Raw genomic sequence first — 72089 nt, 5'->3', positions numbered from 1 at the left:
GGCCAAAAGAAATTCTGGGTCAGCCTGTGTTTAGTCCGGCTAATCCCCAAGTGCCTGGACAGGGGTATGTCATGCGCGATGCGCAGCAGTTCCAATCTATACTTTCGGGGGACAATTAATTATTTGATGGGTATGGGGATCGCTCCGGCTATCACTTTCTCGGCTTGGCGGTATAGGAGTCCCTTATCCCAGGTGTACCTTTCTCCCTCGAACCCTGCCTGATTTTTGTCTATCCGGTCCTTGTACAGTTTTAAGGAAGGATCTAGGGCCACTTCTGACCCAAATTCTAAGGGGGACGCCCAGGGGGTGACATTAGGCATGGGGGGTACATTTCTTACCTGAGCCTCAGAGTGGTTAGGTGGTGCTGTGGTGCGAGCCTGTTGTCGGGTTACAACCGGATAAGCCTCTCGTATAGTAGATTGGGGAACAAAAGCTGAAGTCAGCTCCCCCAGGTCGTTGCCCAAAATAACATCCGCGGGTAAATCCTGCATTAGGCCCACCTCCACATTTCCATTCCCCGCTCCCCAATTCAGGTGTATTTTGGCAGTGGGGATCTTGTCGATCGCTCCCCCTGCTACACGTACTGCCACACACTCCCCTGTGAGGTGGCTTTTAGGTACCAGGTGGTTGCGGACCAGCGTTATAGTGGCTCCAGAGTCTCGCAACCCCTGCACCTTCCTTCCCTCCATCTGTACCTCTTGCCTGCGCCCTTGTCGGTTGTCAGAGGCGGCTTGGATCGGGTTCACCTCATGCAACGTACCCAGAGGTTCCTCGGGTACTTGGTAGGGCTCTGCTTGGGCACAGTGCACCGCTGCTCGTTGGTTGGGTGCCGGGGAATTCCAGCTGGGACGTGGTCGGTTGCGGGGGCAATCCCGCTGCATATGTCCCTGTTGGTTGCAGGTGAGGCATCGTATCGGGGGTAGAGCTGGATACCTGGGGGTGTAGATGTTATTATTTACCCCCAGGCGTGCTGGTACCGCTGCGGGTACGGCTGGTACTGGTGTGGTAGGCCCATATGTGGTTTTTGTTTAGGGCCGCTGTTCCCTTCTGACGTCCTGGAACTCGTCTGCCAGCTGGGCTGCCTCTTGTAGGGTGCGTGGCTTCCGATCTTGCACCCAAACTTGTAACTGTGGGGATAGCCCCCAAAATAACTGTTCTATTACCATACGTTGGAACAGTTCTTCTAGGGTGGTGACTTGGGTGGCTTCCAACCAACCCTTTGCTGCCCGTTGTAAGCAGTGTGCCCATTCCGTGTGAGTGTCCCTGGGGAGTTTTTTAAGGTCTCGGAATTTTAGCCGGTAGGCCTCTGAGGTAATTGCATACCTGGCTAGAATGGCCTGCTTTACCTTGGCATAGTTTGTGCTGTCCTCGTCTGGTACGGCACGATATGCCTCTGCAGCGCGACCAGATAGTTTCCCTGCCAGTAGGGGTACCTGATCCTCCGCACTAATATTGTGCAAATGGTATAGCCTTTCAAAATCCTGCAGGTAGTCGTCTACCTCACCATCTGCTTCTGAGTAGCTTTTGAAAGCTTGGTAGGGGATTTTTGCTTTCCCTGGCAGGATGTGAACAGGCGATGTGGCTCCCGTTTGGGGTGTCATCTGCGACCTTCTAAGCATGATGTATTCTTGCACATCGTTATAAATCCTGTCAGCCATCTGGTCAGCTAGGGCTGGTGGGAATAACGCCATCCTGTTCTTGTACTCTTTAGCAAATTCGGTTTGCTCTTCCTCCCTTGGAGCTGCTGCAGCAGCTGCGGTTCTGTCCCCTTCCATTAGCTCTGCAATTAATGTAGCCTTTGTCTTGCTGCTGGCTGTTGCTCCTCTTTCAGAGTACTTCTCTTTAAGAGCGTGTAATCCGTGTTCATTTAACGTCCGTTCGTGAGTTTCCCCGTGTTCCCGGGTTCCGGTTTCCACCGAATGAATAAACTCACGAATTGTTGCTTTCTTTTCTCTGTTCGTTAGGATTCTGCCGAACGCTGCTTTGCTGGGTAGTTGAAATCCCGTCGCTTGCCACCAATTGTAGCGGAGAGGCAGTATAATACACAAGATCTCCGCTGGTAGACAGGAACACAGGCAATAATCAGCATAGGCAGGTACAGCATACAATATTCCAGGTAGCGTAATAAGAATCCTTCCCTCCCAAGAACTAGACGAAACATAGGCTGGGAGTCAACTGAGTGCTTTATTCACAGGTCACAGTATTTATGCAATTCCCCATGCAAGGGGTTTCCCTACTGACATTGCAGTGGTTGTACAGTAGGGGACTACATGGGGAACTTAGCAACCTGGACATTTCTCCCATAACACACTGCTGCACGAGAGGGACACCCCCACCAGAATATACAGTTAAGTGGATTATCCCCTCATGCAGCAGAACCAATATTTCACACAAAAATCCATAACTCATACAATATTCGTCTGATTTAAACGAATGGACGTTCGGTAGATAGCTGGGGTCTGAGCGCACGTTTCGTGAAAGTGCCGCTCAGATCCCAGCTTTAATAACCGAACGCCGTACGAAATACACATTATTTCTAAGTTACCTCCAAACTACCGAATGACTCTATAGAACCACATTAACGAAGGACCTTGGGCTCCCGAACGGCTTGGAAGTCCAGCAGTATTCATGCCGTCGAGTAGCCGATTTTAGTTCCAGGCGCTCGACGACCAAAAACCGCTGGGCTTAACAAAGGATCCAAGATGGCCGACCGCCACGTGGTCGGTAGCCGAACGACGGCCACCCTGAATCCTCTTAATTGCCTGATTGCAACAATGTTGTAATCCTTAATGGGTGCCACACGACCTCCTGTGTGTGGTCTCCATTCGGTAGTTTGGTCGTTTCACGAATGGTGTTGAAATTCACCGTTCGTGAAACGATTACATGAATGCTGGCGGTTTTCGTATGCCGGCAGCATATGAACGCTAGGATTTCCTTGAACCATGTTACACAGAATACATACGCTTGGTTCTTAAAGGTGTATACACGTATGCATAACATTATATATACATAAAATACAATGCACAGTGGCTGGATTTGCTACATAACCCCTTATACGGAAAGACAGGCCTTCCTGAAGAAAACAAGTCAAAATCCACGCTGGAAACTTCTAAGAGAGATTGTTTAGTTTCATCAGGCAGTCTAGGCTGTCTGTCTGTTCCAATATGTCAGAATATTTCTCTGAAGAGTTCGCATTCTGGCCTTTGCCCAATTTACTGCTGAAATTGAAGCTGTGAAAAGGCCCAGCAAACTCATTGCTTCCCTGATGGAACAGACCCTTCTTTCTTTGGGTTTCTGTATGTTCTGATAGATTTTCCTTCTGGCAGAAAAATCTTCATACTAACTGAGTCTATGATCAGACCTGGAAATGTAATCATCTGTGTAGGAACCAATTCTGATTTTTTGTAGTTTACAAGCCAACAGTGGTCAGGGCCGGCCTTAAAGTGCCCTGTGTAGTGGTGGGTGGGGGAGCAGGGGGCACAGTGGGGGAGCAGGAGTAGTGTAGTGGTAGGTAGGAGAGCAGGGGCACAGTGGGTAACTGGGGGAGCAGGGGGCACAGTGGGCACCTGGGGAAGCAGGGGGCACAGTGGGCACCTGGGGGAAGTGTAGTGGAAGGTAGGAGAGCAGGGGCACAGTGGGTAACTGTGGGAGCAGAGGTACAGTGGGTAGGTGGGGGAGCAAGGGGCACAGTTAGGCTAGGTGGGGGAGCAGGGGGCACAGTGGGTAGGTGGGAGAGCAGAGGGAGCAAGGGGCACAGTTAGGATAGGTGGGGGAGCAGGGGGAACAGTTAGGCTAGGTGGGGGAGCAGGGGGCACAGTTAGGCTAGGTGGGGGAGCAGGGGGCACAGTTAGGCTAGGTGGGGGAGCAGGGGGCACAGTTAGGCTTAGTAGGGGAGCAGGGGCACAGTTCGGCTAAGTAGGGGAGAAGGGGGCACAGTGGGTAGCTGGGGGAGCAGGGGCACAGTGGGTAGCTGAGGGAGCACAGTTAGGCTAGGTGAGGGAGCAGGGGGCACAATCAGGGGAACAGTTAGGCCAAGTGAGGGAGCAGGTGGCACAGTAGGTAGCTGAGGGAGCAGGGGCACAGTGGGTAGCTGAGGGAGCAGGGGGCACAGTTAGGCTAGGTGAGGGAGCAGGGGGCACAATCAGGGGCGTATTAGCCGCGAGGCAAACAAGGCATTTGCCTTGGGCGGCATTTTCCAGGGGGCGGCAAAAAAAGCCGCCCCCAAACGCCCAGGGCAAATGTCTTGTTAGCCTTGCGGCTAACAGACATGCCGGTCGGGCTGGCTGTTAGGCGCGGGCGGCACTGGCAAGGGAGCACTTTCCCCTGAGCTCTCTGCTCAGCTCCCTCGCGCGCCGCCCGCAGAGTGAGGCTGGGAGACGGAATATGACGTCATATTCTGGCTCCGCCTCCCAGCCTCACTCTGCAGGCGGTGCGCGAGGGAGCTGAGCAGAGAGCTCAGGGGAAAGTGCTCCCTCGCCAGTGCCGCCCGCGCCTAACAGCCAGCCCAGCAGCCGACCGACAGCCCCAGGAAGAGGGAGAACCCCCCCCCCCAGCATTCCTAAAGGTAAGGAGGCTGGGGGGGGTGTTAAATAAATAAAATAAAAAAAGTGAGTGTTAATGTGAGTGAGTGTGTGTGTCTGTCTGTTAGTCTGTCTCTTAGTGTGTGTGTCTGTCTGTTAGTCTGTCTCTTAGTGTGTGTGTCTGTCTGTTAGTCTGTCTTAGTGTTAGTGTGCGTCTCTTAGTGTCTGTATGTTAGTGTTAGTGTGCGTCTCTTAGTGTCTGTATGTTAGTGTGCGTCTCTTAGTGTCTGTATGTTAGTGTTTGTCTCTTAGTGTGCGCCTGTTAGTGTGTGTCTCTTAGTGTGCGCCTGTTAGTGTCTGTCTCTTAGTGTGCGCCTGTTAGTGTCTGTCTCTTAGTGTCTGTCTGTTAGTGTGTCTCTTAGTGTGTGTCTCTTAGTGTGTGTGTCTGTCTGCAAGTGTGTGTGTCTGTCTGCAAGTGTGTGTGTCTGTCTGTAAGTGTGTGTGTCTGTCTGTAAGTGTGTGTGTCTGTCTGTAAGTGTGTGTGTATGTCTGTCTGTAAGTGTGTGCCTGTCTGTCTGTAAGTGTGTGCCTGTCTGTCTGTAAGTGTGTGCCTGTCTGTTAGTGTGTGTCTGTTAGTGAGTGTGAGTGTGTTTGCCTGTTAGTGAATGAGTGTCTGTTAGAGAGTATGTGTGTGTGTGTATTTAGAATGTGGGGCAGGGTGGAAGGGTTTGGTGGGGTTGGCGCGTGGAAGGGTTGGGTGGGGATGGGGGGGCGCCTGAGTTTTGTCCTGCCTAGGGTAGCACAAAACCAGGATACACCACTGGGCACAATGGGTAGCTGGGGGAGCAGGAGCACAGTTAGGCTAGGTGGAGGAGCAGGGGCACAGTGGGTAGCTGGGGGAACAGGGGCACAGTTAGGCTAGGTGGGGAGCAGGGGGCACAGTACCCACTGTGGGAGCTGAGGGAGCAGGGGCACAGTGGGTAGCTGAGGGAGCAGGGGGCACAGTGGGTAGCTGAGGGAGCAGGGGGCACAGTTAGGCTAGGTGGGGGGCAGGGGCATAGTCGGTAGCTGAGGGAGCGGGGGCACAGTTAGGCTAGGTGGGGGAGCCGGGGGCACAGTGGGTAGCTGAGGGAGTAGAGGCACAGTTATTCTAGGTGGAGGGAGCAGGGGGCACAATTAGGCTAAGTGTGGTAGCAGGGGCACAGTTAGGCTAGGTGGGGGAGCAGAGGGCACAGTGGGTAGCTGGGGCACAGTTAGGCTAGGTGGGGAGCAGAGGGTGTGACGAAACCAATCTCGCCACATTGTATTGGAGGAGCCTGGTTGCCCGCCTGCTACCTCTGGACTATGGACCGGCAGCTAAAGGGTTAATTTTACTGTGCAGAATGATTTATTTCTCCCTTTCTGCACAGCAGTTCGGTAGATTTCATCTACCGAACAAACAGCCGTTCACCAACCTCCCCAGAGCCGTGGGAAGCCGGCCGGCGTTGTTAATTGGCCACCCAGAAGCTGGAGTGTGCCCTCCATTTACCTCCCTGAAGCTGCGGTTAATTGCCTGTTAACTGTGTGGCCGCTGTTACACATAGCGGCCGCTAGGTGGCGCTGTTCTGGAGCTCCCCGGGCAGCCAACACTTTTCTGCCCGGCTTTCATGCACCAAAATCGGACACTTTTACGTGCAGGCACCGCTGAACCTCCAGCCCCTGGTTCTAATTCGAATGGATTTGGTGAATGCAGGGAAATTCGGTAGTTTATGTTTTATGTGAACTGTAGTAACCCAGATAGCCTGCCATGGAGCCTGTTCGTATAATTAAAGACTTTAGCTCCATGGCAATTAAAATGTATTTGTGTGGTCTGAGTGCCATTCACCTAATAATGTGCACCCAGACCTGAGCTATCTGGGGATATGTTACATGTCTGTGTTTTATGTATAAAATGTGTCTGTATGTATTTTAAAGTGATAGTCTGTTTCTGTGTCACCATGTGCATAATGGAGTCTGGCCTTTGTCTTAGGAGATAATTGAATTACTTCATTAATTATCTCCAGGGCAGGGAGGAGGAAACCAGGATGCATTGTGGGAAAGTATTGTGGCTGTGTGTACGAAAATGATACATGTCTGTCTGCTGTTTCAGTCTTCCATCTGGTCCCCTAGGGGAGTGTCCACCAGGTGGGAGACCTGCATAAATACAGGGGCAGGTAGCCCTGAATAAACAGACCACTGCTTGACCCTCAACACGGAGCCTTGTCTCGTTCTTGGGGGGATTCACTGTATGCTGTTGGAGATTGATTGCTAAGGAGTGTAAGCTGATGTCTGCTTTTCCTATTCATCTGCTAGCAGCTATTTGTGAGGTTCCAGCTGGAGTGCTACCTTATTCACCTATATCCAGTTCGTGAGTTTTGGTGCTTTCACAGTAGCTGTGCCTTTTTGGGAAAAGGGGATTATCGCCTAAACGGATTTTTCCCCTTTTATGCTGAAACGGTCCGTAACAGAGGGCACAGTGGGTATCGGGGGAGCAGGGGGCACAGTGGGTAGCTGGGGGAGCAGGAGCACAGTTAAGCTAGGTGGAGGAGCAGGGGCACAGTGGGTAGCTGGGGGAACAGGGGCACAGTTAGGCTAGGTGGGGAGCAGGGGGCACAGTACCCACTGTGGGAGCTGAGGGAGCAGGGGCACAGTGGGTAGCTGAGGGAGCAGGGGGCACAGTTAGGCTAGGTGGGGGAGCAGGGGCATAGTCGGTAGCTGAGGGAGCAGGGGGCACAGTTAGGCTAGGTGGGGGAGCAGGGGGCACAGTGGGTAGCTGAGGGAGTAGAGGCACAGTTATTCTAGGTGGAGGGAGCAGGGGGCACAATTAGGCTAAGTGTGGTAGCAGGGGCACAGTTAGGCTAGGTGGGGGAGCAGAGGGCACAGTGGGTAGCTGGGGCACAGTTAGGCTAGGTGGGGGAGCAGAGGGCACAGTGGGTATCGGGGGAGCAGGGGCACAGTTAGTCTAGGTGGGGAGAGCAGGGGTGCAGTTGGAAGCTGAGGGAGCAGGGGGCACAGTGCTCACTGTGGGAGCTGAGGGAGCAGGGGCACAGTGGGTAGCTGAGGGAGCAGGGGGCACAGTGGGTAGCTGAGGGAGCAGGGGGCACAGTTAGGCTAGGTGGGGGAGCAGGGGCATAGTCGGTAGCTGAGGGAGCAGGGGGCACAGTTAGGCTAGGTGGGGGAGCAGGGGGCACAGTGGGTAGCTGAGGGAGTAGAGGCACAGTTATTCTAGGTGGAGGGAGCTGGGGGCACAATTAGGCTAAGTGTGGTAGCAGGGGCACAGTTAGGCTAGGTGGGGGGGCAGAGGGCACAGTGGGTAGCTGGGGCACAGTTAGGCTAGGTGGGGGAGCAGAGGGCACAGTGGGTATCGGGGGAGCAGGGGGCACAGTGGGTAGCTGGGGGAGCAGGAGCACAGTTAGGCTAGGTGGAGGAGCAGGGGCACAGTGGTTAGCTGGGGGAACAGGGGCACAGTTAGGCTAGGTGGGGAGCAGGGGGCACAGTACCCACTGTGGGAGCTGAGGGAGCAGGAGCACAGTGGGTAGCTGAGGGAGCAGGGGGCACAGTGGGTAGCTGAGGGAGCAGGGGGCACAGTTAGGCTAGGTGGGGGAGCAGGGGCATAGTCGGTAGCTGAGGGAGCAGGGGGCACAGTTAGGCTAGGTGGGGGAGCAGGGGGCACAGTGGGTAGCTGAGGGAGTAGAGGCACAGTTATTCTAGGTGGAGGGAGCAGGGGGCACAATTAGGCTAAGTGTGGTAGCAGGGGCACAGTTAGGCTAGGTGGGGGAGCAGAGGGCACAGTGGATAGCTGGGGCACAGTTAGGCTAAGTGGGGGAGCAGAGGGCACAGTGGGTATCGGGGGAGCAGGGGCACAGTTAGTCTAGGTGGGGAGAGCAGGGGCGCAGTTGGAAGCTGAGGGAGCAGGGGGCACAGTGGGTAGCTGGGGGAGCAGGGGCACAGTTAGGCTAGGTGGGGGAGCAGGAACTCCTTCCTGCTTCCCCTAACTTACCAGGCAGAGGGTTCGCCTGCCTGTAGCTCTGCCCCGCTTAACTTCACTTAATTTGCCCTCACTGATAGACCCGAGTGGGGACTATCAGTGAGGGCAAAGGGGGCAGAATTAAGAGGCAGGGGGCGGAGTGCAGCCACGCTACACAGCACAGCTCGCACACCCCTAAAGCCGGCCCTGACCGTGGCTTATTTACGATTCCAAAGCTACACTCAAGTCCTGATACAGCTGAACTTCTAAGACAAAAAAACAAATAAGGTAAGTAAACCACTACCACTTAGTGCCTACAGAGATGGCACTACCGGTATAAGTAAACTTACCCAGTACCTAATGGAGGCTCCAAGGGCCTAACCCCAAATTGTATGTAGAAAAAAAGATGAAACATACAGAGAGAAGCAGCTGCAGAGAGCAGGTGTATCTAACTGTATGAATCTGGAACAAAATAAAGTAGTCTCACAAAAAATATAAATAAATAAAGTTGTAATTATAAGATAGTATGTGAATCTCCTTGTGATAATTCAGCTAAAAAATAGATAGACTAATTATATCCTGTATCCCTAGTATGTAATATGAGTATATTTAAACCAAATAAAACATCAAGAAATTAGCTTTAATAGATTCTGCTCTGTGTTCTCTCAAATATAACTCAAACTAACAAGAGAGAGGATAAAGAGGTATAATACAAAGAGTTACCACTAAGAAGATCCTCTAAACAACAAATATATATATATATAGGATACCTAAGAAGGGAGATCCCAAATCCAGGTATATAATATGGACTAATGTAACAGTATCCAAGATGTAGAGAGGATATAGATATCATGGAGCTTAGGATGCCCACGGCATATCTATTGAACAGAGCAAAAGAAGTAAAGATAGATATGTATGAGGGAAATAGCAGAAAGTTGCTTCACAGACTGTGTAGCAGTCAAAAAATTGCAACAAAGTATACAGTATCCCTACTTACATGTACTTCACAGGCTCAAATAGTGGTCAAAACAAGAGATGTATAAATAAGCCCATCTATTCAGACATACAATAAGTGCCTACAAATCATTACAGTGCCATATAGTTACAAATGTGGGCAAACCAGTAATGTCCGTAAAAACGGACAGTGACAACGCCTGACGCGCGTTTCAGTGCTCTTACTAGCACCTTCGTCAGAGGCAAATCCGAAACTGCTCGGTGTGAGCTTAAAATACCCCATTCAAAGGGTCTCTTGTCCAATAGGAGTCCTCCATATGACAGGGGGCGGGGCCAAACATTTCCCACGCTGAAACAGGCTAATTGGCTCCATCGGAGGAGGTGGGACGGTCATATATTTTCTATTTGCATAAGCTCCTCCCACTTTCCTCCGTAGGTGGAAAAACTGCCTTCCAGCATATTGGATGTTAGGAGGAAGCTAGAGAGACGAAATTACACAGATCTGAACGAGCAATAAATGTATTATAGGTCTATCAAGATGGGTATAATCCAGTGTATACATATATATGTAATCAACATAAATTCATGACAGCTCTTAAGCAGGGGTCAAGTCCTGGGGGAAAAAGTGTGGGAGCACCCCCCTAACCTAAATTTACCACCCCTTCCTGGCAAGGGCGCACCGCTTCCTGATTAAGAACCCACCCCTTCCTCTTAAGACTCCACCTTTTCCGGCTCCTTTTAAAGAAATATTATAGTGCCAGGAAAACAAAGCTGTTTTCCTGGCACTATAATTCCCTATAGTGCCCCCGTCCCCCACTCAACACTGAAGGGGTTAAAATCCTATGGGTAATTAGCAGATGCTGGATGTCTTCATGCACAGGGTGGGGACGTCCAGCATCAGTTAGGCGACTTTTGGTCACCTAACCACCCGAAAGTCCCTCTAGTGGCTGTCTGGTAGACAGCCAGTAGAGGTGGAGTTACCCCTCAAGGTAATTATTGCAGTTTCTGAGAAACCGCAATAATTACACTTGCAGGTTTAAGGGGACTGGGACACTGCACCCAGACCACTTCAATGAGCTGAAGTTGTCTGGGTGCCTATAGTGTCCCTTTAAGCACACTCTCTGACAGACACCCACACTGGCAGATACACACTGACAGTAACACACACACTCAATGACAAACACACAGACGTCACTGATTTGACACGCACACATTCACTGACACACACTAATTCATTGACAGACACACACAAACACACTGACAGACACACACTAATAGTCACACACACACTAAATGACAGACTCTCACTGATTTGACAGACACTTACAAACATACACTAAGAGAAGCACATACACGCAAACATACACTAAGAGAAGCACATACACGCAAACATACACTAACAGAAGCACACACGTGCATACACTAACAGAAGCACATACACTCATACGCACACACACGCATACACTAACAGAAGCACATACACGCAAACATACACATGCATACACTAACAGAAGCACATACACTCATACACACACGTACATACGCTAACAGACGTAAGTACACTCATACACACACACTGACAAACATACACTAACAGACATAAACTAACAGACATACACACACATACACTAACAGACACACACACACATACACTAACAGACACACACACACATACACTAACAGACATACACACACATACATACTAACAGACATACACACACATACATACTAACAGACATACACTAACAGACATAAACACATACACTAACAGACACACACAGACATACACACACACACACACAGACATAAACACTAACAGACACACACACTAACAGACATAAACACATACACTAACAGACACACACAGACATAAACACATACACTAACAGACACACACTAACAGACACACACAGACATACATATATACAAATAATTAATATTATTAATATTGCCCACCCACCCTCCCTACCTTTTAGGAAACCTGTCAAGGGGGCCACCTGATTGCTCCTCTCTCCCGGTCACACACGGCGAGGGAGCTGTGTCCTCTCTGCTCCCTCTCGCCGCGTGGGTTGTCTGCTGATACAGGGAGCCGGAATATGACGTCATATTCCGGCTCCCTGCATCAGAAAACGGCACGCGGCGAGTGGGAGCAGAGAGGACACAGCTCCCTCGCCATGTGTGACCGGGAGAGAGCCGCCCGCCGGGGGGGAGAGAGGAGCAATCAGGTGGCCCCCCCCATGACAGGGGGAATACAGGGCATTGGGGGCAGCATTTTTTGCCGCCCCCTGAGTGCCTGCAGGGGGAACGGCGTTCCTGCTGTGAAAAAAGTGCAGGAACGCCGTTCCCATGCGTTCCTGCAGGACTCGAGCCCTGCTCTTAAGGTTCTATAGATGCATATCAATCTAGTGAATCCACAAGACTAGGTACATTTGTCTATAGATAATGATTATATATCCATGTATGGTAACTAGGTATATATCATATACCTTAGTATGTTATACAGTGCTGAATCTAAATACAGGTGTTTTGATATGGAGTCAAAAAGTACATATCATATCACCATAGAGTTGAGTGATATGAAGTTAATAATGCATATCAAATCCCCATATAGCTAAATGAATAGTATAGATATGTATATCAATGTTCATACGGGTCTAAAAGGTATCATACAGACAAACACATCTGTAAAAGTTGATTATATACTCTTTCATTCTGACAACTCATATATAGAATAGTATATATAAACATACATATATACAAAGGACCACAAGTACTTGATTATTGAAATACATTGATCAATAGATAGTGGCTATATGTCAACACTTTGTCCTAACCGTGGAACTTAATAGACCATACCTGCATAGGGATTTATTGCAATGCTCAAAATCCAAGTACAGAGGCTCAAATAACCAATTAATGATTAGATGTCAAATAGAGTCCCTATAGTTTAAAGAGGGTATTGTGCTCTAAATGTTACCAATGAGCAGGATCAAACAAAAGCATAAAAGAAGAAATCTATTAAAAATAAGAGAAAACATAAATTAAAGAAAATATCAGTAATGTGAGAAGCCACTATTACGTACACAGTAGTGGATCATGTAGTATAATAAGTATTTTTAGTCGATATTGTTAGTCAGAGATAAAGGGTGTGAATGAAAACCCTTCATTAAGGCCCATAGGGGAAAGAGTTTTTAGTCTATATATCCAAATGCTCTCTCTTTGTAGGAGTTTTTTTTTTTTTATCAAGATCTCCTCCCCGTGGGCCAAGTGTAACTGTCTCAATTCCACAGAAACGTGTTTTCTGCGGATCCTCCATGGTGGAGTTTTAGGTGTTTTGAAATAGGAGTATCAATTAGTCTCCTAGGGTTAACAGATGTAATATGTTCTCGGATCCTCTGTTTAAATGCACGAATCGTCTTTCCCACGTACATTTTTTTTTTTGCATGAGCAGGTTAATAGATACACTAGACTGTGGTTTGACAATTAAAGAATGTCTTGATGTCAAACTCGTGTGTATTCGAAGAGTCCAAAATCTTCTTAGATGGACGTAAAATGAATTTGCATGATTTACATCTTCCACATTGGTATGTTCCAAATACTGATGATTTTAACCAAGTGGGCTTGGTAGATAGAGTGCTTAAATGGCTTGGAACGAGTATATCTTTGATGTTTCTACCACGTCTGGCTGTCACTGATGCATATGGAGTAATGACTTTCTGTAGATGGTGATCTTGTCTGCTAGTGAGTGTCAGTGTGTGTCTGCTAGTGAGTGTCAGTGAGTGTGTCTGCTAGTGTCTGTCAGTGAGTGTGTGTCTGCTAGTGAGTGTCAGTGAGTGTGTCTGCTAGTGAGTGTCAGTGAGTGTGTGTCTGCTAGTGTCTGTCAGTGAGTGTGTGTCTGCTAGTGAGTGTCAGTGAGTGTGTCTGCTAGTGTCTGTCAGTGAGTGTGTGTCTGCTAGTGAGTGTCAGTGAGTGTGTCTGCTAGTGTCAGTGAGTGTGTCTGCTAGTGTCAGTGAGTGTGTCTGCTAGTGTCAGTGAGTGTGTCTGCTAGTGTCAGTGAGTGTGTCTGCTAGTGTCAGTGAGTGTGTCTGCTAGTGTCAGTGAGTGTGTCTGCTAGTGTCAGTGAGTGTGTCTGCTAGTGTCAGTGAGTGTGTCTGCTAGTGTCAGTGAGTGTGTCTGCTAGTGTCAGTGAGTGTGTCTGCTAGTGTCAGTGAGTGTGTCTGCTAGTGTCAGTGAGTGTGTCTGAGTGTCTGCTGGTGAGTGTCAGTGTGTGTCTGCTAGTGAGTGTCAGTGATTGTGTCTGCTAGTGAGTGTCAGTAAGTGTGTTACTGTGTGTCTCTTACTGAGTGTGTTTGTGTGTGTATTAGTGAGTCTGTTTGATGTCTGTTAGTGTGTGTTTGTCAGTGAGAGTGTATGTTTTGTAAGTGAGTGTGTATGTATGTCTGTCGCTGAGCGTGTCTGTCAGTAAATGTGTGTGTCTGTTAGCTGGTGTGTATGCATCTGTTCGTGAGAGTGTGTGTGTGTCTTCAGCACTTACCTTTCTCTAGCGATGGACTCCCTTGGTGCTGGGGATCCCTCCGCCTCTCAGCTCCGAATGCTCTTGCCGCGCACGCATTCAAACCGCCCATAGGAAAGCATTACTCAATGCTTTCCTATGGACGTTCAGTGTTTTAGAATAGCGGAAGCTCCTCTAGCGGCTGTCAGTGAGACATCCACTAGAGGCTGGATTAACCCTCGGTGAAACATAGCAGTTTCTCTGAAACTGCTATGTTTTCAGCTGCAGGGTTAAAACTAGAGGGACCTGACACCCAGACCACTTCATTGAGCTGATGTGATCTGGGTGTCTGTAGTGGTCCTTTAATTGTGTGTGCATCTGCATGCACTGGCATACATACCGCGGTCGCAGGGGTCACAGCCCTGCAACCAGGTGCCCGCCGCCATGAGTTGTGGCCCCGGCCCGCGCAGTGTAAGCGCGAGGGGGGGCACGGATCAATTTGCGCACTGGGGCCCCATGGGTCATGTGTACGCCACTGCACCTACCCTGGTGTCTGCCGCAGGCTGTGTGGAGGGGGCGAGGATATGAATGACATCATATCCCTGTGTACCACACAGCGCGGCAGGCGCCCTGTGATGGGGCTGGGCTGCAGGACAGGACTCCAAGGAGCCAGACAGCATGCATCCAGGGGACAAGATTGAACTGATGTAAGTATGTAATTGTGTATGTGTATGTATGTAGGTCTCTGTATGCATGTATGTGTCTGTATGCCTGTATGTCTCTGTATGTACAAATGTATGTGTCTGTATGCCTGTATGTCTTTGTACGTATGTGTCTGTATGCCTGTATGTCTTTGTACGTATGTGTCTGTATGCCTGTATGTCTCTGTATACCTGTATATGTATGTGTCTGTATGACGGTATGTCTCTGTATGCGTGTATGTCTTTGTATGCCTGTATGTATGTATGTATGTATGCGTCTGTATGCCTGGATGTCTCTGTATGTATATTTCTGTATGTCTATGTATGTATGTGTCTGTATGACGGTATGCCTCTGTATGTATGTCTATATGCCTGCATGTATGTCTCTGTCTGTGTCTGTATGTCTCTGTATGATTATTTCTGTGTTTGTATGAACCTTATTTTAAACGAGGGTGGGGGGCACCAAAATGCATCTTCGCCTGTGTAACTAAAAATCCTAGCACCGGTCCTGGCTTGATGCCTTTCTCAAGGGGATCTTTGTCAGTGTACATAAGGTAATAATGGTGTATTTAACCCATTAGGGACTGAGGAAATTGTACAATTTCTGATCAAAATGACCCCTGGAATTTGAGGTATTTATTTGTTCAACCAAAAGTGTACCTCTTTCATATTAAGTGCACCCAAACAGATTATATATCATTTTGTTCAAGAGAAACCAGGCTTTTTTACAAATATTTCTATTTGAAACATAACTGAACACTTATTTGTATTCCTTACACAGTATATAATCCCTTTAAGAGGCTATGGTTTTTTTCTTATAAGCATGTTTATTATATAAAAAAAATTGTGCAGTACCAACTCATGCCATATATTGTTTTATCGCGAATTGCTGGTATCTGCTGTTGTGGCAATATCGGCATGCATGTACCTTCTATGCACAACAAAAATAAAAGAAAGAAAACTATATATATATATATATATATATATTTTTTTTTTCTTTATTCTTTTATTTTTGTTGTAGTTTTGTATATAGTTTATACTCAGTTTGCAAACACTTCTATATTGTATATGTGAATAGGTCATCTGTTAAAATGGTGGTATTGCACTTATGATATGCACTTTATTACATTGCTATTTTTTGTATTAAATATTTTTTGTATAATAACATGGGTGTGCTATTTGACTTTTACTGTGTACTTGCTATCCTAAATAGGTAACAGCAATTTCCATTTAGCACCTAAAAAAGTTATCTGCAGTTATCATGAAACCCCTGCAGCTGAACGCTACCTACACTAATTACTTTAATTGCATTTATAGTCACAGCTCTACAACATTTATAGCACAATCACCACTAGAATGAGCTGTAATTGTAAGTTTCTGCCAAACAATATTTAAACTATGTGAGTTTTGCCATCAGAACAAATACAAATCTCTAAAAACAAAGTAATTAGCAATGGTAATTTTTTTGTAAATTTTATTTACATATCTTCAAAATATTTAGATGTTAAAAATATTTTTTTTGTAGGGAACAAAATTGCAAAGAAAGAAAAAAAAAATGGTTGTGTGGAAGACACTTTAAAATCTCAAAGGTTTAAGTGTCACTTGAGAAGTGTATGCTGAATCCTCTCAACATTACCAGAAAATATCTATAGGGATTCGTGTAATCTACTTGTTAAGATGTAAAACCATCTTCAATTTTCCAATACTATAGCCTGCCTAATTGTTTTATACTGAAAGTAAAGTTTTCAGAGGATGAGAAAAAAAAAACAAAAAACATGGAAATAGTTCTCAGTGTATGGTGTAGGCCTCTCCTAAATGAGGATTATGAGCCTATGACTAACCCATATACATCTCATCTTGCTACAGGAAATCCATTTTATTGCGTGGGGGAAAGAGGCAGGGAGTGAGGTGCAAGAATCCTGAAAATGATGACACATAAGCCACATATCCACGCTATAGAAGTCAGGACACAGTTTCTTCTGTTGCACCACTCAACCACAGATGCAATGCATAATTTGCTTTTCTTAATCTCCATCTGTTGACTTGAAATGGTCATCATCCACTGTGGAATAAATATGTCCCTCGTTGCTAAGGAACTCCAATGCTTGTCTGAGGGCAAATAGCAAGAATAAGTAGAATGTTATTTCATGTAATAGGATCTTAATTATTGGCCATATTTTAAAATTAAATCTTTACAATTTTGTTCAACTACCATTCACAAATCTAGCAGGTACATATAAAATAGGCCTTGCGTAGATTAAATCCTAAAAAATATATACATTCAAAGATAAGAACTATATGGCCAGAAGTATAGACAGACACCTGACAGTCTTTATGAGATATTAGACAAGCAATTCCAAACCATGGGCATTAATATAAAGTTGGTACCCTGCTTGCACATATACACAGTTACCACTCTTCTTTAACCCCATAAGGACGTAGGCAGTTGTAGCGCAAATTCCAGGTTTTGTTTTCATCTAAACTTGTACATGTTGTTCAACCATAATTCACCCACACATATCATTTTGTTCAGGAGAAACAGGACTTTAATTTCACATCAAATATTTATATATTAAACATAATTTAATATGAAAAAATATGAAACAAAATGTGAGAAATTAAGAATTTTATTTTTGCATGGCATTTTAACTGTGAATGTCATAATACTGTTAGCCGTTACTGCAATAAAGTACACATTTGTATTCAGCGATGTCTCCAGAGTACAAAAGTACCCCCGTTGTACAGGTTTTATGGTGTTTTGGTAAGTTACAGGGTCAAATATAGCACATTACATTTTTCAGTTTATACACATTGAAATTTGCCAGACTGGACAGGTTGCCTTTGAGACCGTACAGTAGCCCAGGAATGAAAGTTACCCCCATGATAGCATACCATTTGCAAAAGTAGACAACCCAAGGTATTACAAATGGGGTGGATTTTTTGTAGCCACTTGGTCAAAAAACACGAGCCAAAGTTAGCGTTCAAATTTGTTTTCTGCATTTTTCACACACAAACAAATATGAACGCTAATTTTGGCTTGTGTTTGTGACCAAGTGGTCGCAAAAAAAAAAAATGACTGGACCCTTTGCAAATGGTATGCAGGGTAATTCTCATTCTGTGCTACCAATCATTCTCAAAGGCAACATAACTAATCTGGCAAATTTCAATGTGGGGAAAAAGGAAATGCAAGCCTTATATTTGACTAACTTTTCGAAACAGCAAAAAACCTGCACATCAAGCTTGTCAAACTTGCGTCCCACAATGAATATATTTGCGGCCCACCTGCCCCCGGGACGATATTTCCTGTCTGATTCTGGTCTTCCCTCCCACGTCTGCAAGAGGGCAGAGTGGCTGTGTCTGCAGAACAGGCCAGCCATTCTGCCTCTCCTCTTACTCGCAGTACCAGAGGAAGAGCAGAGCTGGAACTTGAGGACGGCTTATCTTAAGGTAGGGGAAGAGGCGTTTGGGGAACGGGGCCAGTGAATTAAACTGAGGGAGTAGGCACTATATTAATTTGGGAGAGGGAGGTATTAGAGGGAGGGGTTGCTGTATTAATTTGGGGGAAGGAGTGGGCCTGTGTATTAGAGTGGTGGAGGGGGGCAATGTGTTAAATTAGGAGGAGGGCAGTGTATTAGAATGGTAATTGGGAGAGACAGAAGTGTATTAGATTAAGGGGCAGTGAATTAGAATGGGGGAAGGGGGCAGTGTATTAGCTTGGGTCTGCATGGAGGCGCTGAACGCTCTCCTTGGAGATGCTGATTGGCCGCGCAACTGTTTGCCACACATTCACAATAGCTTCCCAATGCTTTCCTATGGGAAAGCATTGGATTTGGCCAAGATCATAAAGTTTAATGATCTCCGCCAAAGTGAAGAACACACTCGTGTTATTTGTTTTATTAGAGCTGTGAAACTGCATATATTCACCATTTTAGTCCCATTACCAAACTGCTCTGAATATGTCATGGCAGTTGGACTGAAACATTGGTTACATGCAAATACATGTGTCCTTAGAATAAATTTGCTCTTTTGTTTACTGTGAAGCCCTACGAGTGTAAGGACGTCAAATGTCAGGCAACATTTTTATACTGTACTTTTCAAAATTTTCTATGAAAACTGAAGTTTTTGCATTTTTGTGGCTCACAAACTTAAACCTGGTTTATTTGGCCCGTGTTAGCCTTTGACATGCTTGCTGTACATGGTGGGTACTGTTATACTCCGGAGACTTCGCTGAACACAAACAGTGTTTCAAAACCGTAAAACGTATCACAACAATTACATTGTCAGTGAAAGTGCCCCGTTTATGTGTGAAAAATGCAACACTTTTGTTTCGTTATTGTTGTGATAAGTTTTACGGTTTTGAAACACTAATATTTGTGTTTAGAGATCTATATACACATTTGACTTGTATATATGTATTATCAGAATACAGTTCAAACGAATTTAAACAGGAATACAATTTTTTTTGTTTCTCAATTGATTTATTTTTAATATATAATTAGAATATATATATATATATATATATATATATATATTCTAATTATATATTAAAAATAAATCAATTGAGAAACAAAAAAAATTGTATATATATGTGTATATATGTGTGTATATATATATATATATATATATATATATATATAAATAATGCACGTACATATAAAAGTACTTGGATAATACATACATATGATCCAAGTACTTTTTCTTTAATTTATGAACGGTTTTACAATTTTATTTTAACTTAAACCTTTTTTGCAGACACGAGGGTGGACAGCCTGGGAGTTCGGGCAGTCCCCCTGCAGGCACTGCATAAGCCAGCTATTCCAGCCATGTAATCGAGAGGACCCCGCGATCATATTTTATGGATCAGGCAGAGGGGGCTGCCTGAGCTCCCAAGCAGACCCAAGGATCACGACCACCGGCGTGGGATCAGCGGGGACGTTCTATGCCACCCTCTGGCGTTTAGAGCTACCCCAAAAAGGACTGCATAGAACGCCCGCTGTCCTAAAGAGGTTAAAGGTCTACTACAAGATTTTGTATTGTGTGTGAGAATGTGGGCTTATTCAGCCAAAACCGCATTTGTAGCATATATAGGATGCTACAGAATCGGTACCAAGCATCTGTCCATGAATGCTAAATATGTATATGGTCTTCGGGACATCGTCATTACAACTATGCCATGGACAAGTAGTACGTTAGGGGGGTGTAAGCTTTCAAACTAGACACTTTTTATCAATATGGTAAGTACAATGCATTAATAGCTTTAAATTTTGAGCCAACTTAGGGCTCTAATGAATGTGAGTGGGCATACCAGAAAACATTAATATTTATTTTCCCTATATTATAATGTCTACTGTCTGCACAATTGTAGTTCTATTTTTGAGGTATATGTGCTGATAAAAGGAGATTTTATACAGGGATATTATGTGTGGTTGTTGCACGTTGCTTGGCGATTTGCACATTTATATATTTGCACTTTTTTAAAAGTTATTGTTGCACATATGGAATATTGGTCATTGTGTTGATTAATGTATTGCTGTATAAGCTGGGTTATTTGATAAGCATTTTTAAAAGTTTTTTTGCAACTTGTTAAAGTAATTGTTTATCCCATTGAAATTTGAGAGTAGTATTGCATTTCATAAGGGTGTTTACAGTATTTAACTTTATGTTAAGCTTAGGAAATCTCAGTTTGTTTGCATTTTAGAGATTATTTTTACAGTTATAGTTATAGTTATTTTGTAAGTGCCTTAAAATATAACTTGTTTTATTCCTTCTCATAACTTATTTTGCCATTCCTTTTCTGCTCATTTTTACAACAGATACTATATAAATCACCCAAAATAAACTTTGACCCACAAACTCTGTTGCGCATCTATAACCGCCAAAAACAAACTAAATAGTTTCAAAATTTTGTCCTGAGTTTAGAAATACCCAATGTTAACATGTTCTTAGCTTTTTTTTTTGCACGTTATAGGGCTATAAGTACAAGTAGGACATTGCGGTTTCAAAATATATATTATTAAAATGTATTAATAGTGACATTGTAACACTTATCTGTCAGAATTCTCTGAATCACATATACATTTTTTATTTTTTATTTTTTTTTTAAAGTAGACAATCCAGGGTATTCAATATGGGGTATGTCCAGTCTTTTTTAGTAGCCACATTTATATTTGTGTGTTAAAAATGCAGAAAATTAGGAACACTAACTTTGGCCAGTGTTTGTGACTAAGTGGCTACTAAAAAAGACTGAACATACCCCATTTGCAATAACCTGGGTTGTATTTTTTTGCAAATGGTATGCCATCATGGAGGTAATTCTCATTCCTGGGCTACCACACGCTCTCAAAGGCAACATAACCAATCTGGAAAATTACAATGTAAAAAAAAAAACAAAAAAAACTGAAAATCAAGCCTTATATTGACCCTATAACTTTCAAAAACACTATAAAACCAGTAAATTGGAGGTACTGTTATACTCGGGAGACTCGCTGAACACACATATTAGTGTTTCAAAACAGTAAAACGTATCACAACAATATCTGTGAAAGTGCCATATGTGTGAAAAATGCACACACACACACACACAAAAAAATTACATAAATATGCACATAGAAAATTACACACACACACAGTATATATGATAGGATACTATATGGGGGTGTAATCAATCACTCCTTAGCATAGATTGATGTTGTGCTAGCCCAATGAAAACAGGTTGCACGACATGACGTTAGGAGGAGGCGTGACGATTCACGTCATTCGCCATCCTCTCTCTGGATAGGCTGAATACAGGCTTGTCTGTGATGATCAGCTGTGAGTATTCCCCTCATTAGGGGTGTATATTTACCGGCTCTTGAGGCTCATACATGTAATAGCTCCTGACGACTGCGTATATACACGCCGAAACGCGCGTCAAGCGCTTTTCACTTTAACTTATGTTTCCGCTTGATAGCACTTAGTATTTTGTTTTCAGAAGTTAGTGTTTAATAGGCATCTTTTTTGACCGGACGTAGGGAATGGCGTTTCAAGTGTAGTTAGTTCAGTGGGGCACTCCGTATTTTGGGGCTAGATTTATCCACCCTGGCTGACTCTACATTGGCAGGCAGATCTATATAGATAGTAAGGGGGCTCTCTACCAAATATACCCACTATCTATATCAGTACGCTTGTTGGGATTCTCTACCTCTACTACCTAGCGCAATTGAGCTACTTATTTCCGGTCTCTTTTCATGCTCCCTAGACTTTCCAATCATTCTTTCTTTCTGTATAGTCAGAACTACCATTTAGGATCCCCTTGTTTGTTTCAAGGGTCTCCTCTCTTTACATTGTCTTTATTTTGGGTTATCCCCTGTCTAGTAGTTCTGTGATCGGTATCATCTAGGATAGATTTCACACGTTTAGTTGTGACCGTGTGTATTCATTCCTTTTTCTCGTTTCCTACTTACTCATCTGAGCAATGCTCTTTTCATTTTCTCTCCTCTCCCTCATCAAAATATCTTACACCCACTTCTCAACAAAATCACATCCACATTAATCCCACTTTATCCATTCTTTCTCTCCTGCTCCCACCCAATCGCATACTAGACCCCACCAAATAAAGCCCATTCACACCACCTGTCACTATCTCTCCTCCTACTTCTAGCACCTGGTGACGTCTCTCCCAACCCAGGGCCCTTTACCTCGTCTGCTCACACAAAACTAGAAATCATGCAAACGTCATCCAAATACCCTGCAGTTTATCCTCCTCTACCAACATTCAGTGTGTACTCTGGAACACCGTTCCATCTGTAGCAATATTAAAAACAGCCATACACGACCTCTTCATCTCCAATTCCCTCACACTACTAGCATTCACTGAGACCTGGCTTTCCCCTCTGATACCGCTACTCCGGGTTCTTAATGTTTCGGTGGGCTACAAGTCTCCCACACTCCACTGTAAAGGCAGCGGTGTAGGCATCCTTCTCTCACTTCAATGTACCTTTCCAGCCATCCTCCCTGCCCTATCCTTTACTTCCTTTGAAGTTCACACTGTCCACATATTTAAGTCCACTCCTTTAAGAATTGCCATCATCTACCGCCCTCCCAGTCATCCTAGGCTATTCATTGAACACTTTTCTTCCTGGCTACTCCACTTTCTCTCCTCTAGCACTCCTTCCCTCATACTTGGGAACTTTAACATCCCAATCAAAAACCTCAACTGCCCTGATGCCTCCCGTCTGCAACCTCCTCCTTCGGCCTCACACAGTGGTCTACTTCAGCAACTCACAGCAGGAAACACTCTTGACCTGATCTTCACCAATCTCTGTACTACCTCTAATCTCTCCACTGTTCCATTTCCTTTATCTGACCACTATCTGCTGACCTTTGACATCAGCATACCCCCATACCCACATTTCACCACCCTCAACTCTCCAATCTCACAGAAACCTCCACTGTCTTGATCTCCACCATTTCTCCAAACTCCAAATTCCTTTTACCCATCTCAAATCTCACTTGCCTCTTATCTAGACATCATTGCACCCCCTACATTTAAACGCAGCAAGCCTTCCCATTTACAACCATGACACACCAAGCTGATCAGATATCTCAAAAAATGTTCCAGAACTGCTGAACGCTGTTTGAGAAAGTCTGACTCTGCACCTGACTTCCTCCACTATAAGTTTATGCTGCGCTCCTTTTGTCTGCAAAAGTAAATTACTTCAACACCTTCATAAGCAAACTGTCCCGCCAACCAAAATACCTCTTTCACATTTTTAATGCTTACTTCGCCCTGTTGCTCACCCTCCTCCGACCATCCTGTCCGCATCAAACTTTGCAACTCACTTCACCGAGGAGATTTCTATAACCAGGGAAGATATCTCTAACCTCTCTCCCTCCCCTTCCAATACATCACCCAACCACACTCACTCACTCCACTGTTCTTTGCTCATTTGCACCTACTACAACGGAAGAGGTTTCTGCTCTACTTCGGTCCTCCCGCCCCACCACCTGTTCCCTCGTATCTCACTCTCACTAAAATTTCCAATCTCTCCCTTTCCCTTCACACTTTAGGCATGCAATCATAATGCCTATTCTGGAAAAGCCCTACCCCCCATCCAACTATTGCCCTATATCGCTACTGCCATTTGCCTCCAAGATCCATGAGAGAGTTGTGTATGCAAGATTAACAGACTTCCTCGAATTAAACTCTGCTGTACCCGCTTCAGTCTGGATTCCGCGCTCGTCACTGTTGAAATAGCTGTGACCAATTTAATCACTGCTAAATCTCGCAGCCATTACTCTATCCTAATTCTCCTTGATCTTTCTGCTGCCTTTGACACTGTTGATCATCAACAGCTTCTTCTCATTCTCCATAATCTCGGTCTATGAGATACTGCTCTCTCCTGGTGCTCCTCCGACCTCTCCCAGCGCTTTTTCAGTGTTGCTTTCTCTGGCTCTGCCTCTTCTCCCCAACCCCTCTCTGTTGGCATTCCCCAAGGGTCTGTCCTTGGTCCCCTACTGTTCACCATCTATACTGCCTTTCCTGGTAAACTCATCAGCTCCTCTGGCTTTCATTATCATTTATATGCCGATGACACGCAAATCTACCTGTTCTCTCCTGACCTCTCTGCCCATCTTGACTCGTAGCTCCGACTGCCTCTCCACGATTTCCAACTGGATGGCTGCTCACTTCCTTAAATTCAACCTGTCCAAAACAGAACGTCTGGTCTTTCCTCCCTCAAGTGTTGTTACTCCCATGTCGGTCTCCCTCCAAGTCAACGGTGCTACCATCACTTCTACCTCGCAGCCTAGGTGTTCTTTGACTGCGACCTCTCCTTCACCCCTAACGTCCAGTGGATCACCAAATTCTGCCACTTTCACCTCAAAAACATATTTAAACACCAGACGCAGCTAAGGTCCTGGGTCCATGCCGTTATTTCTCGCCTCGACTACTGCAATCCCCTTCTCAGTGGTCTTACGTGTTCCCAGATTGCACTGCTGCAATCTATAATGAATGCGGCGGCGAGGCTCATTAATCCACCCATTGTACAGCGCTACGGAATTGGCTTGTGATATATACATATATAAAATTTAATTCTAAGTGTATTTTGATATAACTATATATTATCAATAGTTAGAATAAAAATTATATATCATTTTTTAATTGACTTATTTATATTTTAGAATATATACACACAATATACAGTTATATATACATGTGTAATTTAATTCTAATTGTATTTATATATTAATATATGTATAGATTATATAAAAATACACACACACACACACAATATATACATACATACATTTATATTTTGATTTAATAACATTTATTTTACAGATGCAGGGAGACTGCCTGTCAGTTTAGGCAGTCCCCCTGCAGGCAGATACATGGACTCCTATTGCGGCCATGTGACCAGTCTTTCAGAGCAATGACATGGCCTGCAGGGGGCCTAATTTGCAGAGGGGGAACGGTCAGGACTGTCCCCCCCAGACCGGGAGCAACACCGATTGCGAGCGGAGGAACGGCAGCGTTCGGGTAAGTAATATAATTGCAGCAAACTTACTAGGAACATCTGCGGTCCCTAAGGACCGTTTGTCTGATGTACCTAGTACGTCCGTAGTCCTTAAGGAGTTAGTAATGCTAAAATTTTAAAAATGCAATTTCTCTATACATACACACAAGACTCCAAGGCTATCCCACTTTGTTGAGGCTGGCTGGCAGCTAGATTTTACTAGCAAGTAACTAGTTGCTTGACACCAGAACAGATACATACTTGATTGTGTTCACATTAATTCCTTGAAGCCTTGCCTTCAGATCATCTAATGCCATTCCTTCACTCCCTCTGTAGCTTTTAATCAGATTCAAAATCTAGAATGGAGGGGAAAAACATTGCACACATTTATCATTTAAGAAGAAGAAAAAAAAAAAAAAACAGACTGCTCATGAATGATAACGGAAATTGCATGTTTAGATCATTAGCACTTTTCCAAGCAAAAAAAAAAAGCAGCAAACAAAAACATATAGGGTCATTAAGTCTGCACAGTAATCCTATCCTCATCATGACAAACTTCCTCCATATAAACAAAAATAAACCTAAGTGACAGAGTTTTGTTTTTTTAATAAAAGTTTACAAACCTTTTGAAAATATGACGATGAGATTCTTTACAAGACAAAAGATGCAGCTCAGTCACATTTCACACAAGTATTTGCTCTCTCCTGTGATAAGCAGTGATTTTCAATTACAACATAGCTTGTTGCAATTAAAAGCCTATTGTTAAATCAGAGGCTAATATAAGCACACCGTGACTAACTGGGTTGGAGAAAGCTTTTGGCTATTCCTGCCTGACGTTTGCATTTTGATTTTAATTTGCAGCAGAGCAGAGTTTATGGAATAACCCTAAGGTTTAGGGCAAGTAGGGTAATGGCAGGTTAGGCATTTTAAGTACTTCATGAACTTAAAGTCTAATTTTCCATCTTATATAGTATGTGTGCATTACATAAAACCACCATTTCATATATATATATGTACCTGGCTCTGATGTGGCGTCAGCCCATTAATTGGCATGTCATTTGCTCCTGCAGTCTCCCCCATTCCCACGCGTCCAGGTGTGCTGAGGACCATGGCAGATCCACCTCCTGAAGCCTAACACAAGAGACGGACATCATATTAGGAAAAACAAAACTGAAAAAACTATTACAGAATTAAATGGAATCAAAGGAATTAAAAGCCTCAGAAGTTTGACACTGGAGCCTCGTACAGGATCAAAAGTCGCAGTAGGAGGACCTGGAGCTGCTTTGCAAGGAAAGCTTTCCAGAAGCAGAAGACTCTTCCATATGTGCGGTCTCAATTATAAACAAGAATACAAACCAGCACCCCCTCCACCCAACCCGAAATAAATATAGACCACTGCCACACAATCCATGGATTTACACTATTTCTACACAGCTATCTGCAGCTTCCACTGCGTAGCCTTTAACATTGCATGACAAAGTAGAACCAATATAGCAAACATTACTAAGGAAAGACCCCTCCAGGAAGAATAGTGTCTGAATTTGCAAGGAATGAACATGCAAAATACCTATTAAAGCAATCTTTATACAATTATTATTTTTATTTTTTTTTAAATTGCAGTTTTACAGTGTCACTACAAGACATAGTTCACAAAACATTGTTAGTTTATAGACAAATTGCTTCAACCAGCGATGTTGAACAGGGAGGGCTGGGGAGGTTAGGGCCATGCAACTCCCCCCTCTGCAGGGCCAGCAGCGCTACCTTTCAATGTGCCTGCGAGCCTTGCAAAAAAGGGGCCATTATGGGCCAGTTGGAGGCTCAAAAATATAATTTCCTGACCTGTTGCTCAGAGAGCACACATCTTATGCTGGGTGTAGAGCAAGTGTATGGCTTCCATGAGCAGCAGGCAGTTCAGAATGTTGCTGCGGGTTACCATGGCAACGCTCCAAAACTGAAAACCAGAGGGAGAGACAGGAGGCTCTATATACACTGGACAACTAAGGATCTTTATAATGTCACCTCCCCTTGCCCGAGAGGGATGAAGGGATACATACATAACAGAATAAACCTTAGTATTTGGAGCGCTTGCTTTTCCTGGCATTTTTTTTTTCAGGGCCAAGCTTTGTGGTGGGGTTGCCAAATTATTTTGGGGCTCAAGTCCCAGGTGTTTCCTAACCCTAGCGATGGCCCCGGATTTAACTAAATTAAACCTTAAACAACCAGCTCACTACTGCAGATAAAAACAAACTGTAGCCTCAGGATATCCATGTGAGGGATGGAGAGAACCACATTTGACTATAAACATACCTGACCCTGGGAATTTAGGATCATGTGAGCTTGTACAACCTCCAGCATGTGTGATATAAATTCATTCATGTCTTCAATAGGTGCAATCTTAAATGCTACAACACTCTTCTTATTCTGAAAAGAGGGGGGGGGGAGCAATTGTTAAGTTAATTCAATTTGTTATGACCATTTTAAAAATGGTATAAGCACCTGTGAACTTAAATTATTTACAAGAAAAATTGTGCTTCCACACTTTATATATTATAACCATGACAAAAATATAGCACACTACATGTGAATAGTGGGTAATGCAGAGTATACTGCTACATTGGACTTGGCTGATAAAAAATTTGAACAGAATGTTGGATATTTGTAAAATTAGTAGGAAATAAATGTTTCTCTTACTTGCACCTCTAACTGGTATAATTCAGTTTATCAGAGGACAATGTCAACATACATACATAATTCACACACCTGGATTTTTCCAGAGAGATCGATGCCATTTCCTCACTCATAAGCAATACACCCACAATTGACCATTCACATGTGTAGTGGTTTTCAAAATAATTTTAAAGGGATTAACTGGGCAACCAAACCAGCCCCTGTTTTACCTGCATTTCACAAATATCCAAATCTGAAAAGCCTGAATGAGGCATTTGCATGTGATTTCAAAAATCAGAATTTGATTTTGTGGATAACTTGGGCCATGAATAACACCAACATTGGCATAACCACAGCTGGGTTTTTTTCTGACAATTTGAAGCGAATATGTGAATTGTCATTTTCAATTTTTCTTACTGGAAAACCAAGCAAAAAAAAAAACAAAAAACCTGTGTGTTACCTGGAAGGAGCGAAGATGACCTGCTACTTTAACGTAGCTATTAGGCGGTACCACAATGCTCTCACAACTTGCTTCCTGCAAGTAAGGATACAGTTGCACATTAATACAGTTACAGTTTGTAAGAGACAAGCAGTTATTAACTTAGAATTCACTCAAGTCTATTACATAACCAAATGAGATTTTGGCAAATTACTGACAGCATGCAGTCTTCCTCATCGCGTGCACTGTAAGCATTCAAAATACCAACCCACTTCCTCTGTAAGACCTCTATAGCCTCTCCTTCGGATTACATCACTGTTTTTAAACATTGTGAAATCCAACTTGATGCAAATTTGAGGAACTGTAATAGTAATGTTATTACAGATCCTCAACATAGAATTATGCATTTTGCTTTCTTGTAAACACTACATGTTTATACAATCACCTGCCCTTAGTCTCTGTGTACCAGCTACCAAAGATGTGACATTAAATGAGAGTAAGCAGGGCTCATAATTTCCACTTGCCATTAGACAGAAAACATTTTGGAAGTCGAAATTCACCCCTGGTAAGTATGCTTTGAGTATTCCAGGCTTGCAGTTGTGAGTAATTTAGAAGGCCTGGCTACTAACATAGCATTTTAGCTCCTGGGAGTAATCACAAATCCTGCCAGAGCGCCTGCCACCAATGAAATGTAAAATATCCAGTTTAGATTACAGAGATAGCTTACATCTGTGTCCACCCACTGTCTGACATCCATTGGTGCTGCCGTCATGTCATCCACTTTATAAAGAATATTTGTTGGAGCCTTTTCAGCATGTCTGACTATTCCAACAATTGTAACCTGAAAAATATATATGTTTGGGTTATAGACAATATTTAATTGAACAATTACACATATCCTAGATGAGAATACAGATTTAACGGACACTTGAGCAGGCAGAGTTTCCCATCATTACAATGTTGGTTTTTAGCACTCTTCCTTTCACAAGACATTAACATGCTCATGTGGTCATTTACTTTGCGTTACAACATTACTTTACTTCTACTCTTATTTGCTATTGTTTATATTAAATGTACGAAATTTGCTGTATTGTTCAAATTAAATTGCCGAACAATTCTGAATTCTCCTTTACCATGGCTACTACTTAAGCAATTTTTTTTATGTTCTTATCGGACCCAAGCACCATAACTGCCTATACTCTTAGCACAAAAACATCTCCTGTCCATAAACACCGTTGCTTAACCCCTTCATGTTGCCAATCATGTATGCACAATTGTTAGGGTATGCAGCCGTACAATTTTAACCAATACATACTGTTTATGTATATGAGAAGATTATAGATTATGTGGATAGATTATAGATTAACGCTTTTCTGAAATGCATTATTTGGTAGGCATTTTTTTTTGGTCCAACCAAAACATTTGTTTTTGTTCCCATTGAATAGTGCACCATCTATGCATACTGAAATAAAAAAAAAATAAAAAAAATAAAAAAAACACACAACTTAGACATTACAGTTCACAACAGCCAAAATACACTGATTCTGTGGGTGGTTTCATTTGTTAGTGAGTAAGTTAAACTAGGGCTTGATAAGTTTGCTTGTTCAATCGGGCATGTGGTATGATGGTATCCTTTTATACACATGGTGCCTTTCTAATGACTGGTCAGCAATAACTTAACAGAAAGTGTCTGCTGGTTCCTCATTGTTTAGCAGATATGCCTGAAGCATGGCAAATCGAGGCATCTTATTCTGTGCATTTGGCCCCAAAGTTCTTGAAAAAGTGTTGCTTTGTGAAAGTCAAAATACTATATTTTCTATAAGATTCAAAAGTATTAAGCACTAATTTTAAAGACGACAACAAATTAAACCAGACAAAAGGTGGAGATTTGGTCAGAATACCCAAAATCTGAACTGAATTGGCTTTAGAAGATATGATAATTGCCAATTCAGTCAGTATTTGAACATTTTCAATCAGTTTTGTCCGTTGGTCTGGTGTTTAGTAAAATCTGGTGTTTAGTAAAGAGACCTATTCGTTTAGAAGATCAAATACACACCTGAGAAAGCTCAACTTCCCCTATTCTGAAAACCTCATCATTCTGCGTGGCCGAGAGAAGCTGTGATACTGTGCATGGTACGATCTGTTGTGCCCTGGATCTCTGGAAAATAAGCAAACATTTTAAAATACATATTTTATTTATATAGCGCCAGCAAATTCCGTAGCACTGTACAATGGGTGGACTAACAGAAACGTAATTGTAACCAGACAAGTGGATGCATAGCAACAGAGGGCCCTACTCAATGAGCTTACATGCTAGAGGGAGTGATCATATCCCAAAGCATTGGGGGATAAAAAGAGATAACTGAATAATAAGTGCTCTTTAAAGGGTTTCTCCCCCCCCCCCCCCACCCCACCCCCCATCTGTGATCTCTCTCTATGGGTCCTACTGCATAATATATAATACTGTACAATATAAATTCAGCTAATCCAGCATACAAATCCCAGTTTGATTATAACTGGAAATAGCTAACAAAATTCAGACTGTTGTGAATTTCTATTTGAGTGATACAATTGTATCCATACAGAGACATTTTTATTATTGGACTTATTCAACAAAATGCATACTTATGTTTTAACAATTTAATATAAGTAATATCATTTCTTTTTAGCATTGCATCAAACAAGTTTAAAATTTAAAGGTATATACTACTCCTGAAACTATATTGGATTATTCATATTATCAAATATTTTCTTTTCTATTGCACTTACAGGGATACTTTAGTGGAGTCCCTTTTTTCAGTTGAGAGTTAACCTTTAGCTGTGTTCTATACTCTTAAATTAAGGTCCATTTTGGACCTTATCTTTTGATTCCTGTTGCAGCAATTACTGCCTTAATGCAGCGTGGCATGGAAGCCATCAGCCTGTGGCACTGCTGAGGTGTAATGGAAGACCAGGATACTTCAATAGCGGCCATCAGCTCTTCTGCATTGTTCGGTCTCATGTCTCATCTTTCTCTTGGCAATGCCCCATAGATTCTCTATGGGGTTCAGGTCAGGCGAGTTTGATGGCCAATCAAGCACCGTAATCCCACGGTCATTGAACCAGGCTTTGGTGCTTTTGGCAGTGTGGGCAGGTGCCAAGTCCTGCTGGAAAGTGAAGACAGCATGTAAGAGTGGAAGTTTGTGACACATTCCATGAGAGCAGGAGGAGGTCAGGGGAGGAGAGGTAAATTTGTCTACCATCAAATGGTATTGAAATCCAAAGAAGTTAATAAGGTTACAGAGAGAGGCAGTTTAGATGGAAAATAAAAGAAGATGAAGAACAGAGCCTTGGGGAATATCAACTGAGACAGACAAGCAAAGTAACACACTTTGATACAATGTATTTTCTTTCAACTATCTATTTAAAATAAAGAATAGAGAGAAGAAACAAAATGTAACTTTTAATTAATATAGTGTAAAAAATTGATGTAATAAAAAAAATATGAATAAGCAGAGTAAATATAGCTTCTGCTTAGATGGGAGTAAATAAAAACTCCTAAATCACAAAAGGAAAACATTAATAAAGTAATAAAGGAATATAGCCCTATTATTTGGATAACAGAAAGAGATAACAGAAAGAAAGAAATAATAAGAATTCAATAATATCACTCTGTGAGTCAATGGTAGTTAGAAGTAAGAGGAAATACTGCAAAAAGTAGATACAGAATAACAGCAAATGTACCTGCTAGCAAAAGTAACACATGTTGCTGGTCTAAAAAATAGAGAGGAGGGAAAAAGTGTGGTTTGAATACTAGCAGGACACAAGCCCTGCAGAAGATTGTATTTATAGGCAGGAGAGAAAGCTAAAAGTAGAGAGACTAGCTTTCCTACTCTGCTGTGCCTTCAAGGGCACCCCTTAAAAAATACTAGTAACCACCTCCCCTCCTCTAAGTAGAGTAAATATAGTATGTTTAGAAATCACAGAACGAAAATTGGAATAAAAAATAGAAGAAAATGTGCAAATGAAATAAATAAATAAATAAATATAAAATAAAATAATAAATATTGTATGGGTGGTATAGTCTGAATATATTAAAGCATGTCCCTCATCATAGAAGCTACACCATACAAATAACGCCCCAACGCGCGTTTCGCCGTTAAGGCTCTTCTAGGGGATCTATTTAAAATGTAGCATTGTTTGCAAGCCAGGACTGTCCTAAACTAGTATAAATTTACTTTATACTCATTCCTATAGCAACACACCACAGCAAACAAAATAGAAACACAAGTAGAATCTCTGCGTATTTAGTGTGGTCTCTAAAATGATAAAATAACAGCAAAAATAATATATATGTACAATATTAAGAAGTGGCTAAGCATTGTAATAATTAGTCTAAATACCCAATATAAATAGTTCACTTTATCTGCTATGATTCCATACAGCATTCCAGCACGTTTCTGACAACAAAATAATAAAATAAAATAAAAATTATTGAAAATATTTTGTTTAATATTGTAAATATATATATTTTTTAAATCTCCAAATCAACGAAAGATCAGGGTAAAACAAACTCTATAAAAACTCTTGAACCATGAAACTTGGTGATCCCAGAAATGTCCACACCATATTGGACAATTCAATAATGTATTTAACCCCTTAGTGACCAGACCGCTTTTCTATTTTCTTACCGTTTGGGACCCAGGGCTGTTTTTACATTTCTGCAGTATTTATGTTTAGCTGTACATTTCTTTCCTACTCTTTTACTGTACCCACACATATTATATACAGTTTTTCTCGCCATTAAATGGTCTTTCTAAAGATATCATTATTTTTATCATATCATATAATTTACTATAAACAAATTATAAAATATGTTGAAAAAATTAAAAAACACACTATTTAGAACTTTGACCCCCAAAATCTGTTACACATCTACAACCGCCAAAAAACAACCGTACTAAATTGTTTCTAAATTTTGTCCCGAGTTTAGAAATACCCAATGTTAACATGTTCTTATTTCCAAACCATTTTTTTTTCAAAATTAATCAAAGTTACATTGTAACACTGATATCTGTCAGAAATCCCTGAATAACAATTCACATGTATATATATTGTTTTTAAAAGAAGAAAACCTAAGGTATTAAACTTGGTGTATTTTTACTCTTTTCATGCAACCATTGTACCACCAATCTATGACAAATGTAAAAAAAAAAAATAATTGGTGATTTTTTTTTTGACACAGATAGCAATTTAAGAATACATGTACTGAGAACTTTAAGGGTTACTGCCAAAGAACACCCCAATATGTGTTCAGCAACATCTCCTTCGTAGAGTGATACCACCCATGTATAGGTGTGTCGGGTTGTCTGGGGGCTAAAAGACCTTATTTGGAGGGTGCGCATTCCAGTTTTCCAACTTGGAGTTTTCACATTTTCACTTGGAATTTTCCTATTTGGGACATTTTTAAAGCCGGCCAATGTAATTTACCCCCATCAAACCATATATTTTTGAAAAGTAGACAATCCAGGGTATTCAATATGAGGTATGTCTAGTCTTTTTTTAGTAGCCATTTAGTCACAAACACTGGCCAAAGGTAGCATTTATATTTGTTTGTCTATTAAAAATGCAAAAAACTATTCTGAATGCTAACTTTGGCCAGTGTTTGTGACTAAGTGGCTACTAAAAAAGACTGAACATACCCCATTTGTAATACCTTGGGTTATTGTCTTTTGCAAATGGTATGCTATCATGGGGGTAATTCTCATTCCTGGGATACCATACACTCTCAAAGGCAACATAACCAATCTGGCAAATTTCAATGTGAAAAAGACAGCCTTATACTTGACCCTGTAACTCTCAAAAACACTATAAAAGCTGTACATGGGGGATACTGTTATACTCAGGAGACTTCACTGAACAGACATATTAGAGTTTCAAAACTGTAAAACGTATCGCAATAATGATATCATCATTGAAAGTGCTGTTTGTGTGTGAAAAATGCAAAAAACTTCACTTTCACTGACAATGTCAATGCTCTGATATGTTTTACTGTTTTGAAACACTAATATTTTAGTTGCAAAATTGCAATCAATAAAATTACTTAATTATGTAAAAATATTACATAAATATGCATGTAGAATTTAAATATATATACATATTTATATATTTGAAGTCTACATGTATATTTATGAAATTATTTATGTAATTATGTATATGGACATATGTATATTTCGTATTATTTTTATTTATTTATATATACATAGATAGATATATATAATTTTATTCTAAGTATTTTTTTATATATTACTATCAAAATACAGTTAGAAGAAAATGACATATATATAATTTTGTAAATTTTTTTGAATTTTTACATTTTGCTATTTATTTGTAATTGATTATTATTTATTTTATGATAATATATATATACAACATATATAGATATTATATATACGTGCGTAATTTTACTCTGTGTATTTTTATATTACTATATGCATATGTTAATAAAAAAATACACTTAGTATGACATTATATAATATATATATATATATATATATATATATATATATATATACATATCTCATATATATGCATATATATTTTATTATTTATTTATTAACATAATTTTTTTTTTACTTTTTTCACCAGGCAGTTCAGGCAGTCCCGCTGCTGGCAGCACTATGGACACCCATTGCGGCCATGTGACCGCTCTTTCAGGGGGTCCTGATTTGCCGAGGGGGGACTGTCTGGGTTATCAGACAGTCCCCCCAGATGGAGAAGATCGATCGCCGGCAGCAGAACTCCGGCGATCGGGTAACTGAATGGGAGGGGATTAATATTGGGGAGGGGTTTGGTATTGGGGAGTTAATACTTTATTTATTTGAGGGGGCTTCCGATGTTCTGCATTACACTGCCGGGCTCCACGTGGGGAAATCCAGGGGAGCGATCACTTGGGGGCCTGGCAGTCAGGGGGGGATATTGCAGAATGCCTCAACATCGAGGCATTGCTGCAATACCTTTAGAGCAGCAGGAGGCGATCATGATCGCTTCCAGTGCTCATATTGGCCGCGGATGCACAGGGTACATCAGCGGTCTTTAAGGACCGTTTTTTGTCTTACGTACCCTGTACGTCCGTGGTCACTAAGGGGTCAGTAATCTGTTAAGACTAATTAGAACATGGATAAGCCACTTCTTAATATTGTACATACTCTAAGCACCAAAAACTATTTTAGCTTAAAGGGACACTATAGTCACCAAAACAACTTTAGCTTAATGAGACAGTTTTGGTGTATAAATCATGCCCCTGCAGTCTCACTGCTCAATTCTCTGCCATTTAGGAGTTAAATCACTTTGTTTATGAACCCTAATCACACCTCCCTGCATGTGACTTGCACAGCCTTCCATAAACACTTCCTGTAAAGAGTCATCTAATGTTTATCCAGGGCTGCCATCAGGGGGTGACAACCATAACGGTTGTCACGGGCCCGGCGGCCCTGGGGGGCCGGGCCGCCCGGGCCCCACATGGTGGGACCCATCGGGTGGCCCACACACTTACAGCCACCCGATGGGCCCCCTCCTTCAGGGGCCCGGTCAGCGCTATGGCCGGTATAGCGCGACCAGGCCCCTTTAAAAAAAAAAAAAAAAGCAGCCGCAAGTGCTGCTGGGAGGAAGTGGTTACGCGCGCTCGCAAGTGAAGAGGGAGCCGCGCCGACTCCCACCATCCCCAGCCACCCTCCTGCAAAGAAAAGGTAAGAGACAGGAGGGTGGCTGGAGCACTGTGTGTGTGTGTCTGTATGCATGCATGTATGTCTGTCTGTGTATGTCTGTGTATGTCTATGTCTGTCTGTCTGTCTGTCTGTGTATGTATCTCTATGTATGTCTGGGTATGTATGTCTGTGTATGTATGTCTGTGTATGTCTATGTGTGTATGTCTATGTATGTATGTGTATGTCTATGTATGTATGCCTGTCTGTCTGTGTATGTATGTCTGTGTATGTATGTCTATGTTTGTATGTCTGTGTATGTCTATGTATGTATGTATGTATGTCTATGTATGTATGTCTGTGTATGTCTATGTATGTATGTCTATGTATGTCTGTGTATGTCTATGTATGTCTATGTATGTATGTCTATGTATGTATGTGTATGTCTATGTATGTATGTTTGTCTGTCTGTGTATGTATGTCTGTGTATGTATGTCTGTGTATGTCTATGTATGTATGTATGTCTATGTATTGTGATAAAGTGAAGGCAGAGAAGCCATTTAACCCCAAGGGGAGTATATGTAGTTTGTGTTTTGTGCAACACAAAGCGTTGTTTAGTTATGGGCCCCTGGGGTGGAGTATTTGGAGAGAAGGGTGGGCCAATGCTCCACTCCACAATTTAGTGGTTTTCATGGGAGACATAGATCCAGGCCAGGGTTTTTTGGACTGTCTCCAATCCACTGCTCAGCTGCTGATAATCAGCCGTAGCAGTGGGAATAAACCACTCCCTGCTAGGCAGGTAGAGGGGGATTGCTGGCTTCCTCTCAGGAAGCAGGTAGGAGAGAGGGTGTTCTCTCCAGTAAGAGAGTCAAGGAGACTAGGCACTGGGAGTGCTGGCTTGGAGCACTGGGAGTGCTGGCTTGGAGCACTAGGAGTGCGAAAGTGAAGCAGTCAAGGCTGGCTTGGAGCACTGGAGGGCTGAGAGTGGACAAAGACTGTGGGTTGGTGAATCCAATATTGTTTTGTTTAGTGTAACCCCTGAGAGATAGGGAACCTGATATTAGTTAGTGCTCAGACGAGCTAGGTTTTTGTTTAAAGGGATTTATGTTTTCATTTACTGCTGTCTCCTGTGTGGATTTACAATAAAGTTGCCTGAATTATATGAAAATAAAAGGACTGTGCATGTGTTTGCCCTAGAGGACCGTGCTATCTACAAACAAGGATCACAGTATGTATGTCTATGTATGTATGTGTATGTCTATGTATGTATGTCTGTGTATGTCTATGTATGTATGTCTATGTATGTATGTCTATGTATGTATGTATGTATGTCTGTCTGCATGCATGTGTGTCTGTCTGTATGCATGCATGTATGTCTGCGTATTTATGTCTGTCTGTATGTATGTGTATGTCTGTATGTATGTATGTATGTCTGACTGAATGCATGCATGCATGTATGTCTATGTATGTCTGTCTGTCTGACTGCATGTATGTCTATGTATGTCTGTGTGTGTGTGTATGTATGTCTGTATGTATGTATGTCTGCATGCATGTCTATGGATGTATATATGTATGTATGTATGTCATTATATATGTATGCCTGTATGTCAGTATGAATGTATGTCTGCATATCATTATGAACGTATGTCTGTGTGTATGTGTGTATGGATGTCTGTATGCATGTATGTCTGTATGTATGTGTATGTCTGTATGTATGTATGTATGTATGTATGTCTATGTATGTCTGTCTGGATGCATGCATGCATGTATGTCTATGTATGTCTGTCTGACTACATGCATGTATGTCTATGTATGTCTGTATGTATGTCTGTGTGTGTATGTATGTCTGTATGTATGTATGTCTGCATGCATGCATGTCTATGGATGTATATATGTATGTATGCATGTCATTATATATGTATGCCTGTATGTCAGTATGAATGTATGTCTGCATATCATTATGAACGTATGTCTGTGTGTATGTGTGTATGGATGTCTGTATGCATGTATATCTGTCAGTAAGTCTGTATATATGCATGTATGTCAGTCTGTATGTATGAATGTATGTCTGTATGCCATTATGAATGTATGTGTGTATGGATGTCAGTGTCTGCATGTATGAATGTGTGTATGTATGTGTGTGTATGTATGTATGTTGGTGTCTGTATGTATGTATGTATGTGTCTTTATGTCCTCATGCATGTGTGTCTCATGCATGTGTCCTGCAGAGAGAGCTAATGTTTAAACTTTTTTGTAAAAAAAAAAAATCTGCAGTGTGTTTAATTTAGAATTTCTTAACTCCTGATCTGTTTGTTAATTACAACTTTTATTATTCATGGAGGCTGTGTGAGTCACAGCAAATGAGGTGTGGCTAGGCTTCATTAACAGAAACAAAGGTGATTTAACTCCTACATGGCAAATAATTTAGCAGTGACTCTCTACAGGGATATGCAATATATATTAAAGATGATTTATTAAGCTAAAGTGCTAAGAGTATCCCTTTCATCTCAAGGTTGTAAAATTAATCCCCGATTATGAAATCCACATACTGGAGGGTCCAAAATGTTAAAACTTCCTGGATGGTGTGTGATTACTGTGCCAGGAGTGCATTAACACTCCCCCTTTTTTGTAGATTTTGTTAGGGAGCTGGCACCAGGGCACCTCTGCCACCATAGCAACTATGATGCACTGGAGTGTACTTACATCATAAATTGGTATTTATTTTGTACACAGATTATAAACAAGACCATGACTATGAAGATATGGAGACTGAGCTGAAGATGCTACGTGTGACAAATAAGAAAGCTTTTTAAAACTTGCAAAGGTAAGTCGCTTTGTTTTAATCATTCCTAGCTGCAGGCAGAAGTCCATTTTGACAGATTTATGTACTTCATTTCTGGCATTTATTTACTCTTACCTTATTGCTCAGAACTGTGTTATGCTTACCTCATTCACAGTTAAGGTTTTCAAGGACAAATACATTCTACTTTCAGACACGTCCACACCAAATGCATATTTGCACAGCTGTGGCCGTGTGCCCATGATCTGCTTGTTCTGAGGAATTGGTTTTACCCCTTCTATGCCTGTGCTAATGTGACCACTCAGCTGATTCACAGCAAATATATATGTGGTTTGTCTAATCTAATGAAACATAAGAACAGGCATGCAGACACTGAACTTTACTCATAGAGATTCATTGATCCAATTCATCTCTATGAGGAGATGCTGATTGGCCAGGGCTGTGTTTGAATCATGCTGGCTCTGCCCCGATCTGCCTCTTTGTCAGTCTCAGCCAATCCTATGGGGAAGCATTGTGATTGGATCAGGCTACCACTTCTGATGATGTCAGCAGACTGCTTGTTTTTCTGAGTCAAACAGCATGCAGAGTTACAGCTTCTGGCTTGAATACAGTAAGATTTTGCTACTTTTAGGGAGACATGAGGGGCCTAGGGGGCTAGATGGTGGTTTTAACCCTATAGGGTCAGGAATACATGTTTGTGTTCCTGACCCTATAGTGATCCTTTAATTAATTCGGTCATTGTGTGTATATAATGCAAGCAAGCCTTATACATTGCTCAATATAAAATTTTTAATTCTACAAATTTGATCTATTCAAGCAATTCTTCCATAATCATATCAATATTTTCTTTTATCTTTTCCCCTTTTCTAGATGAATTCTCACCTGGAGAAAAGAACATTCTTTACTGTAACCATTGTCCTATTCTTGATCTTCAGTTGCTAGAGTGCTTCAAATCCATATGTATATATACATTGAAACAGAAAATGACAAATGTTACTCCTCAATGTCTCAATTCTCAATCACAATTAGAATCTGCTGATTCATTAACAAAATGTGCTTTTTTTTCTCCTTGGCTTGCTGACTCTAATCAGCTGTTTGCAAGTCAAGCTTGATAGTCTGACGCTAAAATAAATATTGTCTTAATATGCCGAAGACTTAAATGGCCCAGTGAATAGTCTTATAAACTATTCCAATTACATAAGTCCTCCATTGCCAATGTAGCTCAGAGAAGAGAGCTCATATCTCTCCTGGAGGAAGTGACCCAAGTAAGTTGTCAAACCATATGCATGCTGCAGTGGTTATTGTGCTTGAAGTGTTCCTTTAAAAACTTGCATCCTACAAGGGACAAGACTGCTCATGGGAAACCTGGTTCTACATTGGTTTGTTATACTTTTTTTATTGAAAGCTCATATATTGAAATAAAAATCTGAAAATTAAAAAGATAGAAATGTGAAAACAGATAAAAAAAATAAACATTTTTTTAACTTTTATATAGAAAATTTTAACTGAATAATCATATTAAAATAATATTGTATGAAAAATATGTTAATTCTCTGAGGAAAATACCTGTACTTTTTGTTAAGTAAATAAATATGCTTATATTGTATTGGTAGAATGTTTATTCATCTGATCAAATCAAAGATTTCTGGAATCCAAGGGTCCCATGTCAATGATCATAAAGACAGAGAAAAAAAGAGGAAGTTTATGTGTACTTTAACTGTAACTATTGTCTATTAATAGTGATGTCGCGAACACAAAATTTTCGGATCACGAACGGCGGACGCGAACTTCCGCAAATGTTCGCGAACCGGCGAACCGGGCGAACCGCCATAGACTTCAATGGGCAGGTGAATTTTAAAACCCACAGGGACTCTTCCTGGCCACAATAGTGATAGAAAAGTTGTTTCAATGGGACTAACACCTGGACTGTGGCACCTACTGAGGACCTACTGTCCTCCCCCCGCCCCCACCCCTGCGTGGTGGGTGGGGGCCATAAAAATAATGAGGGGGGGGACCTACTGTCCTCCCCCGGCCCCCACCCCTGCACGGTGGGTGGGGGCCATAAATCACAATGGGGGGAGGACCTACTGTCCTCCCCCCGCCCCCACCGGTGGGGGCCATCAAAATAATGAGGAGGGGACTTACTGTCCTCCCCCCCCGACCCCCACCCCTGCGCGGTGGTGGGGGCCATAAATTACAATGGGGGGAGGATCTACTGTCCTCCCCCGGCCCCCACCCCTGCGCGGTGGGTGCGGGCCATAAATCACAATGGGGGAGGACCTACTGTCCTCCCCCCGCCCCACCCCTGCGTGGTGGGTGGGGGCCATAACAATAATGAGGGGGGACCTGCCCTCCCTCCGGCCCCCACCCCTGCGCGGTTGGTGGGGGCCATAAATCACAATGAGGGGAGGACCTACTGTCCTCCCCCTGCCCCCACCCCTGCGTGGTGGGTGGGGGCCATAAAAATAATGAGGGGGGACCTACTGTCCTCCCCTCGGCCCCCACCCCTGCGCGGTGGGTGGGGGCCATAAAAATAATGAGGTGGGCCTACTGTCCTCCCCCCTGGCCCCCACCCCTGAGCGGTTGGTGGGGGCCCTAAAAAAACAATAAGGGGGGACCTACTGTCCCCCCCAGCCCCCACCCCTTAGTGGTGGGTGGGGGCCCTAAATAAAAATCCCCCCCCAATCAAAGGTGACTAGGGGTCCCCAAGCCCCTAGTCCCCCACCCCAAAAAAAGTTACCCCCTACCTAACCCCCTCACCTTAAAAAATAGTGAAGGGGGAATAAAATAACTAACCTGTAAAGAAAAATTCAACTTACCATTTGACGTCTTTTTTCTAAAATCTTATTTTTTCAGCCCCAAAAAAGGCCAAATAAAAAGCCATAAGAACCAACGCAATTTAAAAAAAAAAAAAAACGAGCGCAAAAAAAAAGAATCCATCTTCACCCATGGAGGGCTCCGCGCAGACTGAGCTCTGCAGGGCGGGGGAAGGCTTATAAAGCCTTGCCACGCCCTGCAATTAGGCTAAGAACACTCCGATTGGCTGGTTTAAGCCAATCAGAGTGCTCTTTGTCATTTTACACAGCGTGGGAAAATTCCAAAGAACTTTCCCACGCTGTGTAAAATGACACAAAGCACTGTGATTGGTGGGCTTGGAATCTAACCAATCAGAGTGCTCTGTGTCATTTTACACAGCATGGGAAAGTTCTTTGGAATTTTCCCACGCTGTGTAAAATGAAAAAGAGCACTCTGATTGGCTTAAACCAGCCAATCAGAGTGTTCTTAGCCTAATTGCAGGGCGTGGCAAGGCTTTATAAGCCTTCCCCCGCCCTGCAGAGCTCAGTCTGCGCGGAGCCCTCCATGGGTGAAGATGGATTATTTTTTTTGCGCTCGTATTTTTTTTTTTTTTTTTTTAAATTGCGTCGGTTCTTATGGCTTTTTATTTGGCTTTTTTGGGGGCTGAAAAAAGAAGATTTAAGAAAAAAGAAGACGTCAAATGGTAAGTTGAATTTTTCTTTACAGGTTAGTTATTTTATTCCCCTTCACTATTTTTTAGGGTGAGGGGGTAGGTAGGGGGTAACTTTTTGGGGGGTGGGGGGGTGGGTGACTAGGAGCTTGGGGACCCCTAGTCACCTTTGATTGGGGGGGAATTTTCATTTAGGGCCCCCACCCACCACTCAGGGGTGGGGGCTGGGAGGGACAGAAGGTCCCCCCCTTATTGTTTTTTTTAGGGCCCCCACCCACTGCTCAGGGGTGGGGGCCAGGGGGGGAGGACAGTATGTCCTCCCCCCTTTGTGATTTATGGCCCTCACCCACCGCGCAGGGGTGGGGGCCGGGGGGAGGACAGTAGGTCCCCCCTCATTATATTTATGGCCCCCACCCACCGCGCAGGGGTGGGGGCGGGGGGAGGACAGTAGGTCCTTCCCCCATTGTGATTTATGGCCCCCACCCACCGTGCAGGGGTGGGGGCCGGAGGGAGGACAGTAGGTCCCCCCCCATTATTTTTATGGCCCCCACCCACCACGCAGGGGTGGGGGCGGGGGGAGGACAGTAGGTCCTTCCCCCATTGTGATTTATGGCCCCCACCCACCGTGCAGGGGTGGGGGCCGGAGGGAGGACAGTAGGTCCCCCCCCATTATTTTTATGGCCCCCACCCACCACGCAGGGGTGGGGGCGGGGGGAGGACAGTAGGTCCCCCCCAGTGTGTATCAGGGTCCCTGAGGACAGGTGTCAATCCATATCTGTCAAGTGACCCTATGTAGGGGGAACAGTCCCTATTCTGCTCTGTATCAGTGTGTATCAGGGATCCTTAGGATAGGTGTCAATCCATATCTGCCAAGTGACCCTATGTAGGAGGAACAGTCCCTATTCTGCTCTGTGTCAGTGTGTATCAGGGATCCTTAGGATAGGTGTCAATCCATATCTGCCAAGTGACCCTATGTAGGGGGAACAGTTCCTATTCTGCTTTGTGTCAGTGTGTATCAGGGATCCTTAGGATAGGTGTCAATCCATATCTGCCAAGTAACCCTATGTAGGGGGAACAGTCCCTATTCTGCTCTGTGTCAGTGCTTTGGGGGAGTATCTGCAGTAATACAGAGTGTCTGGAGGGAGTATCTGCAGTAACACAGGGTGTCTGGAGGGAGTATGTTCAGTAACACAGGGTGTCTGGAGGGAGTATCTGCAGTAACAGAGGGTGTCTGAAGGGAGTATCTGCAGTAACACAGAGTGTCTAGAGGGAGTATCTGCAGTAATACAGAGTGTCTAGAGGGAGTATCTGCAGTAACACAGGGTGTCTGGAGGGAGTATCTGCGGTAACATAGAGTGTCTGGAGGGAGTATCTGCAGTAACACAGGGTGTCTGGGGGGAGTATCTGCGGTAACACAAGGTGTCTGGAGGGAGTATCTGCAGTAACACAGAGTGTCCTGAGGGAGTATCTGCAGTAATACAGAGTGTCTGGAGGGAGTATCTGCAGTAATACAGAGTGTCTGGAGGGAGTATCTGCAGTAATACAGAGTGTCTGGAGGGAGTATCTGCAGTAACACAGAGCGTCTGGAGGGAGTATCTGCAGTAACACAGGGTGTCTGGAGGGAGTATCTGCAGTAACACAGAGTGTCTAGAGGGAGTATCTGCAGTAACACAGAGTGTCTAGAGGGAGTATCTACAGTAATACAGAGTGTCTAGAGGGAGTATCTGCAGTAACACAGGGTGTCTGGAGGGAGTATCTGCAGTAACACAGAGTGTCTGGAGGGAGTATCTGCAGTAACACAGGGTGTCTGTGGGAGTATCTGCAGTAACACAGGGTGTCTGGAGGGAGTATCTGCAGTAACACAGAGTGTCTGGAGGGGGTATCTGCAGTAATACAGAGTGTCTGGAGGGAGTATCTGCAGTAACACAGGGTGTCTGGAGGGAGTATCTGCAGTAACACAGAGTGTCTAGAGGGAGTATCTACAGTAATACAGAGTGTCTAGAGGGAGTATCTGCAGTAACACAGAGTGTCCGGAGGGAGTATCTGCAGTAATACAGAGTGTCTGGAGGGAGTATCTGCAGTAATACAGAGTGTCTGGAGGGAGTATCTGCAGTAATACAGAGTGTCTGGAGGGAGTATCTGCAGTAATACAGAGCGTCTGGAGGGAGTATCTGCAGTAACACAGGGTGTATGGAGGGAGTATCTGCAGTAACACAGAGTGTCTAGAGGGAGTATCTGCAGTAACACAGAGTGTCTAGAGGGAGTATCTACAGTAATACAGAGTGTCTAGAGGGAGTATCTGCAGTAACACAGGGTGTCTGGAGGGAGTATCTGCAGTAACACAGAGTGTCTGGAGGGAGTATCTGCAGTAACACAGGGTGTCTGTGGGAGTATCTGCAGTAACACAGGGTTTCTGGAGGGAGTATCTGCAGTAACACAGAGTGTCTGGAGGGGGTATCTGCAGTAATACAGAGTGTCTGGAGGGAGTATCTGCAGTAACACAGGGTGTCTGGAGGGAGTATCTGCAGACCACCACTTCTGATGATGTCAGCAGACCGAGTCAGTTCAGAGGCAAAGCCAGCAGCTGCAGACTTGAATACAAGTTCTTACCCAATATGTTAAAACCACCATCTGGCCCCGAAGAGGGGCCAGATGGTGGTTTTAACATAATAGGGTCAGAAATACATGATTGTGTTCCTGACCCTATAGTGTTCCTTTAAGCAAGAGTATGTGAAGAGTAGTTAGGGTTGCCACCTTCCTTGGAAAAAAATACAAGCCTTAATCATTTGTATAATTAATTAGTTATGCGTGACATCACATGATGCAAATCACAAGGAGTGACATAAGAGAAAATTCTGTAAAATCACCAACAAACTACTCACTACTCAGTTTGATTCTGCTGTATAGATGGATTGCTCCCATTGTCTCTCTGTCTCCCAAGTCACCCAGTGTCTGTGTCCCTATGTATCACAATGTCAGTGTCCCCATGACACACAACCCCCTAGTCTCCCAGTGTCCCCATGTCTTAGTGTGTCCCCATGCCACTAGGATACTAGGGGACATAGTGAGACATGGGAACACTGAGAAACCGGGGGACACTGAGACACTTGGGGATACTGGGAGACATCGGGGCACTTGTGGATACAGACATGGGGACACTGGGAGACATGGAGACACTGAGACATTTGGGGACACTGGGAGAAATGAGGACACTGAGAGACATCGGAACACAGACTCTGGGAGACTAGGGGACATTGGGAGACATGGGGACACTGAGACACTAGGGACACTGGCTGGGAGACAGACACTTGGAGACATGGGGACACTTGTGGACATAGACATGGGGACACTGGGAGACATGGGGACACTGGGAGACATGGGGACACAGACATTTGGGGACACTAGGCACACAGAGACATGGAGACACAGACACTGGGAGACTTGGGGACACTGGGAGACATTGGGACACTGAGGACACTGGCTGGGAGACATGGGGACACTGAGACACTAGGGACACTGGCTGGGGACATGGGGAGACATGGGGACACTGTGTCCCAAGTGTCTCTGAGTCCCAATATCTAAAAATAATATCAGGAAGTATTACTTTACTGAGAGGGTAGTGGATGCATGGAATAGCCTTCCAGCTGAAGTGGTAGAGGTTAACACAGTAAAGGAGTTTAAGCATGCGTGGGATAGGCATAAGGCTATCCTAACTATAAGATAAGGCCAGGGACTAATGAAAGTATTTAGAAAACTGGGCAGACTAGATGGGCCGAATGGTTCTTATCTGCCGTCACATTCTATGTTTCTATGTTTCTATGTTTCTATGAGTCTCCCAATGTCCCTATGTCTCACAGCATCCCCATGTGTCTCAGTGTCCCCATGTCTCACAGTGTCCCTTAGAGTCTCAGTGTCCCCATGTTATCCAGTGTCCCCAAGTGTCTCAGTGTCCCCAGGTCTCCCAGTGCCCCCTAGTGTCTGTGTCCCCATGTGTCCCATAGTGTCTCAGTGTCCTCATGTCTCCCTGCTGCCTTTCCCCCCATCCCTCACTTACCTGAGCTGTAGAGCTGCTGTCTGAACTCTCTGTGCTGTGTAGCTGCTCCCCCGTGGATCAATGAGTAGTGGAGAGAGGCAGGGATATGCTGTAACTTCCTATCCCTGCCACTCTCCACACACAGTGACCCCTACTGGCCGGTGCTGTTTATACTGAGAAAAATACCTGCAATTGTATTGACGAGTTTTACTGCAACACCGGCTGTGCCAGTAAAATACCAGTCAGGTGGCAAACCTCAGAGTAGTGTGTAAAAAAAAAAAAATGTTTTAGTTTTTTTTAAATGGGCCTATTCCATGGGCCTGTGCCTGGAGCTGCAGCTCCATCAGCCCCTATGTTAATCCGGCCTTGTTAACAGATGGTATTTCTTAACAACGTTACAGAGAGTGAGAGATCTTAAAAGGACACTCCAGTGCCAGGAAAACAAACCGTTTTCCTGGCACTGCATGTCCCCTCTCCCTCCCACCTCCCATCCCAGGTTGCTGAAGGGGTTCAAACCCCTTCAGTGACTTACCAGAGTCCAGCGGCGATGTCCCTCAGGGCGCGTCCAGGGTCCACCCATGCTCCTCCCCCGCCAACGTCGGGGGAGACCGATTGCGCATGCGCGGCCACCGGCGGGGAGAGACCTAATGCGCATGCAATGCAATGTTGTGCACGCGTATTAGACCTCCCCATAGGAAAGCATTGAAAAATGCTTTCAATGCTTCCCTATGGGGATTTTAGCAACGCTGGAGGTCCACACATAGCGTGAGGACGTCCAGTGACGCCATAGCACAGAAAATCTGTGCTATGAACCAGGAAGTGCCCTCTAGTGGCTGTCTAGTAGACAGCCACTAAAGGAGGAGTTTTCCCTCCAAGGTAAATATTGCAGTTTATGAAAACTGCAATATTTACAGTTGCAGGGTTAAGGGTAGTTGGAGTTGGCACCCAGACCACTCCAATGGGCAGAAGTGGTCTGGGTGCCTGGAGTGTCCCTTTAAGTAGTTTTTAATATCAACAAGTCAGGAACACATCAGGAGAGGAGAGTGGATCTTAAGAGGAAGAGAACATGGTCCTTTGTCCTCAGTCCTTTATAGGCAAAATTACGTAAAAACTTTTCATTTAGACTCTGGCCACATAAGGAAACTCCCCATATAAGGACCCTACCCCCAATCTCCCTATGTAGCACATTTCAGGATCCTTATGGTTCAGAACAGCAAACACCATCTGTTCTTTTTAACCCTTTAGACAGCCACACCTTAATATGTATTTGAATAGGAACATATAGAATATGTAATATTCTACAACTATTTAAAGCAGCTATGTCACTTCTGAATATTGCATAAAGGAATTTCAAGGAAATCCTCACGCAATCCAAAGATACCAAAAATTACAAAAATGTAAGTACAACCATGTCTTATGGTAAAGTCTGAGGCTCCTTCTCTATTGTGGGATCCTCCACTCAAACTGCTCCTGGCAAATAGAACTCTTTTCCATGATTGCAATGCCACCAAGTGACACTCTTGTGTTTGTTATGAATGGCATGAGTACTGTCTCTTGTCACCCAGAGGCAGGACGAGATTACCCACATGGCAGCTCCCTATTGCATGGTCTCAGACAGAGGCCTGGAGGTCTGGCTCTGGCTGTGAGGTCACTCTTTGAGTCGGTAGAAAGATCAAAGCCATCTCCCTACTCTGCTATTTACTCCCTCATTATGCTCGAGGGAACATTGTGATCTACATCAATATCAGGTGCTGTGAGTATATTTTTTTTAATTATTTTTTTTAATTTATATTTTATTGAGTTTTCTCACACAAAACACACTTCAACAATTTATGAGAGAAATATCATGTGAAAGACAACGGTTCAACAATTTCTTATTCCAGGCTGTCTGTGTAGGTTTACATCTTTATTGTACAACATTTGGGTCTGCTTCTTGTGGGGGCCCTCCCATGGACCAGTGTGCGTGTAGGCTGCCCTGAACTTGGGGTCGCCCTTTCCTTTATATGTTAACTAGGTGCTGATGCCCACTCGTGCAGCTGTGGTAAATTGGTAACTATATTTTAACTATATACATAACCTCTGAGTGTTCCCTGTTATTAAGCTGTGTATCATGTGCTTGTCCTCTGGTCATAGGGGTTCTTAAATTCTCCTGTCGGGGCTAGCATGGCAATGTCATGCGGGCAGTCTCCCCTAGGCTTGCGTGGGCCCAGTGGGGGACTTGTAACGGCCGTGTGATGGCCTTAGGTATGCAGTGTGTGAGGGTTTAGTGGTGTGCACCGGCTTTGGCTCTATGGGCTCGCTCTGGGTCCTTCCGAATTACCTGCAGGCTTCTTAGAATTGCTGCTTGGTCTCCCTGGGGGGTTAGTGTAAATGTTTCCCCTTCCCTCTGGGCCACTAAGTATCCCTCTATATTTGATATCTGCCTCCCTCAGTTGTTTTGCCACGGGTGTGAGGTGCCTCTTTGCCATTAGCGCGGCAAACAGGAGATCCCCGTATATAGCTATTGTTGAGCCCTCGAATCTGATACTCTTAATCTCTCTGGAACGGGACTTTATGGTGGACCTAGCTGTAATGTCCCTAGTGACAGCAATAATGTCTCTTGGTGCTTCCTCTGGAGCAGCTGCCGCCTTTCGGATCCGGAATGCTGCGGTCACTAGTTCCGTGCCAGCACCCCTTGTGGCTCCCATGTGGTGCAGTAGGCGGTGTAGGGAGGGCAGGAGGTCTTCTCCCGAGATTCTTTCTGGCACTCCTCGAAGGCGTATGTTCTTCCTTCTATGTCTGGACTCACCGTCACACTTCTGGCAAGTGTCTGGACTTGGTGGGTGAGTTCCTGGATCTCTTTCTGTGCGGTTTGTAGCTTTTGGTTCCTGGCTCCTTCTCTGGCTTCCCCATCCGCAATCCGTGTGCGCAGAGTTCCCAGCTCGGCTTGTGTTGCCCGTAGGTCCGCCTTCCACACTTGTCTCATTTCCAGCAACAGGTTCTTTATGTCCCGTTTGGTAGCCAGTGAGGAGTCCTCGTTGGATCCGGACTCGCTTTCGTTACCACTCGCAAAGCCAGTCCCTCTTATGTTGCTCTGTCTCATGTGTTCCCTCAGAGGCTTCACTATCACTCAGCTCTGCCGGCGCCATTTTAGGAGCGGCCCGCGGGGTAGGCCTTTCAAATGAGAGCCTGATGTCGGGCATTTGACGAGTCACCTGCATTTGGGGTTTCTTATTTTTACGCCCCATTATGTCTTCTGGGTGGGGGTTTCCGTTTTTCTTTGCTTTTGGAGCGATTTTAAGGGTGATTAGACAACTTTTTGTGGTTTCTTTAGCGGAGCTCCTTTCAAACACGTCTTGCCTGCAGCTCGATCAGCCACACTGGGTAGGCGGCCGCTGCCCAGCTATCCTGCCCGGCCAGAGGTGAGAGTGTAGCGCGGGACTAAGGGGGTCCGGCCCTGTTCCCCCCCCCCTCTGGGCCGGCGGGGGTGATCCCGGTCCCACCCTGGGCCTGCCAACATGCAGAAAACCAGCACACCTGGCTGCGACTGAGCTTCCCTAAAAAGCGGAGGCCGCAAGGAAGATGGCGGACACCGCATAGTGAGCCACCCAAGCGTGAAAGAAGGCGGACACATCTGCCACGCACTGTCTGCGGGATGACATGACAGGCAGGGAAATCGCCAAATACCTGCTGAGAGCCACCCGGTGACCAGCTAAACCGTGACGGAGAAACTAGAAACATGCAAGGATAAACTCACGGCGGGAGACGGAGCCCCGGCAACGACCTCAGTGACAGCCGTGCAGAAGCCGACAGCAGCACCATAAGGGGAACACAACATGGCTGCGGAGATATCTCTCCACCTGAGGCAGGCACGGGACTACATCGCTTGTACATTGCGGGGAACCGATTGCTCTGCCACCCTGCCATCACTCTGCCACGTAACTCGATACGCAGCCATGGACTTCCATCCTGCTGATACAAAGCGGGTCTGGGGTGGACAACCTTATAGAAAGCGAAGACATGAAGACATCTGACATAAAAATGCATATTAACTGTAAGCTATTGTCACTACTCACTAAAGCAATCTACTAGACAGCGGTAGCTATAGCATGTACTTAGCTTGTAAGAACAATTATGTATTGCTAACTCAGCCCATAGCTAGTTTAACATGTCTTATCACACATATGTTTCATTCCGAACACGCGTGGTTACCTTAGCATAGTACGCAAACAATCTATAACATGACTAACATACATGATTTAAGACTGTTCATATATACAAAAATAGTGCATTGTACTACCACACCCTAATGCTTTCCATGTTATCACTCTTTGTATTGAACTAAGCATGCGGATTGCCTTTGGGGTACCACGTGCCTGAATGTTAACACCGTATGCACTGCAAAAATAAAGAATAAAAAAAAAAAAAAAAAAAGAAACGTTGCGTTGCATTCTGTCACAATAAATCTGCCTGCGGCTTGAAAATTGGAGTGCCTGTGAGTTTTTTCTGCTTGGATTATTGTACTGGGATTGCTGGTCCTGCTCTGGAGCACCCTTGGCCGCTGGGATCGAGTGCGGTTCTCACCACTTACTCTGTAAACTGGTGTGAGTGACATTTTGTGTATATTTCAGTAAGAGTGTGTTAGTGAGAGTGAGTGACATTGTGTGTGTACTTCAGTAAGAGTGTATGTGTGTTAAATACCACCATTATTATAAATTAAATACCACCAAAGCAATTTAATGCATCATTTATCACAGCTATAAATTATGTATTCAATCTAAAATGTATGTATTTTTTCAGTATGTGTGTGTATGGGTGTACACATTAAGCAGTATGTGTGTCTGGATTTATGTATTAGGCAGTATGTGTGTATACAGAGCCGGCTATAACCTCAGCACACAGACACTTCACTCCCGGCACACAGGCACACTGCATCCCAGCACGCATAGATACACTGCATCCCAGGCACACAGACACACATTATATATCCCCACATACTGCATCCCCAGCACACAGACATTTCAACTCACTGTTTAATGAATAGACAGGAAAAAAAAGGGGAAATGACAAAAGACAATTACAGGGCTATTCGCTAAACTGATCATTTTTGGAGCTTCAAAATGAATTAAAAGTTAATTTCAAATGTAAGGTCAAAGTAGCTAAATTTGGAGAATGTTTCAAGTTTTTTAGTTTTTTTTTTGTCCTTAAATTAAAGAAATTTACTTTGAATTTACAACAATTCTTACTTTACTGAATAACCCTATAACGAGAAACCGTGTAGAGAGAATCTGTAGCATACAGTTAGCAGAGAAATCATGAACAAAGAGTCTGCAAGTGTTGGGAAAACAGAAACTGGATAAAACGCTAATGAGAGAGATTTTTAAGAGTAGGAATAAGCACTGTGGAGGAAAGGGACAGCTGATCAGACCTAATTGTAAACCAAATGACAAATTGAAGCCAAAATAGCTGATTTAGAAGAATTTTCCAACCCCGCTACAGTCACATTTCAGCAGTTCTTCCTTAAACTTTGCTTTGCAATTCTGTTTTCAATGCTCTGAAATTCAGAGTTTAGTGAATAAACTTCTGAAATAATGTAGTTACATTCATGAGGGGGCCGGCCCAAGACATTGTGCTGCCAGGATCCAAGCAAATAACATATGTAACCCTGTGAAGTTACACAGGCTGCATTATCTGAAATGCCCAGTAGATGGCACATGGCCCCAGTATGTTGTTAATAAAACATTGAGCATTGATCACATGACTTGCTGAAATCAGTGAGAGGAGTGTGGCATCATCGCAGTTCCTGTTAGGACTTCCTGCACAGCTCTGGGGAAGGAGGGCCTAAAGGATTCCAGAAGGATCACATGCTGAGCTGAAAAGGAGGACATGTGAGAGACTGTAGCACAGAGATGGAACCTGGCGGAGAGAACTTGTTTCACCCAAGATCACACCAGAAGAGAGAGGAGACTGCTACTGACTACCTGGTTAATTGTGTTGTGAGGGTAAGCCAAGCCTCTCCCTGTATCACCACAGGGCACCTGTCCTCACTCACAGTAAAGACTCTGAGGTCCCGTATGGACATTACACATCTGAGGCTGCGTCAGTGACCCTGTGGAGCAGGACTTATTAGGGCCCCAACTCTCCTATGTGCACCAACGGCCGCTAGGGCGAAGATAAGGGGGTGGGACGCAGGTGTGCTGGTGGGTGAGTGAGGAAAATCCACATTTGCAGTGTTATCTGTTACGCCATTGTATTTTCCTATGTATGTTGGTTCAATTGCTATTTACCATATAAAGTTAGTTCCAGTTAGGCTCTGTCAGTCTCATTGCACCAAGTATGTTCCCAGTGGGACCCCACATCCCTACCCCGGATGCTCCACTGGGTGGAGGCGCTGCCGCAGACATGTACCCCAGCTCCCAGATAGCGGAGGCTCAGGATCCGCCTGTCAGGCATAGTGAGTTAACTAGGTTTAAGGACCCCAAAGACACTAGGGGGCATCCCCAAAACCCCGTTACATATGGAGGCGCTGCTGAGATGAATTGGGGTACAACCAGTGAGAATAGGCTAAGTCCTCAGGCCACTCCCTCCTTTGCAAAAGAGTGGGCCCAGAAAAGAAATGTACCATTACAGCAAGCTGTGATGTTATGCAAAGTCCCATCCTGCTGTGAGATGAATCACGTCATCTTGTGTATAGAACTTCGACTGGGAATAGAAATGGCGACCGTCAGGGATATCCTGCAGGATTCTGAAGGCCAAACTTACATGTTAATATATTGTCATACAGACTTGGGAGACCACGAGATGCCTACCAACATTCATTTATATGGAGCCCCGGATGAAGGATGCTCCTTAGTGTACGCTCTCCTTGATAAGAAAGAAAGGGCCTCACTGCAACAACCCTTTAAATTAGAACGGAAAGATTATGTCACAGAAAATTATTCTAAGCTCCTGACCCCCATCTCCGGAAAGGCCGGAGCCATTCCTAAACAAGCTGCCCATCCTCCTAGAGGACAGGGGATGATTACTCCTAAAGTAGAATCTCATCCATCTACAGCATTACTGAAACCAGACAACCCTGAAGTACACACCCTGCCTACAGGAGGTAGTGATGTATCGGACATACTACAGAAACTCTCAGAAGCCATAGTGACGGCAAACCACACCCATAGTTACCGCAAACTAAAGGTGTTTTCTGGGAATCAGCCTGTTCCTGCAGGAGAAGAGCCTTTTGAGGTCTGGAAGGATAATGCTATGCAGTTGTTGGAGGAATGGTCTTGTACGGATACCATAAAGAAACAGCGGTTGGTGGAGAGTCTTTGTTTTCCCGCTACAGACATGATAAGACTGTACAAGGGAGTAAATGGGCAAGCTACTGGGCACGACTATCTACAAGTTTTACAGGATGCTTATGGGAAATCAGAAGATTTGGATGATCTGTTGGTTAAGTTCCTAGCCACTAAGCAGAAGGAGCCTGAAAAAGCCACTGACTATATCAACCGGTTACAATTATCGCTTGGAAAGTTATTTCATAAAGGAGCAGTCACTGCCCCTGAGTTGGATGCTCGGCTATCTAAGCAAATTCAGAGAGGTGGTTTGACCAATAATCCAGTTATGATTCTGCTGAGAGCCAAATTGGATGATAAAGTTCTGCCTTATTCCACATTAATAAATACAGCTAGGAGAATGGAAGACCAGACGTGTCCACCCCTACAGAAGGAGAAAGAGGATACAGAACTGTCAGCTCTTAGGAAGAAGGTGGCAGAATTGGAGCTCTTATGCAAATCACCACCAGAGAGAGCAGCTTTTCCCCCTGGAAGTGGGGGGCAACACAGGAAGACTCAGAAAAAGCTGTTTCCTGAGGATTCACCCCGCCGAGGGGACTGCTTTAAATGTGGAAAGTCAGGGCATTTTCAGCGGGAGTGCCCTGCGAATTCCATGGAGGTGGATGTGGAGGTGCTGGCAACCGAGCTCGAGGAGACTCAAATGACCAGGTCTTACAAGCGAAGGAAGACCCGGCCTACATATAGTCTATCTGTAGGGGCCAAGATTGGGCCTAAATCTTTGATACACGTACAAGTGGAAGAAATTCATGCTTCAGCATTGCTAGATACAGGTTCTCAGGTCACCATTATCTACAGAGACTTCTATGAACGTCATTTGAAACACATTCCTATGGAACCTGCAGGAGAGTTTCAGCTATGGGGCGTTGGGTCGCAAGCTCAACCTGTGGAGGGATGCATAAAAGTGACCATATTCCCCAGTTAAATACCGGGATGATATGTCCTATGGAGCTGGAAGCTTTGATATGCCCTGCAGCTAAGAAAGTGTGTGCCCCAATAATATTGGGTACTAATGCAAAGATGGTACAGGATGTATTCACAGCCTATCTGACAGAAGTGGGAGATGTCTCCTTAGACCGACTGATGGAGGTCAGCCCTGTCCTAGGAAAAGAGTGTCGACGACTAGCCCTTGAAACAAAACCAGGGTTGTGCCACTATTCAGGAACAGAACCTGCATTTGTGAAGCCTGGTGAGACTAAAACCTTACGAGCCATAGCCTCAATGCACCATGAAATGTTGGGGGGAACTGGACAATACCTTATTGAGTCTCTGCCTGAAGAGGATCAGAAGAAGGGGTGGACTCTCATACCTGAGATAAAAGATTGGCGAAAAAGGTGGTGTCGGAGCTTTCCTGTGATGGTACAGAATTTAACCGCCACGGAAATCCGGATTGATCATCATCAAACGATTGGTTTAATACACCTTCTAGATCAAGTTTCGTCCATCATGTCTGTGAGTGCAGAACAGAAGGATTATGTGAAAGCACCTTTAGATTTTGATCTAGAAGATTCTCCCCTACCACAGCAGTGGAAAGACAGCCTTCGTTCAAAACTGGCCACCCGAGAGGGAGTGTTCTCCAGAGCAGAGATGGACGTGGGGTGTTCTAAGAGTGCCACCCATGCTATAAGACTTGCTGATCCTACTCCCTTCAGAGAAAGGTCAAGAAGAATACCCCCTCGAGATGTGGAAGATGTCCGGGACATACTCCAGCAGATGGAAGGAGCAGGCATCATCACAGAGTCCCGGAGCCCCTATGCCTCACCTATTGTGGTAGTGAAAAAAAAGAATGGTTCAGTTCGGCTATGTGTGGACTACCGTACTCTGAACAAGAGGACTGTGCCAGATCAGTACACTTTGCCCCGGATAGAGGATCTTCTGAACGCCCTATCCGGCAGCCAGTGGTTCAGTGTGCTTGACTTGAGGTCTGGATATTATCAGGTACCCATGAAGAAGGAGGATCAGGAAAAGACAGCTTTCATCTGCCCTTTGGGGTTCTTCCAGTTTACCAGAATGCCACAGGGAATCACAGGAGCTCCTGCTACTTTTCAGAGGCTGATGGAGAAAACTGTGGGGGATATGAATCCCAAAGAGTGTCTAGTGTATCTAGATGACCTAATTGTTTTCGGGAAGACACCAGGGGAGCATGAACAAAGATTGCTAAAGGTGTTGGATCGACTGCAAGCTGAAGGCCTGAAGCTATCAGTGGACAAATGCCGATTTGCCCAGAACTCTGTCACTTATGTGGGGCACATAGTCTCCGCTGAAGGAGTAGCCACAGATCCTGCTAAAATTGAAGCAGTGTTGAATTGGCCAAGACCAAATAACATCAGTGAGTTGCGGTCCTTTCTCGGATTCTGTGGTTACTACCGAAGGTTCGTGAAAGACTACTCAAAGATTGCTCGAGAGTTACATGACCTGCTTAAGATTACCTCTGACGTAAAGGGTGTTAAGGCACCATATCCTACAGACCTCTTTGGAGAGAAATGGACTTCAGGATGTGAAGATGCCTTTCTGACACTGAAGAAGAGACTTACAGAAGCTCCTGTCTTAGCCTATGCAGACCCTGAGAAACCATATATCCTCCATGTGGATGCCAGCATGGAAGGCCTAGGGGGTGTACTGCACCAAAGTTATCCAGAAGGATTGAGGCCAGTGGCTTACATAAGTAGAAGTCTTACAGGTGCAGAGAAGAACTATCCAGTCCATAAATTGGAATTTCTGGCACTCAAGTGGGCCATCGTGGATAAGCTGCATGACTATTTGTATGGAGCAACATTCGAAGTAAGGACTGACAACAATCAACTTACCTACATCCAGACTACAGCTAAGCTGGATGCCACAGGACATAGGTGGTTGGCTGCCTTGTCAAGCTACAGTTTCAGCCTGAAGTACAAGCCTGGGCCCAAGAATGTCAGTGCAGATGCCCTGTCCCGCAGACCTAGACTCCCTCCTCACCAAGAAGAAGAGGAGTGGGAAGAGATCCCTGGGCCGGGGGTAGGAGCCTTTTGTCAGATGTATGTGGTGGCCGAGAGTCAAGAAGAATTTGTCGAGCTAAGAGGGATAGACTCCATTAGCCACTCTCCAGAAGCTGTGCCTGAGGTGTTCCATGCTCCAGTCATGCTTCAACAGTGGTCCAGTATAACCACAGAAGACAAGAGGAAGGCTCAAGCGCAGGACTGGTATATTGGGATAGTTATCAGAGCAATAAAGACTGAGAATCCTAAATTGCTGACTTCTCTACCTGTGAGTCAAAGAGAATTATACCGAAGAGAATGGAGCCGACTACATCTCGAAGATGGAGTACTCTATAGGGTCGTGAAGTATCATGATCACCCTGATAGAAAACAATTGGTACTACCGCACAGATACCGTGGCATGGTCCTGAGAGCTCTCCACGATCAACATGGGCATCTCGGGGTGGACAAGACCTATGGCCTAGTACAAGATCGGTTCTATTAGCCTCGCATGAGGGAACATGTCGAGCAACATGTAAAGACATGCAGGAGGTGTATCCAGAGGAAGACCCTGCCTGTGAGAGCTGCCCCTATGGGTCATCTGAAAAGTGCGGGACCCATGGATCTTGTGTGCATGGACTATCTCTGCATTGAGAACGATACAGCGGGAATTGGAAATGTGCTGGTGGTAACGGACCATTTCACCAGATATGCTCAAGCCTTCCCCACTAAAGATCAAAAGGCTGTGATTGTAGCCAAAGTCCTTTGGCAGAAGTATTTTATTCACTATGGATTACGCAATCGGATACACTCTGATCAAGGTAGAGACTTTGAGAGTAAGTTGATCAAGGAGCTGTTGGGCATGTTGCAGGTGCAGAAGTCCAGAACCACACCTTATCATCCGGAGGGTGATGCACAGCCAGAACGGTTCAATAGGACTGTAACGGAGCTCCGTGTACCCCGACCGAGTACCCTCCGTTGATGGATGCTCCTAGCGCTCTCAGAGGACTCCAAGCACTGCAGACGACACCACAACCACCGCAGGCTCCACAACCGCCGTAGCTTAACTGGAGCCGCGCCGTCTTCCTTCCACCCTGGATCGGCTTCTGTCCTCCAGGACCGTGTGGGGAAGACCTCTCCTCCAGGAGAGCGTATCCGGAACAAGCTCTTAAAAGAGCTAAGTGATTAAGAGCTCAGGGGAATATGCAGAGCATAGCAATCCCCAGTATGATATAGCAGTTCCCTCCAATAACGAGACACGGCTACGTATTGAGGGTCAGAAGAGGTCTGAGGACTGGAACACCCAGCCTGCTTTTTATTAGGATCAGGTACATACAGGACACTCCCAGGGGGAGGATGAAATTGACCAATCACATGCATGGTAACACCCCCACGTCTCCTCCCCTCAGATAAACACATAACCCAATTAAAACATACATTATTTTACCCAAGTTCTGGATGTACCCCAAAAACAGGGGGTACAGCTTTAAATCTGGTATCCCCAAATAGCCCTTGTTCAGGGGAACAGTCTGTCCAAAAATCAGCCCATTCGGATGGATGGTTCGGGAGATACAGGGCTCCAAAGTTTTGACCGACCGCACAGACCAACTAGCCGAAAATAGTTCCATGAGTTTTGGCCTTGCGGTCGGTCTCCGTTCGCACGGTAAAATAGACGAAATTCTTGCCATCCATTCGCATCTTTGTGGTCGCTAGAATCCCCATACTAAGTTAAGTATAACTACCGAACGGCCGGTCGTTCGGTAGTTTCCGTGCGTAATTCTGGATGTCTGGAGGTCTTAGCGGTATTCGCCTGTTTGTGCTTCCGATTTCAGTTCCATGCGTTCACAGGCAAACACCGCTGTTCGCACGCAAGATGGCCGCGAACACGTGGAAAAGTCCCGAAATGGCGGCCACCTATTCAGAGCACAAAGAATTCGCATGAAATCATGCGAACGGCTGTATTCTCCAGTAATGGCATTCTCATGCACTATATTCGCCTAAATCCCCTGGCTGTTAGGTTATATTAGCAGTCCAAACCTACAGCATAGATAAAGGGAAAAAGACAGTCTAATACAAGTCCATATGCCTGAATACAGGGTTTGCAGTGCAATATAGTCCAGGACCATAGTCGCAGGGGAGGAGGCGGGCAAGCAGGCCTCTCCAGGACAAAGTGGCGAAGGGCACCTCGTCACAAGGACCCTCCTAGATATGCTAGGGACTCTCAAGCAAGTCGAGAAGCGGTCTTGGAGTAAACATGTGGAAGCCATGGTCCACGCATACAACTGTACAAGGCATGAATCTACAGGGTTCTCACCCTATTTCCTAATGTTCGGAAGAGAAGCTTGATTGCCGATAGATGTCCGTTTGGGAGTGTCTCCTGATGGAACAGATTCAACTTCACACTTTCAATGTTTCGTTTTTATTAAAATTTTGTTGTAGTAAGAAATTCAGAGTTATAGGGGTACAGAATGAAGAAAAGGGAAGGGTACATGAATATGCAAGGTCATATTATCTCATTGCAAAGTACACAGTAGACATTGATCGAAGTTAAACAAAGAGGACGATAAGTGTTGAGTTATTCAGGTGGTACATGCAAAATACATACATATTACACATCGTCTATTAGATACCATCTCCAAGTTGCTTTCTTTCTGTAAATCTATATGCCTACTATTGCATAGAGTGATGACTAGTGTCCGACTTGTGGACTGTGTGTGTTCACCAGATTGTATGCACATTCATAGGTCGGGGTGTAGGTGGGGGTATGGGGTGTTAGAGAAAGTAAACAGGGGGGTAACTTAGTAACCAGTGTTTATACAATACAGTACGAGTGTCTTGTACTAGTACCGTGCAGTATACAGTTTGTTTTACTTGTCTGAGCGTTGTGGTACGACTTAATCGCGTAAATTCCCAGATGCTAGCCGGTGGAACGTTGGCTGTGAAAGTTATGAAATGTGTTAAATGTTAGTGGTGTGAGTTTTCACTATTTCAATATTTCTTTGCGTGCCGTGTGCCAATTTTCCCAGTGTGTGGAGTAGGATTCGACACGACCCTGTATTTTGTATGCCATGCGTTCGTACATAGCGATATTGTCTAGTCTGCCCCATACTTCTAGCGGTGTTGGGGCGCTCCGTTTCTTCCAGTGACAAGCTATGCTGGTTTTAGCTGCGGTTAAAATATGCAGGAGGACATGTTTAGTTTTGTCTGTTAACAATTCTGGGGACAGGTGGAGGAGGAAGCATTCTGGTGTGAATGGGAGTTTGCGATGTGTAATCAGTTTGATGGCTTTTCCTATTAGCCTCCAAAAGTCGGTTATTGCAGGGCATGTCCAAAAAATGTGTAACATATCTCCCCTGGGGGCATCACATCTCCAGCAGTTAGGTGGTGTGGTCTTGTACATGAGAGCCAGCCTGACTGGTACCATATACCACCTCATAAGTATTTTACAGTAGGCCTCCCAGTGCGCTAGGCTGTGAAACGCTTTTCTAGTTGTCTGAATGGCTTGTAGCCATAATGGCATCGGGATGTTTACTTCGAGCTCGCGTTCCCACAAGCGCATATAGGTGTGCTTGTGGAGCGGGTCCCTATCGTTGAGAGCTGTATAGCACATGGATAATGATTTTGATTGCGTGGGTCGTTTTATGCAGTGTCGGCCGAAGTGTGTTAGTTGTGTTTCCTCACAGTATTGTGCGTGTAAATTTTGTAGGATGTGTTTTATCCTGATATACTTGAATATGTCCCTGGGGGGAAGTTTGAACTCCAGTTGGAGCACTGGAAACGGTTTTAGGCCTGCTTCTGTGTATAGTTGGGCTATCGAGTGTATGCCACTCGTAGTCCATGTTGTCATAGTGATATTTTCAGCTAATTCTGAGATTGTTTGTATAGGTGCGAAGTATAGAAGATTAGTCGCACCCGTGAGTGTGCCTGCCCATTTCTTCCAGCTTTTTAGTAGAAAGTTTGTGCTTTGTAAGGGGTTGTTCGCGGGCGTCTTCCCGAGTACACACGCCCGCAGTGCGGCTTGCACAGTGAGTGGCTGAATGCAGGCGTTTTCTAGGGAAGCCCAAATAGGTGTGTGATGGCGTGTGAGTAGTTCCAGGCCTTGTGCCAGGATTGCGGCTCTATAGTACATCCTGATGTTTGGGATGCCCAGCCCCCCTTTATTCGGGGAAAGCCAGGTTAGGCGCCTAGCTAGTCTTGGTGTTTTTTTTTTCCAAATGTAGGCATTGAAGATACTTTGGAATTTGTGTAGTAGTTTGTCGGTGAGTGCTATGGGAATGGTGCGGAATAGATATAGGATATGGGGCAGTGCCATCATTTTGATGGTGTTCACCCTTCCCAACCATGAGATTTTCAGATCTTGCCAGCCATCAAGTAGCGATTGTAGTTTATGGGCTACCTTGGTGTGATTCTCTTTGGGAAGATGTTGGGCTGATTTGGTCAGATTAATACCTAAGTATTTTATGGATACCTTCCTCCAGTCAAATGGGTGTGAGCCCATGAGGGACTGCACGGTGCGCTGGGGGAGGTTTATGGGCAGGGCTTGTGTCTTTTTGAGGTTATTCCTATAGTATGAAACTCTTCCATACTCTTGGAGAAGAGTCATTAGATTTGGGATGGATCGTTCTGGGTCGGAAACGTATATTAACACGTCATCTGCGAATAAGGCTAATTTTTGGGTCCCTGCTGGGGTGTCTAAGCCTGTAATCAGGGGGTCTTGTTTGATGCGTTGTATGAGTGGTTCTAGACATAAAATGAAAAGTAACGGGGACAGCGGGCAGCCTTGGCGAGTGCCATTGCTTATGTGGAATGTGTTTGACAGGAAGCCGGAGTTGAAGATCTTGGCTGATGGCATTTGGTACAGTGCCTTAATACCTCTCAGAGATTGGCTAGTGAAGCCCATTTTGGATAGTGTGGCCTCCATGTATAGCCAGTTCAGACGGTCGAACGCTTTTTCAGCGTCAAGCGCCAGAACTGCTCCTGATTTCTTATGTGTGTTAGCCCAGTTGATCATATTGATGAAGTGTCTAGTATTATCACCCGCTTGTCTGCCTGGGACAAATCCCGCTTGTTCGGCAGAGACTAGGTTGGGGAGGTTTTGTTTCAATCTTGTTGCCCATAGTTTCGCATACAGTTTAATGTCTGCGTTCAATAAGGAGATAGGTCGAAGGTTTTCACATTGAGTGGGCGGCTTGCCTGGTTTGGGCAAGGTAACTATATGTGCCTCCAGCATCTCCGCCGGGAGTGTGCCTGTTCGTTTAATGGTATTGAATAGGTCTGTGAGGTGGGGTGTCAATGTCTGTGCTAATTTGTGGTAATAATAATTAGAGAGCCCGTCGGGGCCAGGCGCCTTGTGTTTGGGCAGGGACTTAATAGTGTTGAGCACCTCTTTTTCCATGAATGGTTCGTCCAATTGCCTGCAGGCTATTGGGGAGAGTTGCGGTAGCGATGTTTTGTTTAGAAAGGCCTCTATAGTCTCAAGTGTGGGTTGGGGTGTCGTTGGGTCTTTTTCCAAGTTGTAAAGTGTGTCATAGTAATTTGCCAGTTCGTTTACGATATCTAAAGGGTTATATAATCTGCCTCTTGTGGGGGAGTCAATGTAAGGGATTTTGGTTTGTAGTTGTTTGTGTTTGAGTTTTTTGGCCAGTATTTTGCCTGCTTTGTTCCCTTGTGTGTAAAAGTTGAGTTTGAGAGATCTCATCCATCTTTCAGTGGACAAGAGGTCTAGTTCGTGTAATTCCCTTTGTATTTCGGAGATTTGTTTTGTTAGGGCTTTTGTTGGATTAGCTTTGTTATGTGTCTCAAGGGATGTCAGTTCTAGTCGCAGGAGGTCACGTTTGTCTTTAGTTATCTTTTTAAGTTTGGACCCTTCCCTTATGAGTACTCCCCGTAAAACTGCCTTGTGAGCAACCCAAATGGTTGGGGCCGGGATGTCATCTGATGAGTTGATATTGAAGTATTCAGTTGCTTCTTTGGCTACTGTGTCAAGTATGTGTGGGTTGTCTAGTAAGCTCTCATTGAGTCTCCACTTTCCCCTGCCTCTCGCTGAGTGTAGAGATCTAAAGGTGATTGACAGAGGGGCATGGTCCGACCACGTCCTCTGTCCTATGTGTATGTCCTCTATATTATTCAGGGTCACCTTGTCTACCAGACAATAATCTATCCTTGAGTACGTTCTGTGTACCTGTGAAAAAAACGTATAGTCTCTTTTGGTAGGGTATATAGAGCGCCATGTATCGTAAAGCTCATTGTGGGAAATTAGTTTGCTTAAGTCAGCGCTTATCGCTCTCGATTGAGCGGTGGGGGGTTTGTGGCATTCTCGCTGTATATCGAGATCAGGGTTCAGGGTACAATTAAGGTCACCGCATATTATCGTGTGTCCTTGTTTGATTTTAGTGAGATGTAGCAAAGACTTACGTATAAACGTATTTTGGGCTTCATTTGGGGCGTATAGTGTTGCTATAGTCATCAGCATGCCATTTAGGTTACCCACCAGAACCAGCAGGCGCCCTTCTTTGTCAGTATACCTGTTTGTTTCTTGAAAGACCCAATCTTTATGGAAAAGAATAGCAACCCCTTTGGATTTGTTGGGCGAGAACGCATGGAATACCTGGGGATAGTGAGAGGAGTAGATGCGTGGGGGTTTGCGGACACAGAGATGTGTCTCCTGGAGGCATATGACTGCCGCCTTAGATTTCTGCATTTCTTGCACCAGGAGGCGCCTCTTATGCGGGCTATTCAGGCCTTTGACATTTAACGAGTGGATTTTAAACGTAGGTAGCGTCATGATTGTGTGTGGGAATGCAGTGCTTTAGCGCCTGGGACCAGTAGGGCCTGGTGTCCAACCTGGGGAGTGTTGCGTACGGTCAGGGATAGGCAAACGCACAGACATTGCATGTTTAGGCAAGTTACACACATTATGAGTGGTGGAATACTGATACATTGCATAGCATCTAGGAACATTTTTATACACGTTAACATATATCGTACAAACACATTTAAACCTTGGGTTGGGATATAAGGGGGAGAACAAGGGGATACCTGTGGCCAGCACAGGGATGTAGATCGCCTCAGGTGAGAGTTTGGCATCTCTCGAGAATGGGCGGTGGGGGGTGTGGGTAGACGGCTCCACCGAAGCCGAGCCTATCTAAATTCTGCCTTGAGGAGCCAGATGGAATGAGATAGGTTCAAACACTAGAATATGGCGTTGGAGGCCTAAGTCTAAAGCAAACTAAAACATAACTGTCAGTAGCTCAGTTCAAGAGGTACATGTCTTGATGTTATCGAATCTGGGGTGTGCGCCATACCAGCTCCCCAAACATGTACCGACCACGCCTGTTAGGTAGTCTAAGGGTATTACTTGTGGCGTTGAGAGAAATTGCTTCAGTATGGGGATCCACCTCATGGGCCGGTTGGGAGGCCAACAATTACTGTGCGTGGTTCCCCGTAGGCAAAAGTCACCATGTTGGTGTATGTAAACCTTGTGCTGGATTACATTAGTTTCATTTACAGGGTGCCGGGTAGGCAAGTCGCTAAACCACTATACTATAAACATAACTCAAAACGGCTACGGTGAGTGGCAATTAAAAACCGAACATTAAACAAAACCGTTATGCCAACTGAATTGGCTTAACCGGAAACCCTGAATACATACATATAAGTTATTCGTTAAATCAAATACGTATTGCAGATAGTGATACTTAAGTGAATGAGCCGGCAAGGCCTGGGCCCTGGTTGGTTCTGCTTCAAAGTTCTTTATGTGCTGCTGCTTTCGAAGTCGATCCCGCCATCATCCAGTCAGCTGTCAGCTTCCTTGGTTGCGTGCGCGTGGGAGAGTTGTGGCCCATGTTATGATGTAGGCCCCAGTCTTTGAGTTTCGCCATTCCGGCCTCCGGGTCCAATACTACTTCAGTTTTGCCTTTGTGCCAAATTAGCAGTTTAGTAGGATAACCCCATCTGTACGGGATCTGTCGGTTGCGTAGGGTTTTCGTGATATTAATAAACGTCGTCTCGCCATGGTAGCTGCGGAGAGGTCGGCAAAAATGCTGAGTCCTTGGTACGGTTCGGGTAACGTTTCCAGTTTCCTTGTCGCGGTCAGGACTGCTTCTTTTGAGCTGTAGTAGTGAAAGCGTGCTATAACATCTCTCGGCGTGTCTGCCGTTAGCCTGGCCGGTCTCGGCAGCCTGTGCGCTCTGTCCAACGTCCAGGCCTCAGCCCCGAGCTGTGGTACTAGTGATGAGCATAGGGTTTGTAGAAATTGTGGGAGGGCCTCATTCGGGATTGTGTCAGCTATGCCCCTGAAGTGCAGATTATTTCTGCGGGCCCTGTCCTCCATATCGGCCATTTTAAGCTTTAGAGTTGCTTGTTCTTCCTCCAAGCGGTGTATGTGATCCACCAACTCATTATGGGCTGTGCACATATCATCCGTTTTGGCTTCCAGGCGGTCAGTGCGGTCTCCCAGCTCTTGAATATCATCGCGCAGTTCTCTGGTAATCTGCTTGAAATCGGACCTAAGAGACTCTTTTAAGTCCTGCAGCATTAAATGGAGGCTGTGGTTAGTTACCAGAGAGTCCCCGTGGGGGGTCTGGTCTGCATCTTCGATTGTTAGTGCAGCGGCATCTGCAATGTCAGGGGCTTCTGGTGTTCCGCCGTCGCCATCTTGTTTTTGCCGCGGGCGGTCTTTTTTGGCGTTCCGGACCGGGTCCGTCAATTTCAGCTGTCTGGATGGTGCCATGCTGTGTCAGGATGTTGGGGCGACCGGAGGGGTGAGTTTAGCGGTATTTCTGGCTCGTTTTTGACGGCTTTTAGGCTCGGTGGCTGCGGAGCTCCGTTACAGTGCGACTACTCCATGCGGTCGCAGGACACGCCCCCTCAACTTCACACTTTCAATATGTGAGGAACCTCAAACAAAACCTTCATCGGGCCTATGAGTTGGCCACCCAAGCTGCAGCAAAAATGGAAGAACGGAACAAAAGAAGATATGATGCTAAGGTGAGATATCGGGAGATTCAAGCAGGGGATAAAGTTCTTCTCCGGAATCTAGGTGTGCCTGGAAAACACAAACTGGCTGACAGTGTCAGGGTACCTGGAGTCTCTACCGTTGAGAGAGGTAGAGACTTAGAAGGTTATCCGTCCGGACGCCATGTCTCCTCGGTCTCCCGCGGTTCACTCGACCTTGCTAACGCCGGCCGCGAGGGAGTCACTTCCTTTTATAACAGAAGGACCGGAGGTAGACGTCATGACGCTAACCCGAAACATCCTGCCACTCAAATCTCGGGAGACGAATCAGGACTCGCCGGAGGCGTGTCTCCTCTCCCTAGCCAGGATACTTAACGGGGGTTCTCTCATTCACTCATTGCCCTGTCGTGGTTCTAGTCCTCCTAGTCACACAGTGCTTTGTGATTCTCTTGTCTTTTGGTTCTGACCCGGCTTTGTTATTTACTCTCCTGCCTTTCTGTATTCCTTGACCCGGCTTGTCTCTCGCTTACCTGTCTTCTGTTATCCTCGACCTCGGCTTGTCTCTGACCATTCTATTGTAGTTCTACGTTAGTCCGGCCATTCTAAGGACCGGTATACGTATCAGCTACTCTTTGTACTCTGCGTGTTGGATCCCTGACCCGATCCTGACATTACGACAGGGCCATGGATCCTGCAGGTACAAATTGTCAGCTTGGTTCTCCTGATCCTAGGTTTGACGCCATGGATCATAGGATGGATCAGATGGCTCTGGCACTACAGGCGCTGCTGTCTCGCCCTATTAATCCACCTGAGGAGAGGCGTAACACTTCTGCTTCTTCTGTGGGTTCAGGGTTAGAGGTAGCTACTGTAGGTGCTTCTTCCCAAGTTACCCCACCTGTACGTTATGCTGGGTCTCCTGAGAGGTGTCGTGGCTTTTTGAACCAGATCAGTATTCACTTCGAGCTACAGCCCCGTTCATACCCTACTGATAGGGCAAAGGTGGGATTTATTATTACCTTACTCATTGAGAGAGCTCTGAGATGGGCGAATCCGTTGTGGGAGAATGATAATCCATTAGTCTATAACTATAATTCCTTTGTAGCTGCTTTTAAAAGAACTTTTGACCCTCCTGGCAGGAAGGCCAATGCAGCCAGATTACTGTTGCGCCTTAGACAAGACAACCAAACCCTTGTGGATTATGCACTAGAGTTCAGGTCTTTGGCGGCAGAGGTAAAATGGAATGAACAGGCCTATATAGACGTATTCTTAAATGGATTATCTGATGTAATACTTGATGAGGTAGCTACTAGAGAACTTCCCGAGAATCTGGAGGACTTAATTTCCTTTGTCTCCCGTATTGACGAACGCCTAAGGGAGAGACAGAATACTCGAGATAGAACCGCTAAATCTTTCTCTAGACTAGTACCATCATTTCAAGTTGCTGAAACCAAAGATCCACAGGTTTCAGAACCTATGCAGTTAGGCCTTACTCGTCTCTCAGAGGAGGAGAGACAGTACAGGAGAAGAGAGGGACTGTGTATGTATTGTGGGTTCAGAGGTCATGTACGTTTGAGCTGTCCCAGCCGTCCGGGAAACGCTCGCACCTAAGTTTCTCTAGAGGACAGACCTTGGGTGTTTCGATTTTGTCCTCTACTCATAACTACAAAGAACATAGACTCCTTTTACCGGTCTCGTTAACTTGGGAGAAGGGAACTTTAGAAACTATGGCATTGATAGACTCCGGCGCTGCTGAGAGTTTTATCGACCAAAAGTTTCTCACTAAACACACTATCCCATCCCAGTTAAGGAAGACACCCTTGGCTGTTGAAGCCATTGATGGTAGACCTTTAGTTGAGCCTGTGATTTCCCGGGAGACCACACCTCTTTACTTAACTATTGGTATTCTACACAAGGAGGAAATATCCCTACTACTCATTTCATCCCCTTCTGTTCCCATAGTCCTGGGATATTCCTGGCTTAAGAAACATAACCCCGTTATAGATTGGAGATCAGGGGAAATAGTTTCTTGGGCCCAGAATTGTCAAGAGAGTTGTTTAAAGAAAGTGTCACCTCTTTGTAGTGTCAACCCAATTAATAACGCTACTGACTCTACCAAAGTACAGATACCGTCCTTGTATCAAGATTTAAAGGCAGTATTTGACAAAAGAAAGGCTGATACCTTACCACCACATAGGCCTTTTGATTGCAAAATTAATTTACTTTCTGGTACCATGCCCCCCAGGGGTCATGTATATCCTTTGTCCACGAATGAGAACTTAGTTCTAGAGGAGTATATTCGTGAAAACCTAGACAAGGGGTTCATTAGAAGATCCTCCTCCCCTGCTGGGGCTGGATTTTTTTTTGTTAAAAAGAAGGATGGCTCTTTGAGACCTTGCATTGACTACCGAGGCCTTAACAAGATAACCATCAGAAATGTTTATCCGATTCCCTTGATCACCGAGCTTTTTGACCGATTAAAAAGTTCTAAAATTTTCACTAAGTTAGACCTTAGAGGTGCTTATAATTTAGTGAGAATCCACGACGGTGACGAGTGGAAAACTGCATTCAATACTCGATATGGGCACTATGAGTATACGGTAATGCCTTTTGGTCTCTGCAATGCTCCGGCAGTATTTCAGGACCTTATTAATGAGGTTCTTAGGGAGTTTCAAGATGACTGTGTAATTGTATACCTTGATGATATTCTTATACATTCCAGGGATATTGAGACTCACCACAGGCAAGTCAGGAGGGTTTTACACAAACTTCTTCAGCATGGCTTATACTGCAAACTAGAGAAATGCAGCTTTGACCAATCCCAAACTACATTTCTTGGTTATGTGATTTCTGGGGAAGGGTTTGAAATGGATCCGGAGAAGCTCCAATCCATACTAGACTGGCCTTTACCTCAGGGTCTCAAGGCTATCCAGAGATTCATTGGTTTCTCTAATTACTACAGACGTTTCATTAAGGGATACTCCTCTATCATTGCTCCCATCACTAACATGACCAAACAAGGGGCTGAGACTAAGAATTGGTCTACTGAAGCTCTTCGGGCTTTTGAGACACTCAAAGAGCTGTTTGCTTCCGCACCAATTTTAGTTCACCCTGATACTACTCTACCTTTCCTACTCGAAGTTGACGCTTCTGAGACAGGTATAGGTGCTGTTCTGTCCCAAAGGTTGGGTGTAGATAAACCACTACACCCTTGTGGATACTTTTCCAAAAAATTGTCCGGTACTGAAAGCAGATATGACATTGGTGACAGGGAACTACTAGCGGTTATAATGGCCTTGAAGGAGTGGAGACATTTATTGGAGGGTACCTTGCATCCTGTTACTATTTTGACGGATCATAAGAACTTATCCTATATTGGGGAGGCTAAACGACTATCATCTAGACAGGTTCGTTGGTCCATATTTCTCACTCACTTCAACTACGTACTCACATATAGGCCAGGTTCTAAGAATTCTAAAGCCGACGCCTTATCTCGCCAATATGAACCTGCTGCCGTATCTGAGCCGGTTTTGTCCTCTATAGTACCCAAGTGTAACATTATCGCTAACACTACTCTCAAAGTTCATTCCCCGCTACTTGATCAGATAAGGAACTTGCAGCATCTGGCACCTAGACTGACTCCGGTTTCCAGACTTTTCGTTCCCCCTGAACTTCAATTGGAGCTCTTACAGTGTCTTCACGAGAGTAAGGTGGCTGGTCATCCGGGTGTCCGCAAGACGTATTCTTTGATCTCCAAGGATTTCTGGTGGCCGTCGTTACGGAAGGATATTAAGGATTTTATCGGGGTTTGTGTGGTCTGTACTAAAACCAAACTACCGCATTCGCTTCCTTGTGGCCTCCTACAACCGCTGGAGATTCCTGACAAACCTTGGTCCTGTGTGGCTATGGACTTTATTGTGGATCTGCCGGTTTCTAAAAAACACACTGTTATTCTTACCGTAGTCGATAGGTTTACCAAGATGGCACATTTCGTACCTTTGCCTAAACTCCCGACTTCTCCTGAATTGGCAGAGGTCTTTGCTAAAGAGATTTTTCGTTTACATGGGATTCCTTCTGAGATCACTTCTGATAGAGGCTCCCAATTTGTTTCACGTTTTTGGAGGTCGTTCTGTTCTCAATTAGGCATCAAATTGAATTTTTCGTCCGCCTATCACCCTCAGTCTAACGGAGCTGCTGAACGAACTAACCAAAAGATTGAGCAATACTTACGTTGTTTTGTTTCCGAACACCAAGACGATTGGGTCGGTTTGATTCCTTGGGCAGAGTTTGCGCACAACAATCTTGTTTGTGACTCCACGCATTCAAGTCCCTTCTTCATGAACTATGGCTTTCATCCATCTATTCTTCCCCCGGTTTCTCCTTCCCAAGGAGTACCGTCGGTTGATGTCCATGTGGCCAACTTGAGGAAGTTGTGGGATCAGACTCGACAGATTCTTCTACACAATTCTGTACTGGTAAAGAAACATGCTGACAAACGTAGAAGGGCGGCTCCGAATTTTGTTCCAGGCGATAGAGTGTGGTTGAGCACTAGGAATATTCGTCTTAAAGTTCCTTCCATGAAGTTCGCTCCTCGTTATATTGGTCCTTACAGGATCTTGACTCGAATTAACCCAGTGGCATATCGTCTAGCTCTTCCAGCTACTTTACGCATCCCGAACTCCTTTCACGTGTCATTGTTGAAACCTCTAATCTGTAACAGATTCTCCTCCACAATCGCCCCTCCGCGCCCTGTTCAGGTGGAGGGTCAGGAGGAGTATGAGGTTAACTCCATTATTGATTCTCGTGTCTCCCGGGGACGAGTACAATATTTAGTTGACTGGAGGGGATATGGTCCTGAGGAGAGGAGTTGGGTACCACAAGAGGATGTTCATGCTCCTCGTCTTCGCAGGGCATTTCACGCCCGCTTTCCATCTCGCCCCGGCTCCTTCCGCCCGGTGGGCGTATCTGAGGGGGGGGGTACTGTCAGGGTACCTGGAGTCTCTACCGTTGAGAGAGGTAGAGACTTAGAAGGTTATCCGTCCGGACGCCATGTCTCCTCGGTCTCCCGCGGTTCACTCGACCTTGCTAACGCCGGCCGCGAGGGAGTCACTTCCTTTTATAACAGAAGGACCGGAGGTAGACGTCATGACGCTAACCCGAAACATCCTGCCACTCAAATCTCGGGAGACGAATCAGGACTCGCCGGAGGCGTGTCTCCTCTCCCTAGCCAGGATACTTAACGGGGGTTCTCTCATTCACTCATTGCCCTGTCGTGGTTCTAGTCCTCCTAGTCACACAGTGCTTTGTGATTCTCTTGTCTTTTGGTTCTGACCCGGCTTTGTTATTTACTCTCCTGCCTTTCTGTATTCCTTGACCCGGCTTGTCTCTCGCTTACCTGTCTTCTGTTATCCTCGACCTCGGCTTGTCTCTGACCATTCTATTGTAGTTCTACGTTAGTCCGGCCATTCTAAGGACCGGTATACGTATCAGCTACTCTTTGTACTCTGCGTGTTGGATCCCTGACCCGATCCTGACAGACAGATGGAAAGATACCCTGTTTGAGGTTGTGTCCAAACTGGAAGGACTACCAGTGTACAACATTAGGGGCCCGGAGGGCCGAATAAAGGCTTGGCATAGAAACCATCTGCTTCCAGTTGTGTATGCTGATGAAGAGGAAGAGAGTAGTGAAGAACTGGAGGAAAACCCAACAGAGAGTCCTAGAAATGGGGCAGAGGAGACCCCGGGAACTCCCAGTGCAGAGGATCAGTGATGGTCATCACCCGCTGAAGAAACACAGCAATTGCCTCCTTTAACTCCTGTGGTTTCACAAAGTTCTCCAAGGTTGAATCCAGAAAGTCCATGTTTTGTGCCTGGAACTTCCCTTAGAGACTCTACTTCGAGGGCAGGAGTCGAAGTTCCACAGTTGATGTCCCAAGATCCTCTCCCCCAGCGAGAACTGAGACACAGCACCAGAGTGCGGCAACCCCCTAGGGCCCAAGTTTATGATAATATAGGAGAGCCCAGTTATGCCCCGCTGACACAAGCCGCATCTAAAATGGCCATTTTCCTACATGCACTAGCTGAAGTGGTAAATGTTAGTGACTCTTTACCCTAAATAACTAGCTAGCTAGGATGTTACTGTGCTAACTGTACTGTAGGTATGCTAAACCTTTCTCTGTTGAATTTGTGTTAAGCTCCCTGGCTAGGACTTGCCAGTGGAAGGCACGTATTTTCAAGGGGGAGCATGTAACCCTGTGAAGTTACACAGGCTGCATTATCTGAAATGCTCAGTATTGAGCATTGATCACATGACTTGCTGAAATCAGTGAGAGGAGTGTGGCATCATCGCAGTTCCTGTTAGGACTTCCTGCACAGCTCTGGGGAAGGAGGGCCTAAAGGATTCTAGAAGGATCACATGCTGAGCTGAAAAGGAGGACATGTGAGAGACTGTAGCACAGAGATGGAACCTGGCGGAGAGAACTTGTTTCACCCAAGATCACACCAGAAGAGAGAGGAGACTGCTACTGACTACCTGGTTAATTGTGTTGTGAGGGTAAGCCAAGCCTCTCCCTGTATCACCACAGGGCACCTGTCCTCACTCACAGTAAAGACTCTGAGGTCCCGTACGG

At 44.7% G+C, this 72089-nt stretch overlaps 1 protein-coding gene and 1 long non-coding RNA gene across 2 annotated transcripts; one reads left to right on the top strand and one right to left on the bottom strand.

Moving 5' to 3' along the window:
• Positions 1-16539: 16539 nt before the first annotated feature.
• Positions 16540-31103, bottom strand: LOC134609230 (replication protein A 32 kDa subunit-like). The gene is made up of 8 exons (XM_063452887.1): positions 31086-31103; positions 30311-30412; positions 28982-29095; positions 28276-28350; positions 27456-27569; positions 26166-26279; positions 25410-25504; positions 16540-16761 (listed from the first exon to the last, which is right to left on the bottom strand). Exons 1-8 carry the CDS (start codon positions 31101-31103, stop codon positions 16677-16679), a joined length of 717 nt encoding a protein of 238 aa, XP_063308957.1. The 3' UTR covers positions 16540-16676.
• Positions 31104-38673: 7570 nt separating this feature from the next.
• Positions 38674-39777, top strand: LOC134591428 (uncharacterized). Its single transcript, XR_010088214.1, has 2 exons — positions 38674-38760; positions 39607-39777. It is a non-coding gene; the product is annotated as an uncharacterized LOC134591428 (long non-coding RNA).
• Positions 39778-72089: the final 32312 nt, after the last annotated feature.

Source organism: Pelobates fuscus, chromosome 1, assembly GCF_036172605.1.
Source record: "Pelobates fuscus isolate aPelFus1 chromosome 1, aPelFus1.pri, whole genome shotgun sequence".
NCBI lineage: Eukaryota > Metazoa > Chordata > Amphibia > Anura > Pelobatidae > Pelobates > Pelobates fuscus.
The sequence above is the reverse complement of the archived record's forward strand: the minus strand, read 5'-3'. Positions and strand labels throughout refer to the sequence as shown.

Excerpts from the sequence above, each read along its gene's own strand:
- LOC134609230 (XM_063452887.1), bottom strand. Across the intron at positions 26,280-27,455 it reads TCCTAAATTCCCAGGGTCAG|GCTTCAGGAGGTGGATCTGC; the intron begins GTATGTTTATAG and ends CTCTTGTGTTAG. Across the intron at positions 25,505-26,165 it reads TGACGCCACATCAGAGCCAG|ATTTTGAATCTGATTAAAAG; the intron begins GTACATATATAT and ends CCTCCATTCTAG.